This window comes from Musa acuminata, chromosome BXJ3-8 (assembly GCF_036884655.1).
Source record: "Musa acuminata AAA Group cultivar baxijiao chromosome BXJ3-8, Cavendish_Baxijiao_AAA, whole genome shotgun sequence".
NCBI classification, from domain to species: Eukaryota; Viridiplantae; Streptophyta; class Magnoliopsida; order Zingiberales; family Musaceae; genus Musa; species Musa acuminata.
In genome coordinates, this window is record NC_088356.1 from 33,599,481 (window position 1) to 33,671,569 (window position 72,089).

Below are 72,089 nucleotides of genomic sequence, written 5' to 3' on the forward strand. Positions count from 1 at the left end.
GAATCGGTTCCTACTCATAACGATGGAAGGCCACGTGGGTCAATCTAATTGCCTCACGTTTACCGACTTAATATTATCGAGAGATGTTTCTATGCTTTGGTCTCCTAATATGACATGTCATACATATACATATTTAATATATATATACATCGCATGCAAATATATATACTTATCTAGTATGTGTATAATCAATTACACCAGATGATCATGGACCACAACCTAATGTGATTAGGCCCGAGCCAATAGGCCTAATCACTCACATCAAGATCTATGTGTGCAACGGTGCATCTCCATGCCCTGTGATCGTCCATCTCGTCCTCATCGGTTCCGTCGACATCTTGATGCATCTTCATGCATCGCGATCGTCCGTCTCGTGGGTCCCGTTATCGCATCCACGCTCCCGCTGCGCCTCCTCATGTGATTACAACTTAATCATAAGCACGCAGGCCCGACAATAAACGAGAAATATAATGGAGGCTCGCAGACCTCAATAATAATAATCACAAGTACACACATCACACGGCCTATGATCATCCGTCCACACATCATACATCACATGTATAAATAATCATCATTATGTAGGACTACTAGATAATAATAAAAATAATAATCAACTAAACCTTTTAATTAATTAATATTTTTCTGAAATCAGGGACATGTAGGGAATTTCTCAATTCCTAAGGGTATTTTCATAATTTGGACAAAAGACAGAAAATGGAATTTCTCAAATTCCGAGGGGTAAAATTGTCTTTTTCCCAGAAAACCCTAATGCCCTTTCCCCTTTTCGCTGCTGCCGCCGACGCCACCCTGCCGGTGGCGGCCTGTGCGGCGGGGCGAGGGCACTGCTCTCGCTTGCAGGCGGCACGCCCGCTGGCGGCGATGCCGCTGCGGGTGGGCTTCTTCGAGCGCCGCTGCCTCCGCAGGCGGTGCTGTCCCGCCGGGCGGCCGCCCCTGTGGGGGGGGTTTCGCCCGCGGGAGCAGCGGCGGCAGGCGTCGCGCATCGCTGCCCTGCGGCGGTAGGCGCCGCTTCCTTTCGGCGGCAGGCGCCGCTGCCCTGCGGCGCCTCTGCCCGTGGGTTGCCAGCCCCGCCGGCAGCAAGCCTGCTGCAAGCAGGCCGCCGGCCGGCTGCTGCAGACGCAGCCCCTGCGCTGCACGCACGCAGATCGAGGGCATCAACTGTTGCTGCCCTTTCTCGCTTTTGCGTCAACGATTTTGACGTCAATATTCTTCCTAAACACAATACACGCAGTTCAAAACCAATCATTCGCACGAACAACCTGGCTCTGATACCACTGTTGGGAAATCATTGGGGGCGACATCATATGCACAGCGGAAGAACAAGAAAACAAAATCCCCGATTCCCAAAAAGATGTTCGTAGTCGTGCGAAGATTGGTGCGCAAAAATCCGTAAAACACAAAACTGCGTATAGAGATTGTGTTACCTAGGGAGATCGTATATCCTTGTTTCCTTGCAGATCCTTAGGAGAGGGTGAAGGAGGTCAAGCGTCCTCCTCTCTAGCGGTGATCCACACAGCAGGGTTGCGACGACGCTCCTCAAAACTCCAAGCCTACTTTGAGGTGGAGAGGGAGAGGAGAATAGGAAAGGCAAGCAAAGACTCTAGCCTATGAGGCTGTGAATCCCTCCTATTTATAGAGATCCCGTGTCAAACCCTAATGGGTCCTTCCCTAGTGGGTATTGGATCTGCATCCAATAAGAGAAGGGCTCCGTCGGATATCTCATATCCGAACCTCTACTCATCGCAATGCCTACCATATGTGTGTGACCCTCTAGGCCCAATATCGAGCTGGCCGTGAGTCATACCTGTCAGAACTCCTTCTAACTCAGTGAATTATTATCTCTGTAATAATTCACTCGATTGATCGACTACGGACGTACTAGGCCACTACGCCGTAGTCCCCAGACGATACAGGGGAATCCAATCCATTGGACCTGTCTGTCCTCAGTTACCATGTACCTATAGTCCCTCATCCATCTAATATCCCAGAGACCGTATATCGAGCATGGTGCTGTCAGACCCATACGGTTTCTACTCGAGTCTCGCTCTAATCGGATTCTCCCGGAGAACTCTTTCTCTCTCAACCCGAATGACCCTGGCCAGGGATTTGTCTGAGCAAGAACACATAGGATATTCCTCTCATGACGCCGAGAGTGGATGATCCTCTATTGACACTCAATAGCCCTCGTAAGGTCGACTACCACTCCCAATGACCAGCTGTACTAGATCTAGGGATAGCCAAACCTATAAGTCTGGTATCAAAGAGTGGAGTACTCATATAGGGTATCCTTGGTGTCTCAAGTCTAAGAACCAGATACACCACTAGGACTACGGAATCGCTATCTTACAATAAGGCATCATCAACCATCCAGCATTCCGTAAGCGGATCAATCAGTGAACTCATTCTCCAATGAGCACCTGTACTGTATCCCTAGTGTCCCTACACGAGCAGCTATGAGACCAGCTGCATCCATCATATGGACGGGTATACAGCACACCAGTCTATCCGGTTATCACGATGTCCCTCTCGAGTAACCTATGACCGGGATTATTTAGGATATGTGTTTAAAGGTGAATCGATCTCATTATCGTGATCTCATCACGATTCGATTCCCATTGCACAAATCCAAGGACATCACAATATATATATGCATTTATGCAATAGTTATAAAGTGATATACGCCAAAATATAATAAGCAAAAAGATTATGTATCAAGTCACACGTGCCATCACTCACGTGATTGGCTTGCTGGACACCTATGACTAGCACATATAACACAAAAAAGATGACAACGCTCCCACTTACCTTCATGTACACACAAGGTTCATCTTCATTCTTAACGAAGTCATAAGATTTGATTACCTCGTCAAATCTTATGTTCCAACTTCGGGAAGCTTGCATTAGTCTATAAATGGATTTAAGTAACCTGACACCTTATCTGGGCAATCTGTTAGGAATCTAGCTAGGAGAGTCCTAATTGAGAGGGACATTCATGTAAAACCTACCTAAGCCAACCCCTATTAAAGAGGTGAAGAGGCCGGCTAGGGTTAGGAGGTTGTTTCTTAGATAAGAATAAGGAGTTGTAAAGGAATAAGAGTCTTGAGTAGGAGTCTTATTAAGAGTTGGTTAGAAGTAGGAGTCTTGAGTTAGGAGTCCTATTAGGAGTTAGGGTTTAGAAGCCCTATAATAGTCATGTATTCCTCCTCTTTTGATAAGCAATAGATGAATCTTTTCTGTAGCCTTTGAGCAGCAACTTGGAATGAGGAACCACTATAGAGTTCCAAAGAGGCCGATCCCCTAAAGAGATCAACCCAAGTTTAGAATCTGCAAGGGTTCTAACACCTGGTATCATAGCAGCATTCTTGGCGTCTCACTGCCCTTTCACAGCCATCCATCAACCCTCCACAACCGCCCAAAGTAATTCCCACAATTGCTTAAGAGATCGTTGTCAAATTCCGTCGTCATCTCCACCACCACGGATCATCCTTTGATCTCCCCGTGAATTGCAACAGGTTCTGGTTTTCTACCTTACTGCTGCTGCAATTTAGTTATCCTTATTTGAAAATCTCAAAAAAATTATTCCTTTATTGCTACATAAACTTTTCGTCATAAAGTTTTCATCTCTACGACGAAAGATACATTGCAGAATTCCAACTGTATAGCACTGTCTGTTTGATCTTGCTACTGTGTTTTTTCTATCCAAATCTCTATGAAATTTTTATGACATCTTTGACATTTCCTAACAGCAGATTTCCTTTGGTTTTGTCAAAAAATTCTCAATATAAACTATTGATATTTTATGTCTAATCTGCTATACTTGAAAATCTGCACTGTAAAATTTTAGCCGCATAGCACTGTTTGTTTGATCTTGATACTATGTTGTTTCTATCCAAATCTCTACGAAATTTTTATGATAGCTTTGACACTTCCTAACAGTGGAATTTCCTTTGGTTTCATAAAAAAAATTCTCAATATAAACCACTGATCTTTTACGTCCAATCTTCTATACTTAAAAATCTATGCTGCAGAAAATTTCAACCGCATATTGTTGCCTTAACCCATCTATTTGCAATCTTTTTTGAATGAAATTTCTTATACACTTCATAGATCATCTTGGCTTCCATCTAAGATTGATCTATTAAGAAATTTATCTCTAAAAATGATTTTGTGTTGCTGCAAATTTTTGTCGTAACCTGCTGAAATTTCTCGACGAGAATTCTGCAATCACAACTTGCACCAATTTCCTTGCTGTTATACTACCGAAATTTTCTTGATTAAATTAGATATCCTTGCTATCATATAAACTGTGATTTTTCTATCAATTCCCTCCTCAATTCTCTCAAGTTTTTGGTGAAAATTACGTCGAGAAACCGTTGTTTCTTCGATGATAATTCTACTCTTACAAGACAACACATACTTGCTGCAACTTCCACTTATTTCTATCAAACCTTTGGTACCATCTACCACAGATCCAAAACTTTAATCTACAGCCCTAAAACTTCACCAAACCACACCCTCAAACTGCACCCAAAATAGCCACAAAACAAGCCTAAATCATAGCCTACATCCACCAATCCACCAACCCTTTCGACCATCACCTCTCTCAATCTATATACGCCTTTAACCCAACAACAAAAGAGAGATCTTAACATCACAGATTTGGCGGCATATACTATGACATCTGACGCTCTTTACCGAACTCAGATTGGGCCGACCACTAAGCCCGAAGAAATCACATCAAGGAGAGAGTTTTGCCCAATCGCACCAAGACCAAAGATATGACTTCCAAGAGAGGGGAAGCTCTATGACCAACCCTAACTATCCATGCATGAGAGTGGACTTCCCTAGATGGGTAGAAGGAGACCCAATTGGTTGGATCTCGCGCGCGGAGCGATATTTTCGGTACCATAAAACCGCGGATGCATCTATGGTGAAAATTACAGCTATACATCTTGAAGGGGATGTTATACAGTGGTTTGACTGGTTTGAACATACTTATGGAGTCCTTTCATGGCGACAATTCAAAGAAGGACTGCTGATCCGCTTCAAACCAACCGATTACGAGAATATTGATGGACAACTAGCAAAGATCTGACAAACCTCTACCATTCAGGAGTACCAAACCAGGTTTGAAAGGTTATCTAATCAAATTTGTGATTGGTCTCAAAAACAACTATTGAGGACCTTCATTGAGGGCTTGAAGCCGGAGATCCGAGGAGAAGTTAAAAATGAAGTGGAGAACCAGATTGGAAATAATATCAAGACTCTTCGATCAGATCGACTTAAATACAGAGTTTATCCAATTCCTCAAGGACCATGGGATTTTATCCCAATGGACACCTCCTTATACACCTTAGCTCAATGGTGTGTCTGAAAGGAGAAATTATTTCGCAGACCTACCCATATTATTCGAGGGATATGCCCTCGAGACTGCAGCTTACCTTCTGAACAGAGTTATAATTAAGTCGGTAGTGTCTATACCATATGAGATATGGAAAGGGAAGAAGCCCGATCTTAAGGTTGTTAAGATTTGGGGCTGTCCTGCCCACATTAAAAGACATAACCTCGATAAGTTAGAATCAAGGATGGAGCGATGCAAGTTCGTGGGATACCCCAAGGAAACTTGTGGGTATTATTTCTATCATTTCGATGACCAAAAGGTCTTTGAAGCCAAGAGAGTGATGTTACTTGAGAAGGAACACATTCTTGGCGGAGATAGTGGGAGCATGATAGAGTTGAGCGAGGTTGGAGAACCTAGATCAAGCACCACTCTACGGCCCGAGTCTGTTCAGATACCTAACATACAAGTTCCAACTTTACGTAGGTCCAACAGAGTATCCCATCCTCCTGAGAGATATGTGGGACATATTAGAGGAGAGGATATTGAGGATATTGATCCTCAGACCTATAAGGAAGCTATTATGAGTATAAATTCTGAGAAGTGATAAGAAGCCATGAATTCTGAGGTGGATTCCATGTACTCCAACAAGGTTTGGAACCTAGTTGATGTGCCCGAGGGTATTGTACACATCAGTTCCAAGTGGATCTTTAAGAAAAAGATTGGAGTAGATAGAAAGGTAGAGACCTATAAAGCAAGGCTAGTAGCTAAGGGATATCGTCAAAGGCAAGGTGTTGACTATGACGAAACCTTATCACCCGTAGCAATGCTAAAATCCATCCGAATTCTATTGGCTATTGCAACACACTATGATTATGAGATCTAGAAGATGGATGTGAAAATTACATTCCTCAATGGGAACCTTAACGATGAGGTATATATGATACAACCTAAGGGATTCGTGTCCAAGGAATGCCCATATAAGGTGTGCAAGTTGCTTAGATTCATTTATGGACTAAAGCAAGCTCTCCGAAGTTGAAACATAAGATTTGATGAGGCAATCAGATTTTATGATTTTGTTAAGAACGAAGATGTGCCTTGTGTATACAGGAAGGTAGGTGGGAGAGCTATATGGATGACATCCTGATCATTGGAAATGATATAGGAATGCTATCCACAGTAAAGGCTTGGTTATCTAGACACTTCTCCATGAAGGACTTAGGGGAAGCATTCTATATCTTGGGGATTCAGTTCTATAAAGATAGATCCAAGAGAATGCTTGGCTTATCCTAGTCTAGGTATATATAAACCATTATCAAAAGGTTTGGCATGGAAAATTCCAAGAGAGTTCTCATACCGATGAGACATGGGATATCGCTTTCTAGGAGTATGTCCCCAAAGACTCATGAAGAAAGGGCGAACATAGATATGATAGCTTATGCCTCAGCAACAGGGTCTATCATGTATATCATGCTATGTACCAGGCCTGATATAGTGCATGTTTTGAGTATCACGAGTAGGTATCAAGTGAATCCAAGCTTGGAGCACTGGAAAGTAGTAAAGTGTATCCTTAAGTACTTGAGAAGGACTAAGGATCTTTTACTAGTATATAGAGGTAGTAGCCTCAAGGTTGAAGGCTACACAGACTCGAGTTTTTAATCTGATATCAATGATAGCAAGTCGAATTTGGGGTGTGTATACACCTCGAATGGAGGAATAGTATGCTGGAAGAGTTCCAAGCAAGATACTACTGGCGGAGTACATTGCTATAGTAGAGGTAGCAAAGGAGGGAGTATGGATGAAGAAGTTCATCACAGATCTGAGAGTTGTGCTGAGTAGTGAGGAGCCGATTCCAGATATTACAACTACTACGGGGCGGTTGCTTAAATAAGGGAACCTGAGTCTCATCAAAAGTGTTCTGAGGAGGTTCCAACTTATTAGAGAGACCATAACCCGAGGAGATATAGTAGTAGAAAGAGTTCCATCTGAAGATAACATTGCAGATCCACTAACAAAGTCATTATCTCATATTGTCTTTGAGCGTCACAAGGGTCTGATGGAGATCAAACACATAGGTGATTGGCTTTAGGTCAAGTGGGAGATTGCTAGTCATAGGTGTCCAGCAAGCCAATCACGTGAGTGATGTCACATGTGACTTGACACATAATCTCTTTGCTTATTATATTTTGGCATTTATCACTTTATACTTACTATTACAAATATGCATATATATATTGTGATGTCCTTGGATCTGTGCAATGGAAATCGGATCATGATGAGATCATGATAATGAGATCGTTTCACCTTTAAACACATCCTAAATAATCCCGGTCATAGGTTACTCGAGAGGGACATCGAGATAACTGGACAGATTGGTGTGCTGTATACCCGTCCATATGATGGATGTAGCTAGTCTCATAGCTGCTCGTGTAGGGACACTAAGGATATAGTACAGGTGCTTATTGGAGAATAAGTTCACTGATTGATCTGCTTACGGAATGTTGGATGGTTGATGATACCTTATTGTCAGATAGCGATTCCATAGTCCTAATGGTGTATCTGGTCCTTAGACTTGAGACACCAAGGATGTCCTGTATGAGTGCTTCATTCTTTGACATCGGACTTATAGGTTTGGATATCCCAAATCTTATACAACCGGTCATTGGGAGTGATAGTTGACCTTACGGGCTATTGAGTATCAATAGAGGATCATCTACTCTTGGTGTCATGAAAAGAATATCTCATGTGTTCTTGCTCAGACAAATCCCTGGCCAGGGTCATTCGAATTGAGAGAGAAAGAGTTCTCTGGGAGAATCCAATTAGAGTGAGACTCGAGTAGAAACTGTATAGATCTAATAGCACCATGCCCGGTATATGGTCTTTGGGATATTAGGTGGATGAGGGACTATAGGTACACGGTAACTAAGGATAGACAAATCCAATGGATTGGATTCCCCTATATCGTCTAGGGACTGCAGCGTAGTGCCTAGTACGTTCATAGTCGATGAGTCGAGTGAATTATTATGAAGATAATACTTCACTAAGTCAGTAGGAGTTCTGATAGGTATGACTCATGACCAGCTTGATATTGGGCCTAGAGGGCCACACACATATGGTAGGCACTGCGATGAGTAGAGGTACGGATATGAGATATCCGTCGGAGCCCCTATCTTATTGGATATCTAATAAGCCCCTGAATTATTGGATCATATGGATGAGATCCAATAAAAGCCAATTAGAGATTATTGGATAGAGATCCATTAATCTAAGAGGCTTGGGTAGTTGGATGCAGATCCAAACCCCAATAGGGGAGGATCCTTTAGGGTTTGATATGGGACCTCTATAAATAGGAGGGATTGAGTGGATCATAGGCTAGAGCCTTTGCTTGCCTCTCCTATTCTCCTCCCCCTCTCCACCTCAAAGCAGGTCTAGAGTTTTGAGGAGCATCGTCGCAGCCCTGCTATGTGGATCACCACTAAAGAGGAGGATGCTTGACCTCCTTCACCCTCTCCTAAAGATCTGCAAGGATTCAGGGATATACGATCTCCCTAGGTAACACAATCTACTCTATACGTAGTTTTAAGTTTTGTGGATTTTTGCGCACCAATCTTCACATGACGATGAACATCTCTTTGGGAATAGGGGATTTTGTTTTCTGTTCTTCCGTTGCGCATGTGATGTCGCCCCCAAGATTTTCCAATAGAGGTTTGTAGTAAGATAAATTACACAAATAGAAATGTAAACTAAGTTTTTATAGTGGTTCGGTCATCATGGCCTATATCCACTCCATCGATTCCTCTTCCGTTGAGGCCACCGACATCCACTACCGATCTTCCTTTAATAGGCGAAGATCAACCTCCTTCTTACACCCCTCTTCTTCTTTTCATAGGTTTAGGAGATAACCTTTACAAGCACAACTCCTCTCTAAACATAATTCTAAGTTTAAGCTAGAGGAAGGGATTTCTCAAGAAATTTCTACATTGTTTTCTCACTTTTAAACTCTCTGTGCTTATGTATCTTAACTAGGGATGAGAGGGGTATTTATAGGCCTCAAGTTGATTCAAACATGGAGCCTAAAAATATATCATCCCAAGTTTCCTATGTACGGGCAGTACCACCGCCTAGCATCCTGACACTAGGCGGTACCACCGCCTGACAAAGCTTGGAGACCGAGCTTTGGCAGTACCATTGCTTGAAAGGGGTGGTACCACCGCTGGCAACATTTACTGCCAGTGGTACCACTGCCCAATCAGGGTGGTACCACTGCCCAGACCACCTCGAAGACTGAGTCTCCCAGGTGGTGCCACCGCCAACCAGGTTTTCAGAATCCTAGTTGGGCTTTGAATCCAGCCCAAACCAGCCCAACTTTGGGTCCAATTGGCCCCTAACAGAGTTGATGGGATTACCTCCCAATCCCAACTCCTATTATATGCTAACTATAATTCCTAAGACATATTCTAAGCAAAATATGTCTGATTTCTTTCGGTGAGCTTCCGGCGAACTTCCGACAAACTCTCAGTAATATTCCAGTGGACTCCGGGAAAGCTCCTGGACTTCACGATGATCTTCTTGGCGAGTTCCAACGAGCTTCTTTGGCAAGCTCCAAGCTATCGGCGGTACCATTGCCCAGATTTCCTGAGGTGTTGTTCCCTAAGCGGTGCCACCACCGGCCCTGGCGGTGCCACCGTTGGCCAAGGTTTCAGCACCCTAGTTGGGCCTTGAATCCGGCACAAACCAGCCCAACTTCGGGCCCAGTTGGCCCCTAACAGAGTTGATGGGATTACCTCCCAATCCCAACTCTAATTATGTGCTAACTACGATTCCTAAGACATAATCTAAGCAAGATAAGTTCGATTTCTTCCGGCGATCTTCCGGCGAACTTCCAACGATCTCTTAGTAATATTCTGGTGGACTCCCGGAAAGCTCCTGGACTTCACGATGATCTTCTTGGCGAGTTCCGGCGAGCTTCTTTGGCAAGCTCCTAGACTTCTCGGTTGGATCCGACAGAACTTCTTACGAACGTCCGGACTTCCGATGAACTCTCGAACTCCCAACGAAATCGCATCCTTGACTCTGAGACTTCATTTTGCTCTATGCCTTGCTATCATAGTTAATCTTGCACACATAAAAACACATTTCGATCTAGACAAATATTACTAAGCATGAATCATGTCGTCCGGCATGTCATGGGTCCATCGACGCTTCGTCCGATTCTTCGGCGCATCGTCCTCTCTTGCGACCTATTGCCCAATCGGTCAATTGACCTCCGCAACTCCGATATCCTTAGCGCAATATCCGCTCTTCTTAGCCCAATGCCCGAATCCATGGCCCGAAGACTTCTATCGATACGTCGACCAATCCTCCAACCCGACATCCAAACTTCTTACATGTTTTCCGGCCCAACATGATTCTTCATGCTTTAAATGTCTCTCCTTGATCGAAGATTCTTGCGTCACTCAAAATGCATATCAAAACATAAACACTATCAATTGGTTTCATCATTAAAATCCGAGATTCAACATAACGGTGCATCTCCAAGCCCTATGATCGTCCATATCATCCTTGTCGGATCCGTCGGCATCTCAACGCATCTCCATGCATCGTGATCATCCATCTTATGGGTCCCGCTATCACATCCATGCTCATGCTGTGCCTCCTCATGTGATTACAACTTAATCATAGGCATGCTGGCCCGACAATAAACAATAAATATAATGAAGGCTCGCGGGCCCCAATAATAATAATTACAAGTACACACATCACACGGTTTATGATCATCCGTCCAGATATCATATATCATATGTATAAATCATCATCATATAGGACTACTAGATAATAATAAAAATAATAATAAATTAAATATTTTAATTAATTAATTTTTTTTTAATTGGGGACATGTAGGGAATTTTCTGAATTATGAGGGGTATTTTTATAATTTGGACAAATGATAGAATCTGAAATTTCTAAAATTTTGAGGGACAAAACTATCTTTCGCTCAGAAAACCCTATTGCCCTTCTCCCTCTCCCCTGTTGCGGTGCTGCCCCTATTGGTGGGTGCTCCCACGGGCATCGTTGCCTCCGTGGGCAGTTCTATCGACTGGGCAACGCACACAGGTAGTGCTGCCCCGTCGGGCGGGCGACCCTATGGACATGCCGCCCCTGCAAGCAGTGCTGCCCCGCCGAGCGGGTGCCCCTACAGGGCCTACCGCTCCTGCGGGTGGCTCGCCCGCAGACCCAGCACCCGCATACGTCACCCTTGCACTCGGGCGTAATGATCGCTCATAGGCGACCTGTGTTGTAGGCGACTTGCCAGCGGGCAGCCTTCCTGGGGGTGAACGGTCGTCGCCCGCTGGGCGCCTATGGCCCTTGCATGCAGGTGGCTTACTGCAGGTGGCTAAAGGTTGCAAGCAGCCTTTGGTGAACCTGCGAGGGTAGCAACAATTGCTGCCCTCTCTCGCCTTTTGCGTCAACGCTTTTGATGTCAAAGGATTTACCAAAACATAACACACGCAGTTCAAAACCAATCTTTGGCACAAACAACCTTGCTCTGATACTACTATTGGGAAATTTTACGTGCGACATCACATGTGCAGCGGAAAAATAGAAAATAAAATCCCCAATTTTTCAAAGATATGTTCGCCGTCGTACGAAGATTGGTACATAAAATCCATGAAACTTAAAACTATGTAAATGAAAGATTATATTACCTAGGGAGATCTTATATCCCTGAATGCCTATAGATCTCTAGGAGAGGGTGAAGGAGGTCAAGCGCCCTCCTCTCTAGCGGTGTTCCATATAGTAGGGTTGCGACGATGGTCCTCAAAACTCTATGTCTACTCTAAGGAGGAGAATAGGAGAGGCAAACCAAAAAAACTCTAGCCTATGAACTATTAGTTCCCTCCTATTTATAGAGGTCCCCTATCAACGTAACTCTAATGGATCTTGCCCTATTGGGTATTAGATCTTTATCCAATTACCTAAGCCTCTTAGATTAGTAGATCTCTATCTTATAATCTCTCATGGACTCTTATTGGATCTCATCCATAGGATCTAATAATTCAGGGGCTTATTGGATATCCAATAAGATAGGGGCTCTAATGGATATCTCATATTCGAACCTGTACTTATCACAACACCTACCATATATGTGTGGCCCTCTAGGCTCAATATTGTGTGGCCATGAGTCATACCTGTTAGAACTCCGTCTAGCTTAGTAAATTATTATCTCCATAATAATTCGCTCAACTCATTGACTATGGACGTACTAGGCCACTACGCCGCAATCCCCAGATGATATAGGGGAATCCAATCCATTAGACCTATCTATCCTTAGTTACTGTATACCTATAGTCCCTTATCCATCTAATATCCCAGAGACGGTATACTAGGTATGGTGCTGTTAGACCCAAACGATTTTTACTCGAGTCTCGCTTTAATCGAATTCTCCAAGGGAACTCTTTCTCTCTCAATCTGAATGACCATGGCCAAGGATTTGTCTAAGCAAGAATACATGAGATATTCCTCTCATGACACCAAGAGTGGATGATCATCTATCGACACTCAATAGTCCTCGTAAGGTTAGTTACCACTCCCGATGACCGGTTGTGCTAGATCTGGAATCTCTAAACCTATAAGTTCGGTATCAAAGAGTGATGGTTGGTCGAGTCCCTCGAGGCCATGATAGTTCGAAGGCCAAACAGAACAGGAATCACAAGGAATTGTGATCGATAAGAGTTGCCTACCTTTTGGACTTAGTGTGATGCTAGTCATAGGTGCCTTGGAAGCCAATCACATGAGTGATAGCACGTGTGACTTAACACATAATCTTTATTATTATTATTATTATTTGGTATTTTATCACTTTATATTGCCTATTATATAAATATATTTTGATGTCTATGGATCTGTACAACGGGAATCGGATCGTGATGAGATCACGATAATGAGACCGATTCACCATTAAACATAGACCCTAAATAATCCCAATCATATGTTACTCGAGAAGGATATCGAGATAACCGGACATATTGGTGTGGTGTATACCCATCCATATAATGGATGTAGCTGGTCTCATAGCTGCTCGTGTGGGGACACTAAGGATATAGTATAGGTGCTCATTGGAGAATGAGTTCATTGATTGATCCGCTTACGAAATGCTAGATGGTTGATGATATGTTATTATCAAATAGTGATTCTATAGTTCCAATGGTGTATCTGGTCCTTAGACTTGAGATACTAAGGATGTCCTGTATGAGTACTCCACTCTTTGATACCAGACTTATAGGTCTGAAGGTTCCAAATCTAGCACAACTGGTTATTGAGAGTGGTAGCCAATCTTACAAGGGCTACTGAGTATCGATAGATGATCATCCACTCTCGATGTCATGAGAAGAATATCTCATGTGTTCTTGCTTAAACAAATCAATGGCTAGGGTCATTCGGATTGAGAGAGAAAGAATTCTCTGGGAGAATCCAATTAAAGCGAGACTCAAGTAGAAACCATATAGGTCTATTAGTATCATACCTGGTATATGGTCTCTGAGATATTAGATGGATGAGGGACTATAGGAATACGGTAACTAGAGACAGACATGTCCAATGGATTGAATTCCCTTGTATCATCTATGGAATGTAGCATAGTGGCCTAGTATGTTAGCAGTCGATGAGTCGAGTGAATTATTATGGAGATAATAATTCACTAAGCCAGAATGAGTTTTGATAGGTATGACTCATGACTAGCTCGATATTGGGCCTAGAGGGTCACATACATATGGTAGGTGTTGCGATGAGTAGAGGTTCAGATATAAGATATCCGTCAAAACCCCTATCTTATTGGATATCCAATAAGCCCCTGAAGTATTGGATCATATGGATGAGATCCAATAAGAGCCAATTAGAGATTATTGGATAGAGATCCACTAATCTAAGAGGATTGTGTAGTTGGATGGAGATCCAATAACCAATAGGGCAGGATCCATTAGGATTAATATGACAAGGGATCTCTACAAATAGGAAGGAACCAATGGTTCATAGGCTAGAGCCTCTTTTGGTTATCATCTCCTATTCTCCTCCCCTTCTTCTCCTCGGATAGTAGGCCTGGAGATTTGAGGAGCATCGCTATAGCCCTGTTGTGTGAATCACCGTTAAAAAGGAGGACACTTAACCTCCTTCACCCTCTCCTACAGATCTATAGGGATTCAAGGATATACAATCTCCCTAGATAGTATAATTTTTAATATACACAGTTTTAAGTTTCAGGGATTTTTTGCACCAATCTTCGCACGATGACAAACACATATTTGGGAAATTTGGGGATTTTGTTTTATGTTCTTCCGTTGCACATATGATGTCCCCCCTAGATTCTTGGCACCTGAATTCTTGGCCGGTGGTGGCACTACTAGGGCCGACGGTGCCACCACCTAGAAAGCAGTGCCTCCCAGGATATCTGGGTGGTGGTATTGCCCAGACTAGGCAGTGGTACGTCAGCCAAGAATTCAGGGGCTGAATTGGCTGATCAATTCGGCCCAATTCAGCCCTGTTAAGGGTCCAATTGGCCCCTAATTAAGTTAGTGGGATTACCTTCCAATCCTAACTTAATTTACGCTCTAACTATGATAATTAATATATAATTATAGTGCCTCTTGTTCCGGTGCGTCAATTGCTCTTCCGGTAAGCTTTCGGCGTACTTCCGACGAACATCCGATGAACTCTCGGCAATGTTCAGACGGACTCCTGACAAGCTCCTGGACTCTACAATGATCTTCTTAGCGAGTTCCGATGAGCTTCTTTGGCAAGCTCTTGGACTTCTCGGTTGGTTCCGGCAGAACTTCCGACGAATGTCCGAACTTTCGATGAACTCTCGAACTCCCAATGAGATCTCGATCTTGACTCCAGCACAACACCTGCTTTATATCTTACGGCTATCGTAGTTAATCCTGCATACTTTTCTCAATATATAGATTAGATCAAACAAATTATAATTGACTTCATCATCAAAATCTGAGATTTAATAGAAGCCATCTCGTGACTATCGGAGCCTCTCAAAGGCTCGACTCCATGATAGGTTGCTTCGATACCTAGGCTGGAGTAACAACATCTCTAGTGGCTACGATCAATTGCACTCCTAGGATATTTGCTAGCAGATTACCCTCGAATGTCCAAATTCGTCGTCGGCACATGATCGATTACAATCGAATTGGCTTGTAGAACGGAGTTAGCATGAGAAACGGAATTGGGTTGCGCTCCCACGCCAATAGTAAGAGTGGCTAGCATTGGACCCCCAATGGATCAAGATTAACGCGGGTCAACAAAGAAGAAGGAATCAGAGATCTTGACGGGGAAATCACAAGAGATGTGTACGGGACACCGATGTTGATCGCCTCAACAACGATGAACAGTAAGAAAAAAATCTACAAGTAATTCTTAGCCCTACATAACAAGATTTACTTTGGAATACTTACTATCATAAGTTAAAATTTGCCAATCAGCAACCTTTACATCGAATTTATCGTAATGTTCAATATGATAGGTCAATCGCATAGCAACTTTGCTATCCATAAGATTGTTAGTACTACTAGTATCAATTAAAATAGTAACAGACTGATGTTTCAAAAGTCCTTCAACTTTCATAATTTGAGGATTTGAATGGTCAACTAATGCATGAATGGTATGTGTGACGGGTTCAATAATCTCTTCATGCTTTGTACCTTCATAATCAAAATTTTTTCTTGCTTGCATCGATACTCCCTACTCTACTTTTCATCATAATACCAGCATAAATCTTATGTTGATCGTTTTTTGAGTTCCTCTTGGGTCAATCTTCTAGTATTAGGATTTCGATTAGGAACAGTTGGAGTAATTAACTTACTAGTCACCTATTTATTAACAATCTTGGTTCGACGATTTTTCATGTTTATTTTTTCTTCATACAATCATGTAAAAAAAATTATAATTGTTATAGTGCGAGGTTGGTGAGCCTAAACTTTTATGACAAATGTTTAAATTAACACCTTCAATGAATGCTCTCACCAATTATCTTTCATACCAATCTTTAGCTTGATTTGATAGTTATTCAAATCGATTTCGATACTTTAACACCGTATCAACAATCTTTAGCTTGATTTGATAGTCATTCAAATCGATAGTGAATCTTGACAAGCAACCTATCAACATTCTCATATTCTAATGGTCCAAAACGAACAAGAAACCCTTTTTTGAACTACTCGCATGAGAAAACTTCATGATAAATTTCATACCTATCATACCATTGAATAACATCCTCATTTAGTTGGATTGAAGTTATTTCTACTTTATAATCTTCTCAAGTTTTATGAAAATGAAAAAATATCTTTTCTCTAGAAATTCAACCGGTCAAATCTCTATCTAGAAAATTCTACTTTCATGCGATGGTAGCCATTATCACGCTGATAACCTCTTCCTTTGATTTCAGATCAATCAAGTTGTTTACTTATAGAAGTTGAACTTCCGTCTTATTGAATTTTGCTAAAACCCTCTAGCAAACTCATTTTGAAATCATTGAGAGTTTCTTGTAGCCTCTTCCCAATTTTTACTTCCAAAATTTCAAATTGGGCTTTCATAGAATTATCAATAGTTATTATGTATGATTGTAGATATGTAATTCTTAAGTTTTATTTTTTATTTTAGGTCAAAGGCATGAGCATTGCTTATGTTGAAAGTGAAGGCACCGTTGGTGGTGTGGGCATCGGGTCCTATGGTAGCATCGGAGAGAAGATTGAGGGAATATAAAAAAAGCACCGTAAAAACTTTATGAATGCCGAGAAAATATTGCTACGATACTAGATGATAAAATCCTAATGCTTTATCTAAGAAAATAAATAGAGATTTGATCAAGGGATCAATATCTAAGTTGATCAAAAGTTTTGAGTTGTAATTGATTGCTTTTAAAAAGTAGTCAAAGACATTATATATATATATATATATATATATATATATATATATATATATATATATATATATATATATATATATATATAGTTATTAATTCTTAATCAATTAGGACTAAGATATTTAATAAAAAATATAAAAATAGTAATTCCTAATTTACAATATCAAAGAGCTCCTAAAATTTAAAAACCCTTATCATACCTAGAAAAAATTAAATAAAAAATAAAAATTAATATAAAAAAATTTAAATTAAAAACTTTTTAAATTAAAAGAATCCGTTCTTGTGGAGAACCACACGTGGGGAGAGAGAGTGATCGGTGCGATTGATTAACGTCGAAGCCATCCCACGCCTATCGCATCCCCTCAAAGGCTCGACTCCGCGATAGGTGTTGCTTCGATACCATCCCGCGCCTATCGCATCCCCTCAAAGGCTCGACTCCGCGATAGGTGTTGCTTCGATACCAGGGCCGGAGTAACAGCCTCTCCAGTGGTTGCGATCAACTGCACTCCTGGGATATATGCCAACGGATTACCCTCGGATGTCCAAATTCACCGGAACAGGGCTGCGCTCCCACGCCAATAGCAAGAGCCCCCAACAAAAAGACACTTTTTGCTTCAAGAATTTGGATGCTTTAATATCCCTAAATCACCGTTGTTTAGTTATTCCACGAAAACATTTTTACGGAGTTATTTGAGGTTCCACCATTGTATCATGTGAGCCGCTCCCCCATTGTATCGGGCTAATGAGACTTATAGAGGGTAATGTGATTGTCAATGATCGCATGATCATTCCAAATGAAGCCAATGCAGTGCGAGAATTGCGTCGTATCAACTAAAGGAATTCACGTGATCCACAACCCAATATGATCAAAACACGAGAAACAAAAATATATTCGTGCAAATGATGCAAAATAGCCCAAGGAAATTTATTTGACCTCTAAAATACTTCTAGCCTAATCAATGCAATGCATTCCCCGAATTCAAAATGGAACAGATAACTTAGGTAAATCAGCAACGCCATCCATATCAACCATTTTTTTACCAATAGCATCCTAATACCTGTAGTGAGCAGGCTTGTAGGGACCCTCGATGGGAACGCTAATGTACTCGGCCTGTGATGGAGTAAGCTTGGTGAGCTTGGCTCCTAGCTTGCCAAGGTGAAGAGCTGCCACCTTTTCATCCAGATGCTTAGGCAATACATACACTTTCTTCTCATACTTTCCAGTCTCCCTCTCCTTCCACAACTCCAGCTGTGCTATCACCTGCAAAGATCGAGATCAAGAGTTAAGTGTGATTTTGGCATTTCAATATGAACAGGAATCTACAACAGTAGATATGAGAACCCAGTTCCCTGTTGCACTAAAGGTCCATCCCAAGGTGGCCTATGTATTAAGCTTTGTGCATCGCCTTGAGATGGGTTGGGCAACTTGCATGCACCTTGGACCTTCATTACAAGAGCAAACCCATTCTCACAGATAGCATATCTTCGAGATATTATACGCACTACAGCAAAAGCAAAACAAGAAACCCAGAAATAAAAATCTAAATTCTCCTCTAAAATATCTTTTAAAAAGGTAACCAATGTTAAATGTAGGACAGGCTGTTTGCTCTAATTTATAGCAGCTATGAAATGATATCAACAATAGGACTATACTAATCGAACAAATAATAAATCAAAAGACTTAAAAAACATAAAAGTAAACTAAATCTATGTAATTTCAATATATATATATATATATATAAGGTCATTTTCTACTAACCTAAAGCTTTTTGTGGTTATTATTCATCTAATCAAAATCTACACTATGGTATTAGGGTAGATCATCTGTTTGAAGAATGAATATGCCAATTTTTATTTCATCTAATGTTTAGATAAAATATTTGTACAGCACATATTCCTCATTTGGACTTGCATAATGCACTTAGCTTCAGTTCCACTAGTAAATATTAATCTGATTTGTAAGTGAAAGGGATGTTTGAAACTTTTAAACATATATACATATATATAGATGTATACATTTGTATACATAAAATATATATGGTCATTTCCTAGCAATTTAAACTTTTTGAGATTTTTGGTCCCTAAGAGTAAGCAAATAATTAGAGACAAGTTATTTAAAAGAGGATCAATCTGTCAGAACAATTTTATACAAAGGATCAACATCGATACCTGGTTGGTGAATGAGCAGGACATGACGAAGCTGGGATGGCCAGTGGCACAACCAAGGTTCATAAGACGCCCCTCAGCAAGGACTATGATGCCAGTGTTGGTCTCAGGGAACACCCAGCGATCAGTCTGGGGCTTGATGGTGATGCGCTTGACGCCTGGGTAAGTCTCCAGCCCATGCATATCAATCTCATTGTCAAAGTGGCCGATGTTGCAGACGATAGCATTGTTCTTCATCTTCTTCATGTGTTCGACCATGATGATGTCCTTGTTCCCCGTGGTGGTCACGAAGATGTCGACCTCAGAAACAACATCCTCCAGTGTGAGAACAGGAATGCCCTCCATGAGGGCCTGAAGAGCACAGATGGGGTCAATTTCAGTAACAATCACACGGGCACCAGCTTGCTTCATTGCAGCAGCACAGCCCTTGCCCACATCGCCATAGCCACAGACCACGGCGACCTTGCCGGCAATCATAACATCGGTAGCCCTCATCAGGCCATCAGGGAGAGAGTGGCGGCACCCATACAGATTGTCAAACTGTTAACACGCACAAACACATTAGTCAGAGATCTCCAAGCGTGGAAAGAGGGGAAAAAAAAGGAAAAATTAGATCAAGATTGTTAAGCTAAATTCTCCGATCCTTAATATATCCAGATCTAAATTGAGTAATAAAAAGATCAGCACTAAAAGCACTTCATGTCACTTTATATTAAGAACAGCAACACGAGATTTACTTACAAAGATGGAAATGTTGAACACTAGTAATCCATTAACTATTACAGTAAGTAATTAATACCGAAACTGTACATCTGGATTGAGATCCAGATCCAGATCCAGATCCAAAAAATATAGGTACTAATGTCTGAGATCTTATTTAATAGCCAACTGTAGGCTTCAATGATCATATCTCAACAACAAGATCAAGAACTAAACACACAAAAAAAAAACAAACAAACAAGTGAGACAACATTTTAAGACCAATCGACACCAGTTGAAATCTAAGTTCGAAGTAAGAGATTTTAGATCTGAATTCAATCCATAAAAAAAGTCGTGAAACAAAAGGAGAAATCAACTGATCTAGATCTGGATCTGGATCCAAGAGGACGGGAAATTGAGCTGCCCTAAATTTTAGATCGTCAAGAAGGAACTCACCTTGCTCTTGGTCACGGAATCGTTGACGTTGATAGCCGGGAAGAGCAGAGAGCCACTGGCCTGCATCTGGTAAAGCCGCTTAACACCGGTGGTAGTTTCCTCCGACACGCCCACAAGCCGCTCCTTCATCCGACGGTACTTCTTGGGGTCGACCTTAAGCCCGTCGCGAATGAGCCCGAGCACGATCTGGAACTCGGCGTTGTCCGTGGAGGCCGGATCCGGCAGCTTTCCGGTCTTCTCGTACTCCTCCTCGGCCTTGACGCCCTCGTGGATGAGCAGGGTCGCATCGCCGCCGTCGTCGACGATAAGGTCGGGGCCGCCGGCAGGGCCCCAGTCGAGGCACCGCTCGGTGCACCACCAGTACTCGGCGAGGGTCTCGCCCTTCCAGGCGAAGACGGCGGCGGAGTCACGGGCGATCGCGGCGGCAGCGTGGTCCTGGGTGGAGAAGATGTTGCAGGAGCACCAGCGGACCTCGGCACCGAGGGCGGTGAGGGACTCGATGAGGACGGCGGTCTGGATGGTCATGTGGAGGGAGCCAGAGATGCGGGCGCCGGCGAAGGGCTTGGACGGGCCGAACTCCGCGCGGCAGGCCATGAGCCCGGGCATCTCCACCTCCGCGAGCTCGATCTCCAGGCGGCCGAAGTCAGCCTGGGAGAGATCCTTCACCTTGTACTCGCGCCCCGTCGACGTCTTCTCCACCAGCAGCGCCATCTTCTATCGATTGAAGAAATAGAGCGGCTAAGAGAGAGAGAAGCGAGCAGAGGAACCGGAGAGGGACGGAGTGAAAATGGGCTGTGAATGTGTATATATATAGAGGTGGGAGAGGAAATGGACGTATGAGATGAAACGGTGCTGGAATTAGGCAGATGTGGAACGTTGAATTTTTGTCGGTGAGGTGGGGGTGGGTGGTTCTAGTGATGGATAAGTGCTGGACAAATCATATGTTGCTCTGTATGTCGTCATAGTTAATCTTCGTCTTTATTTGTTAATACAATAACATTGAAATTTAAATGGACAGTAATGCCTGTTTCAAAACTATTAGAAGAGACTTCTTGTCTCCTCTTCCTGCGCGAAGGGGTCCTCGGCCTGCCTTTGCGTTTTGTCTCCGATCTGGTGGCAAAATCTTTTCTCGGCGATTGCATGGCCTCCAATCAATGGAACAACAGTCTCCTAGTTTTTTTTTAAGACCTCTTCCATATTATTTACTCCTGATGGGAAGTATTATAGCATAAGTCATCGATTGGCAATCGCTCGGGAACTGAGATTGAGGACAACATAACATCTTATGTGGGACAGTTAACACCCCTTGGCTATTCCCTACCTGTATTGCATTGCACAAGATGGTATGAAATGATGTCGTGTTATAGGAGTCGCAACAGGTTAACCCGTGTCACAGGAGGCTGTATGGGTCGATCACAAACATGAATTTGTCGCCAAAGGTACCAGTGACCCGTGTAGCCATAGTTCCCTCCCGTTGGCTCAATAGGTATAAAAGTCGATCCTCAACATCTAAAGAGATAATCGATCACAAAAAAAACCTCATTAGATATAGAACCAATTCCCCATTAGCTAACTTAAATATCTGAGAGGTCGGGTCGGGAATCCCTTCCAACATTGACTTATTGTGTAGGGTCCCAACAAAGATCAAATATATGATAGAACCTCAAAGGAATTATATGAAAATTGATCTTTGAGGGAGATCAAACCTTGAAACGCTATAGGGGTTCCACCCTCCTAGAAGTCGACCAAATGGCTATAATTATAGAGTATCTTATTCTCAAAGAGATGGAAGCTTCATGCTTATATAGGGCTCCAAACCCTAGCCCTAGGGGATGCTTCCTAAGTAAGTTACCCCTTTTGCCCTTAACCCTAACCAACCAACCCAGTAAAAGGGGGCGATGGCTAGAAAGTCCAAAGGCCCAAATATAAACCATAGTCACTCTTCTTTATAGAATAGAGGTGGCTAGGTAGGATTTATTACAATTTCACAGGGTTTCATTAGCTGCTTCTTGGTTGAGTAGGACCCAACCCTACTAGGGTCCTATCAAGTTCGCCCTCTCCAAATCAACCTTATACTCAAGGCTGAGATTTCATGAACTTAGTGAACCGGGTCTTTAGCTCCTCATATGATTCTCATGTGGCGTCTTCAAGTGGTAAATTATTCCAATGCACTAGTACTTCAGTAGAGGAACGTCGGTGACGCATCACGATTCTACCGTCTAAGATGGCTTGTGGTTGGACTTGAATATATCCATCATCAGTGGTGTTGGGCAATTAGATATGGGGTGACTCGTGTTCTCCCAACTTGGGCTTCAAGCATGACATATGGAAGATATGGTGAATTTTGACATCCTCAAATAGTTTAAGTCTATACGCCACGACTCCAATACGCTCTGTGATCTGATATGGGATATGGCCCATAATAACGTAAGGAGAGCTTCATGGAGGCTCGTTGTTGATGGAGAATTGCTTATATGGCTGTAGGCAAAGATAAACCCAATCTTCTACTGAAAATTCTCTTTCGCTTCGTTGTGTGTCGGCTTGTTGCTTCATTCTAGCTTGAGTGGTAGAGAGATTGTCCTTTAGCAGTTGTAAGAGTTTGTCCCTGTCAGTCAATTCTTGGTTGACCTGATATACCTTGGCCGAGCCAATTACATACTTTGGAATCACAAGGGCCGGCCGACCATACAGTGCTTCATAAGGGGCACATTTTGTAGATGAATGATATGTAGTATTATACCACCATTCGGTCTAGGGAAGCCATTTCGCTCACTCCATTGGTTGGTCACTGGCGAAACAACGAAGGTACGTCTCTAAACACATGTTCACTACCTTTGTTTGACCGTCAATTTGTGGATGATATGCTGTGCTCATCTTGAGTTTAGTGCCCTGTAACTAAAATAACTCGATCCAAAATTTACTGGTGAAGATCCTGTAATGATCACTTACAATGGACCTTGGCATCCCATACAGTTTCATAATATTTTATATGAAAATCTGGGCAATGCTAGCAGTAGTGTAGGGATTTCGCACAGCACAAAAATGAGCATATTTCGTAAGTTGATCAACCACTATGAGAATTGTGCTTTTACCTTTGGAAGGTGGAGCCCTTTAATGAAGTCTATAGAGATGTCAGTCCACACCGAGTTTGGTAGGCATAGTGGTTGTAGCTTCCTTGGACTTGCCATTGTTTCACCCTTGTGCTGTTGACATATCACATTGTGCCACATATTCAGAAATAATTTTTTTCATCCCTCTTCAATAAAAATTTTGCTTTACTCTTTTGTAAGTTCTCATGAATCCGGAGTGCCCTACTAAAGGTGTGGAGTGCATTTCATGCAGAATGATTTTGATGTAAGAGGAGTCTGGTATAAGCACAATGCGACCTTTGTAGCGTAGATCTCTCGAATCCCAAGTGTAGTGGGCTATTACACTTGGATCCTCCTCCAATTTTTTTATGATGTAGCTGATCTCTGGATCCGGTGGTAGGAAGGGAGATGGCTGAAAATTTAGCTTGCTCAAGTAGTAGTGAGAGTGCATCTACAACAACGTTTTCTTTCCCCTTTTTGTAAATAATTTCATAATCAAATCCTAGAAGTTTGGTTACCCATTTTTGCTGCTCAGGGGATAATATCTTCGGCTCCAAAAAGTACTTGAGGCTTCTATGGTCGGTTTTAATTTGAAATAGTCGGCCGATCAGGTAGGATCTCCACCTCGTTATTACATGCACAATGGCGAGCATCTCCTTATCATATATTGACATGTTTTGATAGGAGGGAGACAGTGCTAGCACCGACGTCGTCGTCATGGCTGCCTTAAGTTTGTCGAAGGCAACGGAGGCTTTGTCCGACCATTGGATGACATCTTTTTTCAGTAGAGAAGTGAGGGGTGCACTGATCTTCCCATAATCCTTGACAAATTTTCGGTAGTAGCCTATTAGTCCAAGGAACCCGCATAGTAATTTCATATTTATAGGTTTCGGCCAGCCTTGCATTACTTCAATTTTTGTTGGCTCTACCACCACTCCTTATGATATTATGTGCCCAAGGTACTCTATTTTTTGATAGAGAAAGCTGGACTTTGGCTGCTTAATAAAAAGAGTATTCTCCCGAAGTATCGTCAAAACAACTCGTAAATACTGAAAGTGAGTCTCAAGAGAAGGGCTGTAAATGAGAATATCATCGAAAAATACTAGCATAAATTTACGAAGAAAGCTTTGAAAAATATCATTCATGAGACTTTAGAAGGTTGAATGAGCATTAGTGAGTCCAAAAGGCATTACCAAGAATTTATAATGGCCATCATGTGTGAGAAATGCAGTTTTTTAATGTCGTCTTCACATACCCGAATTTGGTGATAACCGGATCGGAGGTCCTACTTCGTAAAGACTCGAGCTCCTTTTAACTCATCATGAAGTTCATCCACCATTGGTATTGAATACTTATCCTTGACGGTAATATCATTTAAAGCTCGATAGTCAATGCACATCTGCCAAGTTCCGTCCTTCTTGCGTACAAGTAGCACCGGTGAAGAATAGGGGCTGCAACTTGGCCAAATCACCCTTGTTTCAAGCATCTCCTTTATAATCTTTTCAATTTCATCCTTTTGGAGATGAGGACAATGGTACGGCTGAGTGTTCACTAGTGGCTTGCCTGGAAGGATTAGAATCCGATGGTCATGTTGTAGAGTAGGAAGAAGACCGTGCGACTCAGCAAAAATATCGACAAATTCAGCAAGAAATTGGATAAGATTTTGATCTTCAATTTCTATTTTCTTCCCCTCTGGTTGCTGCTAGAAATGCATAAAAAATAACCATTTACCTTGTGTAAAACTTTCTCCATTCTTTGGGTCGAAACGATGGTTACGTTGCTTCTACACTTCCTACGTAGGATGATATGTTTGCTTTTGCAGTAGAATTTCATAATTAATTTGGAAAAGTTCCAATAGACATCACCTAGTGTAGTCAGCCATTCTATGTCAAGCACGGCCTCATAGTCATCAATTGGTAGGTGGAAGAAATCAGTGATAATTTCTTGGTCTTGCAGTAATAGTTTCACCTGCTGGCATCTTTGGTCACACTTTAAGATTCTACCGTCGATGACCTTTACATCAAACTTGCTACAACCTTCGATATGGAGTACCATCCAAGCAGCAACCTTGTTGAATCTCGTATTTTGATGATGAAACCACTTGATGTATGTTTGTGATTTAATCTGCGTTTTAAGTGACGCAAGATACTTCGATCAGGATGAGACAATTAAAGCAGGAAAATCATGTTGGGCCGGAGGAACATGTTAGAAGATTGGACGTCGGGCCGGTGGATCGGTCGACGTATCGACAGAAGGCTTCGGGTCGTGGACTCGAGCATCGGGCCAAGAAGAGCGGGTATTGTGCCAAGGATATCGGAGTTGCAGAGTCAACTGGCCGATTGGGCATTAGGCCGCAGGAGAGGACGATGCGCCGAAGAATCGGACGAAGCGTCGAGGGACCAATGACATGCCGGACAACTTGGTTAATTGCTTAGGATTAATTGTCTCGATCGAAGTTTTTGTTTTACATGTGCAGGATTAACTACGATGAAAGTAAGACATGTAGCTGGAGTTGCGCTGGAGTCAAGACTATGATCACGTTGGGAGTTCGAGAGTTTGACGGAAGTTCGGACGGTCGTCGGAGGTTTTGCAAGAACAAATCCGAGAAGTCCAAAAGCTTGCCAAAGAAGCTCGTCGGAACTCGCCAAGATCAAATCGTGAAGTCTAGGAGCTTGCCGGGAGTCCACAGAATGGTTTCCGAGAGTTTATCGGAAGACCGCCGGAAGTTCACCGGAAGCTCGCCGGAAGAAGTCTTGACTTGCGGACTTTGTAATAGCTTAAGAAATGTCTTTAAATTCATAGTTAGCACGTTAATTAGGGTTAGGATTAGGTGTTAATCTTATAACCCGGTTAGGGGCCAATTGGGCCCGAATTCGGACTGGTTTGGGCCAAGTTTGGAGCCCAACCAATGATCTGAAATAGTGCCAAGAGGTGCAACCGCCCAGGCCAGGAGGTAGCACCGCCTAGGCTAAGTCTCCCAGCGAGGCTGAAATAGTGCCAAGAGGTGCAACCGCCCAGGCCAGGAGGTAGCACCGCCTGGGCTAAGTCTCCCAGCGAGGCTGGGCGGTGCAACCGCCCCAGCCAGGAGGTGCAACCGCCTGGGCTCAGTCTCCGAGCGAGACTGGGCGGTGCAACCTCTCCTGACAAGAGGTGGCACCGCTTGAGCTCAAGTTTCGAGCTCTGCCAGGCGGTGCAACCGCCCCAGTCAGGAGGTGCAACCGCCTGAGCTCAGTCTTCGAGCTCTGGCAGGAGGTGCAACCGCCCCTGACAGGAGGTGGCACCGCCCAGAGGCTCAGTCTTCGAGCTCTGCCAAGCGGTGCAACCGCTCCAGTCAGGAGGTGCAACCGCCTGATCCCGAAATTCCGGGAATTGACAGTTTTGAGCTCCAAATTTGAACTAGGTTGGGGCCTATAAATACCCCACCCATTCAGCACTGAAAGGGCAAGAACATACACCGAAATCTTGATCCTTTCTGTGATTCTTAGAGCTCAAAATTGTTGTAAAGACCAAAAGTTCTTCTCCCTCTATTCTTCCAAGTTCTGAGTTGTAAAGAGAGGAGAGAAAATTTCTATAAGGGTTGTCTCCTAAGCCCGTCAAAAGGAGTGAAACTGTAAAAGGATAGTTGGCCTTCGCCTATTAAAGGAAGGCCTCTAGTTGACGTCGGTGACCTCGTCGGTGGAGGAAGCCAAAAGTGGAGTAGGTCAAGATTGACCGAACCACTCTAAATCTCGGTTTGCATTTACTTTGAGCATTTTATCTTTACTGCAAACCTCCTTAATAGCTTACTGCCCTCTGCGCTTTTAACGAACGAGTTTCTAAGTTCAGAGCTTTCCGAATCTGTGTTTAGACGTAAATCGACTTTTTCGTACGATCATCATATTTCAGTTTACGTTTACGTTTAGACTTCAATCATAACTGCAAACTGCCTTCTGCGCATTTATAAAACATATCTCAAAGTTCAGTATCTTCAGAATCGGCATTTAGACGTAAACTGGTTTTATCGTACGAACGTCGCTTTTCAGTTTGCGCTTGCATTCTGATTTCCATCATAAACTGCAAACTGCCTTCATAGATCTACTTTAACGTCATCTCGCTTAATCTTAAGTTAAAGTAATCTTAGAATCGGCTTTTACATCGAAATCGTTTTTATCGAACGAACGCAGCTTTCGGTTTTAATCGTCGAAAGATTTCCGCTGCACTAATTCCCCCCCCCCCCCCTCTTAGTGCTCTTGATCCTAACAATTGGTATCAGAGCCCGGTTTTTCTTATTTTGGATTTACACCCGAGAGAAATGGCTCTTCATGGCTTTCAAGAGGGCTTTTCGATTTTTCGTCCACCGTTGTTTAACGGATTGGACTACACTTATTGGAAAACTCGAATGAGAGTTTTCTTGATTTCTATGAATTTGGATTTATGGAATATCGTTGAAAACGGCTTTCATCTTTACTCTAAACCGATGAACGAATGGTCGGATTTAGAGAAGAAGCATTTTTCTTTAAACGCAAAGGCTATGAATGCCTTATTTTGCGCTTTGGACAAAAATGAGTTCAATCGGGTTTCTTTGTGCGAAACGACTTTCGATATTTGGCGCACTCTTGAAATCACGCACGAGGGAACTAGTAGAGTCAAAGACCCGAAAGTTAATATTTTACTGCATGATTTCGAGCTTTTTCAAATGAAGCCAAGCGAAACCATTGGTGACATGTACACCCGTTTTACGGATGCCGTCAATGGTTTAAGAGCTCTTGGCATATGTTTTTCGAATTCTGAACTTGTGAACAAGATTTTGCGTTGTCTTTCTAAGAAGTAGGATTCAAAAGTAACGGCTTTACAAGAAACAAAAGATTTAAATATTTTTCCACTTGAAGAACTAATTGGTTCATTGATCACATATGAAATGACGTACAATGCACGTGAAGAACTTGAGAACCACCTTCCAAAGAACAGAAAGGATTTGGGACATAGAACATTTGAAGACCACTCGAGCATAAGCTCAAGTGATGGTGAACTTAAACAACAAATGAAACAAAAATTAAAAAGTAAAAAGAATAGAACTACTTGCTTTGAACGCAAGAAGAAGAACAAAAATTGGGATGAATCGAGCTCCTCCGAAGACGAGGAGAAAATCAACAAAGGCGAGGTGGCAAACTACGCTTTTATGCCTTTCGACGCTGAGGTAATCAAAATGCCTTTAATTTACTTTGAAATTACATAATGCTTTTCATAATGTATTTTTCTTTTTTAATTAATTTTCTTGAAAATTACATGTTTAATAATTTTATAATGAAAATACAAAAAATTAGGAATCATGCTTATCATTCTAGTAATTTTGAAAATAATCTTGAAAATTACATATTTATGATAAACAAAATGATTTTGATTAAAAATACCTTATGAAATCATGCTATATGTGGTTGCGAAGTAATAATGTGTATCATGTTGATTTCCATTGTTATTTCTCGATTTTGAGCATATGAAATCATGTTTAATTTGAAGTTATGATTAATGAGTGTATATTTTAGAAATTATGATGATTCTTGATATTTATGGATTATCGATTTTCATGATAATAACAGTGGCTTTAAAAAAAAAATTGATGCATGTTTTCATAAATGAAAATGCATGCTAACATGAAATCGATCACTTAAAATGAAACACTTAAAAAGGGGGAAAATATATTATCAATGAAATCATGAATCTATTTATGTTATAAATTTTGTGAGCCATAAAAATGATTTTGATGATTTAAATTTGAAATGAGTTTTATCAAAATCATGATCTTGATTTTTGTCTTGAATGATTGTGACTTGTATTCCTTGTATTCATGATATGATTTTTATGCAATTCTTTGTATTCATGAAATATTTATCTCATCACCCAATTATTTCTTTTTCAATATTCCTCAAGTGATGATATGAATGCATGAGATATTCATGAATTTATGTATGCAAATGAGAAGCTTCGATCATGCATGGTAGGATGCAATGTGACAAATTAATACCATGATGATTTGAAATATTTATGATTTGGAATGATGCATATGCTTTTGTATGATGTGTATCATGAATGCTTAAAATAAATAAATAAATAAATATTTATATCATGTTAGATGGTTTTACATATTATGCATGATAAGCTATAGTGATGAGTGAAACAATGATTGAAATAATATGAATGATGATTTGGAATCATGCATATAATAATGAGTTTATATGTTTTGAAAATGTGCATGTTTTAATTTAAAAATATAATGATGCACAAATGAGATTGATACTAACCTTTGTCATGATTTAAAAATTGATGTAAAGGGTTTTTCCCTTCTTTTTGACAATGACAAAAGGGGAGATAGCTAGCTTGCATAATTTAAGAAGAAAGCAAAAATTACACTTCTCAAAAGAGAAGAAATTGCTATCTTGAACATCACCAAGAAGTGCTATCTTGCAAGTCTCAAGACACACAAATGCAATCATGCAAAATTTGTAATTTTGCACATTATTAAAATTTATGATGCTTTGATGATTATGCATGTTCTAAAATGTTATAAGATTCACTAGCTTGCATGATGTAGAACTTAGCTATATTGAACATCACCAAGGAATGCTATCTTGCCTATCTCAAGAAGCAAAAAGTCAACTTGTACATCTAGCAAAACTTATATTTCAAGAAGCAAGAGTTGCTTTCTTGAACATCTCAAAATTGCTAGCTTGCGGGCCTTAAAATGTTGAAAATTTTTGCTAGCTTATATATGGTAAACTTGCTATCATACTACCGTGATGATGAGCATGCCTTATCTTCATGATTATATTTGAAAAACTATGGCAAAAATATGTCCGAATGATTAAACGTGTTAAAATTATTTTTCGGACTTTTTTTGATTGAATGATCAAATCACTTGATTGCCATAATGATTTTACACAATTACTTGCCATGATTACATGTTGGAAATTATGTGCTTGAATATAAAAATTTCCATGATAATAAGCATGTTTTACCTTCATGATTGTAATTGAATATCTCTAGTAAAACCCTGTCCGAATGTATGAAAGTGTCAAATTTCATTTTTGGATTTTCTTGATACATTATCCTCTTCCGAACTTAACAAGCATATGTCATATCAAGTTTAATTCACATCATTGATTTTTGACATATGGAATCATCTAGCAAATGCACTTATCATGTGAAAAATATTTTTCGAGAAACATATTTGATGATTCCCTCTTATAAAAGGAAGATATTTTTACATACAAGGATTTGACTCACTTACATATCTTAATCCTTGCAAAAATGAAGTGTGCTTTAATATCTTATCAATTTGAACTTCACATATGGCTTTCCTCCTTCATGTAAAAAGATAACAAATAAAAAGGAAGAAGCAATAAAAGCTATCTCCATGTCATGTTTTCCTCGAGATGTTTGCATAATTGGTATCCTATCACTTACTGTTGGAAAATGACATAAACCAACTTATGGCATCACACTTATATTTAAAATTTGCTTATATCGTTCTCCTTGTTGTTGATGACAAAGGGAGAGAAATATATAAATTGATACTATGAGTGCCATATTTGAAGAATATGAATAGATGTCATGAATGTCATATTATGATGAGATATCAAAAGCAGCATTCATATGAATAGGTGCTATGAATGTCATATCATGTTAAGATATCAAGAACTTGAATCGTAATTTTACATGTTGATATTTTACCATTTGATGATAGTAAACTTGCATGATGATAACCATAGATATTATGTTTTTCATGCAATGAATTAAACTTATATCACAAACACTTGATTGTGGTACTTCTCCTTTTTGTTGATGACAAAGGGGGAGAAGTATATTGATGACATGACATGTTGCTTGGATTTTTGAATCCAAGAGTTTCTATCAATATGGCATATTGATAGGGGGAGTTTGTTTAAACTCTAGGAGTTAAGGTTAACTCTGTTTATGATGACATGTTACTTAGATTTTTGAATCTACGAGTTTCTATCAATATGGCATATTGATAAGGGGAGTTTGTTTAAACTTCGGGAGTTAAGGTTAACTCCGTCATCAGGTGGTTGTCATCATCATAAAGGGGGAGATTGTTGAATCTCGTATTTTGATGATGAAACCACTTGATGTATGTTTATGATTTAATCTGTGTTTTAAGTGACGCAGGATACTTCGATCAGGATGAGACAATTAAAGCAGGAAAATCATGTTGGGCCGGAGGAACATGTTAGAAGATTGGACGTCGGGCCGGTGGATCGGTCGACGTATCGACAAAAGGCTTCGGGCCGTGGACTCAAGCATCGGGCCAAGAAGAGCGGGTATTGTGCCAAGGATATCGGAGTTGCAAAGTCAACTGGCCGATTGGGCATTAGGCCGCAGGAGAGGACGATGCGCCGAAGAATCGGACGAAACGTCGAGGGACCAATGACATGCCGGACAACTTGGTTAATTGCTTAGGATTAATTGTCTCGATCGAAGTTTTTGTTTTACATGTGCAGGATTAACTACGATGAAAGTAAGACATGTAGTTGGAGTTGCGCTGGAGTCAAGACTATGATCACGTTGGGAGTTCGAGAGTTCGACGGAAGTTCGGACGGTCGTCCGAGGTTTTGCGAGAACAAATCCGAGAAGTCCAGAAGCTTGCCAAAGAAGCTCGTCGGAACTCGCCAAGATCAAATCGTGAAGTCTAGGAGCTTGCCGGGAGTCCGCAGAATGGTTTCCGAGAGTTTATCGGAAGACCGCCGAAAGTTCACCGGAAGCTCGCCGGAAGAAGTCTTAACTTGCGGACTTTGTAATAGCTTAAGAAATGTCTTTAAATTCGTAGTTAGCACGTTAATTAGGGTTAGGATTAGGTGTTAATCTTATAACCCGGTTAGGGGCCAATTGGGCCCGAATTCGGACTGGTTTGGGCCAAGTTTGGAGCCCAACCAATGATCTGAAATAGTGCCAAGAGGTGCAACCGCCCAGGCCAGGAGGTAGCACCGCTTGGGCTAAGTCTCCCAGCGAGGCTGGGCGGTGCAACCGCCTGAGCTCAGTCTTCGAGCTCTGGCAGGAGGTGCAACCGCCCCTGACAGGAGGTGGCACCGCCCAAAGGCTCAGTCTTCGAGCTCTGTCAGGCGATGCAACTGCTCCAGTCAGGAGGTGCAACCGCCTGATCCCGAAATTCCGAAAATTGACAGTTTTGAGCTCCAAATTTGAATTGGGTTGGGGCCTATAAATACCCCACGCATTCAGCACTAAAAGGGCAAGAACATACACCGAAGAATAACTTGACAATTAAGGATTAATACTATTATGATATATAAATTATTAGAATAGTTTATAAACTCAAAAAAAATTAATTGATTAATTAATTAATCAAATCAATCAATCTCTCAAAATTACAAACACATCCTCAGACTTCACAGATCGTCGGATCCGACCAGCGTGGGTTCACCACTTGATTCCGATTGACTCATTGGAGACGGTAACCTCTAAAAATGTTCGTATAAGTTCTAAAAGGTAGTCACCGTGACTTAAATATGCTTTGTATACATCATTAACATCGTCAAAAGTTCAATTCATTCACCTCAAAGAAGAAATAGGCTATTGAATAAAGTAAATGTTATCGTCTCTCATAGCTTGTATGTCAAAATTTTCAATAAGCAAGCATCCGTCTAAATTTAAAATCAAAACCTGAAACAAACGAGAAACACATCTATATCGTTGAGAAAATACCCATGGAACACCAGACAGAAGTGGCATAAACTCTTAAGCAGCAGCCCCTGTGCCCTTTCCCTTCTTCCGCTGGATCTTTTTCATGTAGAACTCAAGCTCCCTTCCTTCTAATATGTATCTGTACCATCAGCAGATAATAGAGAAGGTATTATATTGGATGACTAGATCAAACATTATGAGAAAATGATGGTTCGATTGTGATCTGCTACAAGAAAAATGATTCGAGCAAGATTCTGCTCACCCATCAGCTCTTCCACATTGCCCAGGGCGGGAAGATATACAAGCCAACAACCTTCCTGCCCCAAATTGCTCCTCGATGTGAGGATCAAGTTTACATCCCTGCTGTCTCTTCTCAAGCTTCCTGGTGACGTGATTGCTCTTCTTGCCTTCCTCCACGGCAGCTTCACCCTCCTGCCCTCACCAGAACCAACAAAGAAAAGGATAAGAGAGCAGACAATCAATTTCAGAAAATTGCTAACATGATTTGTTGATAAAATCTTAGGAGGCCTCTTGAGAACAGTTCAGCAAAGATAATCCAAATATGGAACCAATCATAAGATAATCATGTAAGAAAATTACTGGAGAACATCCACACTAAGGTAGCAGCTTTCCCGATACTACAAGACAGACTTTTATAAGTATAGTTCACAGAGAATAGTCTTGATAGAAAACATGGACCTTTGAAGTAAAAAATTTTCCAACCATACAGAAGTGCAGAGAAGATCAGATTACAGCCTTGCATCGATAAAACAATAGATTTTCCCACTAGTGTTGTAAGAAATTACTCTTTTCCTGAAAAAAATAGTTCAACTAATCAAACTATTATAGGTTCCAACAAATACTGAAACACAAAACTCTTGCAACTCATTATGAATACCTTCAGACAAAAGAGGAAATAAATCTTGACTAGACATGCATGATTAACCAGCCAACCTGCAACTTTATTTCCTTCCTTATTAACATGATTAAATTACACCCTATAAAATTAAGAAGTTGATTAACCCTACTTGCTGCTCAATAATGTTGTCAAAAGGCACTCATGCGAGGCAAGGCGAGGAGAGGCCCAAGCAGCTCACAAACCCTCCATGTGAGACGTTTCAATGAATCACTGCTCGGGCACTCGCCTAAGACCAAGCATCGGACGCCTTGAGCAAGCACCAAAGTGAAGTTGAATTGGGATTCGAGCCTGGTTCGATTGAACGAGCAAGTTGGTTCAATCAAACCAACTAATGGTTAGAACTATTTAGCACCATATTAAACCACTCTTTAGAACTGTTTACACTGATTAGAACTATTTAGCACCATATTGATCATGTCATTTTTATTTTTATGATCATATTTATCAATCATAATATACATTTTAAATTTTAATACCCTTGAGCGTCTCGTTTCGCTCGGGCGGGCACCTAACGCCTCGAGCATTTTGGGACCTTGACACCTAGCGCTTTTCAAAGCATTTGGCAACTGCTCAATGTAGGTCAATATTAAAAAGACACCATTAGAGCTGAAACCGGGAGAAATGATGATTAACACTTAACATCACCATCAAATTTTAAGAGTAAAGAAATGACTAAATTAGACAACCTTTATTATCTAATCCTATCACTATTACCTTGTGCTAAAGATCAAGCTGATGAAACTTGGATTATGCAGACAAGAAAGTTGGCCAAAGGAAAGTTGACAAATTAACTTACAAAGATCTAAACTATCAGTACAGCTATAAGAATCTACGCCAAATTAATACACATGCTGGCCAACTTGCAGAACAACATTGACAATGAGGCACATGCAGGCCAAATATGCTGTTACATCTAGACATATTGTATCTGAAAAAATGTTAAAATAAAGTTTATGGAGAATTATAGATCCACAATACAGAACTAAAGGACTTAGCATAAGGCATTAGAACATATGATTTGGTAGAACAAAAAAGATAGCATAGATCTAAAAACCAAAATCAGGATCTGGATTATCCAGCGACTACACAATTGATATTGACTGGATCAACTATATAGGATCAATGAGATCTGAATTAGTCTTAATCACACTTAACCACCTTTTAGCTTCTAAAGTTTGTATAACACCATGGAATAAGCACTAATTCACTGACAAATACAACAAAATAATGACTTAATTTCATGATTTGTTTTCTTTCTTCAATATAGACGCTCAACATTTTACATTCTTAATTATTAAACTCATTACTATGAGAACTAGAAAAATTCTATTATAGTCATGGCTAATCCAAACAACCAAACCATTCCAACAGCTAACCTGCAGGATTTGTACATTGAGATGTCTTTTACAGTTAACTTGATACGTATGAACAAATCAACAAACCAAGAAAATGCATCACGACATCCAATTGACTAGAATGTACATAGAGGAAAAACCATCTAACCAAGTAAATGTCAAGCAATGCATCTTGGATGAGTTAGTCAATATGTTGGGAAAAAAGTGATGTCCTGAATCTGTTGAAGTGGCAAACACTAGGGTCTCTTTTTGCCTTTTTATGTGAATAAAAAAGTATATAATTTTAGCACAAAATATTTTATTGTAGGCAATTTAACAGTGCACAAGCCAATCAAATAAGTAACAAAGTAATAAGCAAACTACAAGACAAAATTTATGTGGAAAACACTTCAACGAAAACAAAAGAACCATGTAAATCTTATCTTGTAGTTCGTTTATTACTTTATCACTTATTTGATTGGCCTGTGCACTGAAAAATTGTCTACTATCTCATATTTGGTGTTAAAACTATATAATGTTTGATTCACATAAAGAGGAAAACAACATGATGCTTGTCACCTCTACAGATTCAAAGCATCTCTCTTTTTCGAACAAAGTGACATCAAAATCCAAAAGATCTAAATGCTCAAAAATTCAATAAGCATAAGTGACAAAGATTGAAAGGAGCATAAAGCAAAAATATTTTCTCTTCAAGCTACACAAAAGTGAACAGAAATTTATTGGGATTGATAAGTATTTTGAGATTCCCGAAGCCAATATCCTTGGTAGACAAAATTTTATTATACGAGAAAAGATCCTTATGAAAGAAGACCTGGGAATTAAATTTTGATTCTTCTATAATAATCCTATTATCTCTAGGTTTTCATGTGAGAGAACATGAAGTGACAAATTCTTTGGGTACTCTTTAGGGTTTCTATAGAGGTGAGAGAAGGGATTTCTCGATAAGGTGTTTAGAAAGGATATTCTTTAGGATTTCTAAAAAGATGAGAGAAAGATGTAAATTCATCAAATTTATATAAGAGGGTATACAAGGAGATTATACTTGAATGGGGATAGCTCATGAATCTTGTAATTGATCACACATGATTAAAATTTTATTTTTTTATGTAGACATAGGTAGAGAATTTTCAAGCCATGTTAATCTTACTTTAACTTTCTGATATATTTTTTATTATTGATCTTTAAAAATCTTTTGGTTTCAAGTTCTTCTCTCGGTCCCCAACAAATCGTGGCAACATATTCCAAATTTCTGATGATGAACAAAAAAGTCTAATCCTTCATGTCATAAAATGAGTTTCCAGACATCTAAAACAGATTGTCTGCATAAAAGCTGACCAGCCTATTGGAATTCAGGGTAAAAAAGCATAAGAGCAAATGTGCTATGAGCATTATTGGATATAAAAGCAACGAGTACATTAAAAGAACAAGTAAAGCTACCTCTGCTGCCTCTTTCTTGGAAGCCGTTGGAGCCTTCTTCTTCCTACCAATCTCGATGCCATAATGCTGGAAGTACCACTGTTTGAAGGGAGCAGCATCAACCTGCACAATGGCACTCTTCACAAGGGTCTGTGTTCTCACAAGCTCGTTGTTTGAAGCATTATAGACCACATCGAGGACACGGGTCTTGCGAGTCACAGCTTCACTTCCCCATGAATAGTTCCCAGAATCCAACCGAAGGGCCCTCCACTTTACATTGCCTCCTCGAACTCGAACCCTCCTCACTGTCTTGTTGCTTGAAAGTTTTGTGTTTGCTGGCTGCCTTCCCAACTCATACCTTTCAAAGAAAAACAATTGAAAAACGAAGATAATATTGTCATTTAATGGACCACTAGGGTGCGATAACAACAACGGAAGTAGAGACACTAATACCAAAAGATGAAGTACAGAACCAAACTAATTTAATGGAGGGGAAAACTCCAACGATTATAAACGTCAAAATCCAATCCTTTCGTCAGAGACTTTGAGAAATCGAATCGGTGCAAGGACAACCATGCTACAAGGAAACTTGCATCCGATAACTTAGCATAAAGATGCGACATGCGGCGATCTAGGGTTTAACCAGTAGAGCAAAACAATCGGTTGAGGGAAGGAGGGCATCAAAGAAAAAGAGTTCCCGAAGCGGTAGACGCATCTCACTTTCTCTTCTTCCTCCAGGCCTTCTTCTTGCCTCCAGTGGCGCGCCTCTTGTGCATGGAGTCCCGTGAGATACCTGCGAGCGCAAGCAGAAGAAGAAGAGCACCATGGAAGAGATACCTGCGTTAGCGACGAGTAGAAGGTCACAAATCACGAAGGAGGGATGGATCTCCCGTCTAAGGTTTCCGATCTTTACCCATTTCGGCCGAGCGGTTGCTATCAGCGCGTCGCTTTCCCCTTCACCAGTTGCCGCCGCGACCTTTTCCCTCCCTCTCTCGTACACATATATATAGCCAAAAACCCTAACGTTACGATCCCCTCGTTACTTTTACACGTGCCGTAGCCCTGTAATGACAGCTACGGTAACGAAACACACGTCATTCTTGACATAGAAGCAACGGTGAAATTGTGGTCTCATGTTAAAATCCCAGCCGTCGATTCAATTAGTTAATGACAGTAAATGAAAAGAGACGGCTTAGTTTTTACCAGTCGTGCATCAAATTTGGAGATCATATCAACAGCTTCATAATGGAAATTTCTAAAGATGTTTTCAGGAAAATAGTTTACTTTTTCCTAAAGATGTTTTTAAACCACAAGTAACAATTCGTAAATTGAGGGCTTTCAAATGATAGAATAGCCACAAAATAATTGTAACACATAAATTACAACAAATCATACTAAATCGGGATTGAGAAAAGAAGAGGCCGCAATCCTTCTCATGCTAACATATGCGTGTTACAGAGAGAGAGAGAGAGAGAGAGAGAGAGAGAGAACACCTGGCCACACTAAAAGGTCGGAGCGGTTTTCTCACGAAAACAATTGCTAGGACTGCATTCTTTGCATATATTCTCCACCTGTCATGCTCTTTTCTGAGCCTTGGTATTGGTTGGCTGTTTACTCCCTGAAACAAACCTTGGCAATGACAACAGAGTATCCACTCGAGAGACGCCCTGTTGAACAGACCAACCATTGCCTTGCATCGAGGTGATATTGTCAATGGAGGATCCTTCTTGGGTATGAGTTCCAGAGAACTGCTGTCCTGGAGATTCTTCGATTGCATCACATGGGAATGCAGTGCTAGAGCGGATTGTGCCGAGACGGTCCAAAGAAGTTGGACCGGAAGGCGCTTGCTCGTCGCTGCCAACCCCAGCGGCATTTGGTGAATCAACTTCATTGGATGTGAGATCGGAGGAAATGTTTGGTGCATCTAAATCAAGGAAGAGGCAGACTACAGCACAGTCGTCAACTCGGGAAGTTGGGAACTTGAACCTCCAGGCCTTGACAGCTGACTCAACAAGTAAATGAGCAGCCGAGGATCTAGCTGGAGCAGAAGCGACAATGTCTACCACTTCTTCGTTGGAAAGCACATCCCAGACCTGTCATAGTTTAAGTAGCAGAGTTCAGGGAATTAACTTCAAAATAGAACTCTGAAATACTCAACAGTATCCTTGACATGTATTTCCAAAACAATAAAGATATCATTGAGACTAACAAGTCAAGGAAATTTGCAGGATCTAGGAATATAAATGAAACAATATATGTTTCTTACCCCATCAGTGGCCATGATAATGAATTCATCTCTTTCTGTGATGTGCCAATATGAAATCTCAGGTACAGAGATCAAGCCATAATCCTTTAAGCAAAAATCCCCAAGAGCTCGAGCCATTGCCAAGCCAGGGGTATCACTGTTAGGCAGCCAAACTCGAGCCACATCAGGCTCATCCCGGAGAGCAAAAACTCTGCCCTTGCACTGCCTTATTCGTTCTGCTTCCCCTGTAAAAGCAATTAATGACATTGTTTCGAAATTTATACTAAAAACTTTTAAGGAATTTGTAGTCAACAATTAATTACATAAAGCATCCAGCAATGCACGTACTTCAAAGGCTACCTTAACTAAAATTAAAGGCTCATATATTTAAAAACAGGCAGGATGATTAGCTAGCTCCTACCCAGGACATCTTCCAACTCTATTGAATATAGATGACAAAAGCATAAGGACAACCTTAACCCAACAGAAGCAGTAGTGTTATAATCATTAGGAAGTTGCCCGATGCTTCTGTTTAAAGTAAGATGAGAAGGAATGCTGAAGCCATAACAACAGAATTCATTGAAGAGAATGTTCAAACAGAGAATTAAAGATAAAGAGAACCATGTGAGAGATCATAGAACCAACACTATGCAAAGAGGAAAGTACCTTGACATTGTGGTTTTTCATATGATTTCCACAAACTACTAGCAGTTTTTGGTATCCTAAAGACAGGTTATATTCTTTAGATTACTAGATAAATTGGGAAATAAAAACAGACATGGGCAACTAAGAACAAGGTATCAAGGTAATATATCTTAACGTCGTGAACGTGCCAAAGTTTTAGCAAAAAACTAGACGCGTTCTGTCAAAAAAAGATTCAGCTTGAAAGCTTTATGATGTGATATTGGTTCTGGGTCATTTGATTTGCAACCTTGACTTGAGGGACCTGGTTTCATTATGGTGCCTGGACCATCATAGAGATCTTTGCAATCAAGGAATCAAAGTTTGGTTGTACTGGCCAGTACAGACTCATATTTTACCAGTCGGTACTGATCAATATTTACCAATCTGATCAAGAACTGATATTTACTGACCCAGTTAAAGACTGATATTTACCAATCTGGTTGACAGCAATGTACTGATGCAATCAAAGACCTGTACTGGACCAGATAGGTTAGTGCCAATCAGTACATTTTTTATTATTTTCCCGGTGATACTGGTTGGTATGGATTGTATACCGCCTGGTATACCAATATTGTCCCAGTCTGACCATTACCATAGCTGGAATCAGACCTAGATTTAAATATTTGCTTACAATAACTGAACATGTCAGATATGAGCCTAATATGGCACAGTATACAATGCAAACCTTGAGTATTTCTCATAGAAAGTCAATAATGGTTTTATAGATTAGACATTCATTTATGGTCAATGAAATCATTTACTTCAATTTTCATTGTATGCAAGCAAAAAGAAACCTTAAATGAATGCATAAAGCCATATATCATGAAATGATAAAATTCAAAATTCAAAAGAGGACAAACATGTGATTATAGATCTCCTTTTCATTAATCTGCAGTTGTAAACTTCAGAGTTGAGAGAAGTACATTTTGCTGTTTCAGCTTAAGGTTAATGGCTCTTTATACAAGTAGCTTAGGACAATTAGAGAATACAAAGAAACTCATTCATTTGTTTGTTGTTGTCATCATTTCTAAGTTTTGAAGCCTCTAAAGCTGAAACTTCATATTTAATCTGAAATCACAGAACTTTTATAACCAAATTTTTGAGTGACATAGAGAGCAAAAACATCATCATAGTGTTCCCCATGAAACCACCATCATTAGACCAGACTGCAGGCTGTACAAACTACAAAGTCCCTTTATATACTAAGAAATACTTATAAAGAGAATCGTGTCATCTTAAAATATAATGCACACTAACCCTTGATCTGCATCAGCTTTCCTTGACATGCAACAGGAATTTTGTGTCTCTCCGCAATGATATTTCTTATTATTTTTAAGGTGACTGTTATCCAGAAAGTATGTGAGGCTAATGTATCAATACACCATATATCAGTGCGTCTAAATTAGTAACAATCTTGGTCAGCAAGTTCAAAAGACAAAACCTTAACTTCATCAAGTATAACATACCCTTCATAGAAAAATAGCCAAATAACTGATCCAAAAAAATAAAATATATTTGAATGTTTAGGTTGATCATCTTGGTTGCAAGTATGTAAAGAAATAATCAATAAATCATGAAAATTGGAAAACAATTGTTTTGATGGGAATTTTGGAGATTAAGATAGATTAAAAAGAATTAGAAACTGCAAACAGTTTTTTACTAGGAAGAATTCCCTTCCATTGCACAGGATCTAAGTTGTCCTCTGTATACATGCTGTCAAATTCTGATGAGACAAGAAAGTGTACCAGAAATCTTAAACGAAATTTGCACACAAGACCCAGCAGTGTCCAAGCAAGGGAGTAAAATCTGTTGTGCGGTAGGCAAATCATACTAGTTTGACCAAAATAAAACAGATGAACTGGATTTAATAGTGATATTTGGTATATGCCACAATGTAGAAAGGTCAAGCATATAAATAATGGACATTGATAATTTTCTTCACACGGTTAAATTAATCCCTATCCAAATAAGAGGCTTCTGTTTACTCGCAATGAGATAAAGAGCAGATCAGATACATAATCATACTAGATATACCTGACATGACAGCAAAAATGAACAGCTACATGTGCACTCAAATGTATCAAGAAAAATAAAAGAGATGGCAAACGTACTTGGAAGATTTGGTTTAAGATCCACAGTCAATTGAACTGCAATCAAAGAGTTGTTTTCATCTCTAGTGCCAAGTACTGCTCTTGAGTCTCCAACATTTCCAATCACAAGTTCTTGACCCTGCAAACAAGACGTTCTAATAATTCCACGAAACTGTTTCTCAATTATTTAAAATAGTTACTTATTAGAAGCAGCACTCTTCATAACCAACATGTATCTGCTTCACAAAATATATGAATAATAAGATGTTAATGAATAATATTTAACCTGCTTGACCAAAGTGACTGCTGTTGTCCCACTGTAAAAGCAATCTATATCAGAATGCTGTCTCAGTTCTTTATCCATGATTCTAAAAGCCTTCAGAAATGGATCTTTTAGTGTCCTTAAAATATGGGAATGCTCATCATTTTCTTCAAAATCAATGGAAGTGTGATTCTCCTCTTTGAGGGAAACAGTTGAACTTGTGTCTGAATTGATGCTTCCTGAATTATTTACAGTGGTTTCTCTACAATCCTCACCTTCCCAATTGGAATTTAGCTTTAATGGGAGAACATCTCTGACTCTCTTAGCAATCATATGGCCATGTGGACCATGGCCATCAAATACTCCACAAAATACTGTGTCATTCCTAGAGCCAAAATTCTGAACAAGAGAAAATTTATCCAGAGTTAGTAATCTGATGTGACTTTATAGTTACCATAGAAAGAAGTCAATGCCAAATGGTTGGCGATGTCAAAAGTGAAATAAATTAGTTCACAAGCAAAACATACTCAAATAAGATATTGGGGAAAAAGAGTGTGACAGGAAGAAATATGTCATGTTCACTTCTCTCAACCTCAAAGTAAACTGAAAATTAAGGAAATAATTGGCCATAGCCCAAAGAATTTAGTAGGATCTAAAAATTCCAGATACAAGTACTTAAGATATTCGAAACTTGATCATGTCAATCATAATCCTGGTGAAAGGATGGATATCCTAAAGCAGCTACTAAATACTTAAAGCAAACATGCCAAGATCACACTGAGCATAGTGGACATCTTAGATACAGAGCTGGATTAATACGAAAAACTTTCTATTCCAATGAGATTCTATAAACAAAAGTTTATAAAAATCAGAAGAAAAGATAAATTTCGAACTACCAAATCAGAGGCTGCAAAAGATAAATTTACCATAACAACAATGCTAATGAGAAGGTTCATCATAGTACATCACACGAAACCAATGCAATTTTGAAAGAGCGGTAGAAAGAAATTATGCCTGGCATGCAGGGTGTCAATTTCATGCTTGAATTATGGAATAACTGTGATGCATCAGGAAAGAGTGGATGCAAAAGAAAAAGATCATCTTAACATCAACAAGAAACACACAATGCATCAGAAGATCACGCAACAAAAGACAAAATGGTTATCACATCAAAGAGAATTCACCATGTTCAAGTTAGAAATCCATAACCCAACGATCTTGACATATTCTTGCAATGATTTAGCTATCAAAGATGGCAGAAATTGCGTTTCGAACCTCCCAAACGATCATGGCGTCCTGATTGGGTCCCTTCCTGCCTTGCTGGGAGAAGAGCGAGGCGACGCCGCTGGACCCGTTCAGGAACATCCTCCCGGGGATCCGATGGAGATGATCCTCTTTCTTAGAGTGGCTCCGCGGCCCCGGCTTCTTCCGTTGCCCCCTCCGAGGCCGCTTCGCCCCCAGCGCCGGCGACGAGGGGGACGACGGGCTGGAGGAGCTGCTCTGCCCGTCCGACGACAGGCAGGACCCCATTCGGAGGGCCCTGACCACGCCCAATATGCACTCCAGACCAGCCAGGCAGCCGCACCCGCCCTCCTCCCTTCTTGTCGGCTCCGTCGAGGCCTCCCCCCAGCTCCACCTCCTCCTCCGCTTCTCCCTAACAAACCTTTCGAAGGATCACAAACACACGGGTCGATCCATTCCGACCAAGAATATTCAACAACGATGCCTACGGCCAACAATTCAGATTGCTTCCGGTGCAGAAACCCGATTCCTCACTGTTCTTCCTCGATCCAGCAGAAATATCGAGGAAAAGGCGAAGAGGAACAGACTAAGGAAAGGGGAAGCAAAATCTACAAGGCGAATCCCAACAAGAACACACAAAAGATCACAGCAACAACAACAAAGTACGCAGAATAAAAAAAAAGGGAAGGGGCGGGATCCTCATGTATGGCTGCGTAGAATTTCCAGACGAAGACGGCAGGAGGAAGAGGAACAGGAAAAAGACATGGTTTTGCCTTTGTTTTCGGGATGTCATGTTCTCCATCTTCATTTTAACGAGTGGGCAGAAAAATTGAAGGAAAGGAGAGAGTCCTTTTTCCGGACGCCATTTGCGTTTGACCGGATCTTCTTCCTTTCCCATGCGTGGCGTGGCGTGGCGTGGCGTGGCGTCTGCCCCCGCACTGTTCGTTTCATTTCCTCCTTTTTCTTTTTCTCTCTTTTATGAGCTATTTAATCCCATAAAAAATAAAATAAGTGAAATATAATGGACGAATTTTCGAAAAAATATCTTTTTCTTAAAATTATTCACTTTTATATTTTCAAAAGAGTATCCGTATTTATCGATATTTGAATCGATCATTCATAATATTAGTTATAATATTTTTAATGTCTTTATCAAAACAGTAATTTAGCTCAAAACTTAATAAAAATAACCTCATATATAAATAGAATTTTACTTAAGTATAATTGAGGAATAATAACAATCAAATAGAAAATTTCTGATATAACTTATAAGAACATTATAAATAGAAACTAAACTAATTCACCTATGGATCGATCCATCAAGCAAGAGTTGTAGCTGTGTCTTATATTTTAGGAAATATAACAAAATGGACATGGTTGAGAAATATGAAAAATGATATTTTGGAAAAAAATCAAAAAAGGGTTTTTCTCAAAAATTTATCCAAAAATAATTTATATTTTTTAATTCTAATTTTTTATTTTTTTATAGACGATGGTAAGACAATTGTAATTGAGTCAATTTTTAATTGAAGGTTATTTACAACCTATGCATGTCTATTATTATGATTATTTTCCTCACAGCTTATCCTAAATTGGATAAATGGAGGTAATATTCAGCTTAATTAATTGCTAAATTAAGACTCTACCGTGAAGATACATGGACTCTACATTAAAGATATGGAAGGAGCAATTTACTAGAAAAAGTTCATAAGAATGAGTTTTTTATATTAAATTATCTTAAAATATTATTTTTATTTAAAATTTTAATAATACCCTTAACTAGTTGACACCCTTATATATGAATCCGTTCAATCCAATCAAGATAACTCAATCTGGGTCAAATTGATTGAGTTGGAAGCTTAAGTAGGAAAGGGCTACCCAAGCTTAAATAGGAAAGGACTACCCATGGATGAAGTTAAAGGACTAATCACAACGTGGAGCCACCATTGGGCTATGTCTCACATATATCGTGTTAGATTTTGATCTGAGCTATATAGGGCCTTAATAGAGACATCAAGCTCTTAAGTGGGGGAGATTGAAATATCCTAATTAGTCTCATATCAGAAGTGAATAAGATTAAGATTGACTTATAAGGATATGATGAGTATACTACCATCAATTTCAGCTTAAGTATTTTGACCAATGATTTGGGCTAAATAAAATTGATAAACTAATTATCCCGTTAGACCCGGGTCATGACATCTTTTGACCCTCATTTATTTGGTCTTGTCCTCCACCTTCAGTGCTAAATTATCTATGACCTTTACTATTTTGATATCTCTATTGAGATCTAGTTTCTATTTTTTTTTCTTTTGGTTATTCTTTTTATCTATCTTTATTTGAAGAGCATATTTTGAAATTTCATATAAAGACTTATTTATTTTTTATTTATGAACAAAAAATGAGCTCATTAACTTATCAACAAATAATATGCATATATCTTTAGCTTCTTCTATAATAGTAAAAATTATATCAAATTTTGGAGATAAAATCATAAAACATTTTCTATTACAGGTTGATTTTTAGATTTTTACCATAAGATCTCATTTGTCTTACAATAGAAGAGACTTTTAAGAAAAAACCAATAATAGATTCAAAATCTATCATAAGAATTTCGAATTCACATCGAAAAATTTGATACTTTAAAGTTTTTATCTTATTTGTGTCTCCAAACACACCTTTTAATATTTTTCAGACTTTTGTTGATGTTAATGCCATCATGATTCGGGGGGAATATGAACTCATATATTGCTTGTTATAGCATGTAGAGGGATCTTGTATCTTTTTGTATATTCTCATTCATTTGATCTTTTTGATCTTTGATAATGTCAGGATCTTATAAATCATACTTAATAAGATTAATCTCTACCAAATTTCATAATTCTTGTGAAATAAATAGAGTTTTTATTTTAATTATCTAAAATTGATAATTTTTACCTTTAAAGATAGGAAGAAGTTGATTAGGAACAATTTAATGCATACAATTTTCTTTTCTTTTTCTTTTTCTAGATCTACTAGTTTTTTCTTTTTTTTTAATCAACTTATTCATATTAATCTTCTTCGAACTAAGTACTGATACCACACTTATTGGCTTTCTACGATAACTTTACGGAGAAAGAGAAGAAGATGATAGAAGGAACTAGGAATCCTTCCAATTTATAATGCTTTGGATTGATCTAAGAATATCTATTTATACTAACCAAAAAATAAAGTATAAGTTTTTCAAATAATAAAAAAATCCATCATATCTCAATATATTTATTTTAATGAAAATTTTATTTCTTATTTTATTTAATTATTTGAATTAATCTTATCATTGATTAGGCTCACAAGCCGATCGTAAGCATCCGGGGAAAACAAACATATAAAGGTCAACGAATTTCTTATTGCCCATGACTCAAGGGAAGATAAGTGGCTTTAATGCCCAAGCCTTAAGTTCCTCTGGGTGACACTCTATGATGAGAAGGGTGATGATGTTATTAAAAATAAAATAAATTATAATAATTTTATAATTATAGTAACTTTAATGTAATTTTTAAAAAATATAAGAATGGTGATGATAAAGAGTCTAAATAAAAAGGATAATTAACTTTTATTATGGTGATAGCCTGTAGATTGTTTGTCACCTCTAAGACCACTAAACTTTCTCATGCATGATAACATGCAGCGATAAACACAACTTTGAAGGGTTCGATGTGGCTTTGGTAAAATGGCGTGCAATGGTTAATTGGCTACCAAGTAATGTCAATGTCATCCTCACTCCTCGCATATAATAATGAAATGCCTCTTCAGACTACCACGTGGTTCCTCCGTTGAGGATTTGTAAAAGCAAACATGAGCTATATATATATATATATATATATATATATATATATATATATATATACGTGAAAATTAAACAAGTTCTATAAGACTGCTATCTACCGACTACTGCAATATTTAGGCAAAGTGATTTAACCACGTTTATTTGGAATATATGACATGATGATGGTGTTTAATGCTTACTAGCAAATGCTTCGTGAGACAAAAAGCAAAAAGGTAGGATACTATGTCTCATGTGGCTCTACGAACTCAAGGATCCACTATAAAATAATATCTAAAGGAAAAAACATATAATTGTTCTTAGGGACCACATAAAAAGATATGGATGAGCTAGCTAGATGCGATGTCATATCATTTTACTTTTTCTTTTTTAGGAGACATTGTTTTAATATGTTTTTTAGATACGTTACATATTATTTAAATTAATTAATATTGATTGTAGTTAATGATTGTAATTAATATGCAAAGGATCTTAATTTTAAACTAATAATGCTAACTACAACTAAAATTTATGAATGTCAACAATAAACACGTATGTACATCGAGAATTTGGTATATTAAAATTTATAAACGTATCAAAATATTAGTCTAATGATAATATACTAAACTCACTTTAATCCTATAAATTTATAGTTCCATTTGTTAATCGTAAGTTTTAATTTTTTTTTCTTACGTGCAATAAATTTTAAACCTTACTCATTGTTGAAGATAAATATTGATTATAGAATTTACTGATTGATAATAAGATTTGTTTTTTTTTTTTGTTGTCAATGATTCAAAATTTTATTCAACAAAATTTTGACGTGTCAATTAACCTAATTGGTAAAGTATCTTTTTTACGATCGATAGTAAAATTCTATAATCAGATTCCATACCTTTTATAAAAACACGTGAATCAATCAATCACTTAATAGATCACACCAGCTGGAAACCATCATGCATCCAACGAGCAACCTCTCATCCGTCTCTTTCCTTTCCTTTCAACAAATAAAACAAAAGGGTAAAAAAAATATATCTTTACATGACATCCGATCTAGCAAGCTTCACCCATATCCGTTTATGGGGTTTGTTTCTTTCTCGAGACATTAATTTGTAGGGACAGTGTGATGGGTCCCTGAGTTGTTGGTCGTACATGCATCTTCCTCTGCTTTCATCTGCCGTGAAGCATTTGCCCACAAGTGTTCACCATCCTCATGTTCAAATTACTTTTTGTCATGAATCTTCCGATATATCCATGCTATAAAATAAGACCAAATATCATAATATTCCAATTATTTAGACTCATCGTCATGTTAAAAATTTCAAATATAAAGATTGTAATAAATCATAATAATGTCTCAATTATTTGAAGTCATCGGCCAGCTCGTTAAGGTCCCAACAGCACCAAACCACTGATCCAATTAGTGTCATTACATTAGGCTACTTGCAGAATAACATCTTACAAGTGTTCTAATTAGAGGACTTAGCAATAGATTAAGGACCATGTGCTTCTCGTGATGAGGGACATAAAAAGCATTACCAAGTCAACAACATATCGTGTCATGTTTTGTACATTCAAAAGGAAATATATAAAGAAGGATTTAAACTTCGTAAGCAGTAAAAAAAATTGAAAAATTATATTGCATAATTTGACACAGAATATTACATCGTTATTTTTCATGCTCGCAAAACAAAACAAATATGTCATAGTTTAGGAGAGATCAAATCGCTGCTACATGATTATATGCCTTGGCTATTTACTGATCTCAGAATTGTGCAAAGCTTTACTGGACTTTGCATTGAACGTTAAGACAATGTAAGATAATTCTTCTTAATCTAGAAAACTATATTAATATTACGTATACGTAGTGCACAAAGCTCCCACCACTTTGCGAGTATTAAGAGAATGTAAGATGGTTTTTCTTTAAACTAGAAAGCTATGCTAACATTGAACATACGCAGTACATCATGAGGCTCAGGTTTGGGAAAAGTCAGTTGCATTATGCGACGCTGCCTCTTAAATATAGAAAGAAAGACTGTTCGTGACTCGAATCTTAATCCTCCATGTCTCACGGAAGATCTGTCCTAACAAACCTATGTTAACATTGTTTTATATATCATGCCTGGTTCTAAGCTGCACATCAATTTTGTCTCTTGCAATGACGATGTATTGTAAGGCACTTATAACATATTGTCACCAGCAGGCACTAAAACATAACAGGCGAAGACCTGCACTAATTATCGATTATGTCTTGTAATTAGATATTTTTAATATTTCGATTTCTAGACTTAAAAAAAATTTATATTAATATCTCTATAATTATGAAAGTAAAAAAATTTAATATCATTTACTCTACTCTGCATTACTAATGGAAGCTGTAGCATTATCGGTTTTGCTAATAATAAAATAATCATTTCATGTGTTATCAATGATGCCTTCGTGTCGCTAGGTAGGTGTGCCGGTGGCCTCCATGCTCCATCACCCTCCCCTAGTAGCACCTTCATCTACTCCCCTTGCTAACACATGCACATCCTCATATCCCCGCTGAATTGTGCCTCCGTCGGCTTCCTCTCCTCTACGTTGCCCCATGTCCAGGTGACCATGTGGAAGGCCATTGTCGTCCATAATAATTATGCTTATGTCACCATGGGGAAACCACTGACGGCGCAGAACATGGCGCATGCAAACCCACAACACTCATCGTGATTCCATGGCATGTCGAATAGGTGGACCCATGCATCGGTCATCGCGTTGTAGGCTAGCGTGAACCGCAATGAGTGTTCTTTCTCTCGTCGTGCCTACTAGCCACAAACACCATCCAACCCTCCTCTTACTCGAAATAGGCGAAGGAGGAGTGTCGTGGGTTGGGGGGAATGGGGGCCCCACAATGCAAGAGTCGAAACACCATATCTTAGACATAGACGTCATTGATAAAGGCCCAAGAGTAGTGGTCCAATCCATTTATCACCGCTAGCTCTCTCTTGATGATGACTATTTAATAGGAGAGCGAGAGGCCATGGGAGTAGCTAGGGATTGGTGGCGTTGATGTCCACACACCGATGGCCAAAGGGAGACATGAAAATCTAGGGAGGGACATAGAGGGTTGTTATTGGGGAGAGATGGGCTTCCATTGGACAAGGCGGTGGAAGTTGGTTGCCCTCACCTGGTCCATTATCGCCCTCGTCGACTCCCAATCGAGCGAGGCCAATAGACTTCCACCACCTCGTCTAATAGGCATCTCTCCCCAGTGGCAACCCTCTTTATTGCCTCCCGATTTTTTATCTCTCGCTTGGACTTTACTGCCATCGGTGCTTGGACCTCGCTACCACCGATGCTTCGACCTCGTTGCCACTAATCCCTAATCACTCCCGCAGTCTCCTTGCTCTCTTGCTAGTTGGTCGCCGCCGAGAGGGAGCTAGTGGTGGTTAACAAATTGGACCGCCACTCTTGGGTCTTTATTGACAACATCCACGTCTATGGCATAGTGTCCCATGTATGACACCATGGGGCCCCGTGCCTAGTCCCGAGCACTCCTTCGCATGCATCGGGTTGGAGGAGCGCCAAATGCTATTTGTGGTTGGTGAGGCATGATGAGAGAAAGAACATTCTATGTTTCACACTAGCCTATAATCCAATAGCCCACCTACTCGACATGGCATGGGAGTACAATGAGTGCTACGGGTTCGTGCGTTTTACATCCTCGATGGCTTCCCCATGACGATGTAAGCGCAATTCTCATAGACAACGAAGGCCTTCAACATGACTACCTGGAGGTGAGGTGATGTGGAGGAGGGGAAGCTAGCTAAGGCGAGGTATCAATGCATGTTCGTGATCGAATTTGTAACAATGATATAAAGAATTCAGGATAAATTTCTTGTTGGTGCAAGCTGATAGCATATAAGATTTTCTCAACTATATGAGAAAATCTCTCTACTCTGTTGAGAAAAATCTTCCCTCCTAATCTGTATAAATAGGAGAGGGACATGTTAATGTATTCAAAAAGATCTCATAAAGCCTATGCCAATGTCATAAACAAACAATCAAAATTGCCTAAAATAGTAAATGCATTTTGATTTCTAAAGAAGACGACAAACCAACATACGATTTTTCTCACATAGTAACTTTTTATTTCTTTAAGAAAATGTACGTCAGTATTTGCAACAATGATATAAGGAATTCATGGTAAATTTCGCATATAAGATTTCCCACTATATGAGGAAATCTCTTTATTCTGTTGAGAAAAATCCTCCCTCCTTCCCCAACGAAAAATTTCTCTATTCTGTTGAGAAAAACATGTTAATTTTTTCTTAAATAGGAGAGGGACATGTTAATGTATTCAAGGTTTTTCAATAAAGTTTCTTCAATAATTCTTCTTATCTTCTATTCTTTCCAACATGGTATCAGAGCAGGCCATCGAAGCTTGCCATTCACCACATCCCTTGCCTCTACAAAGCAAAGAAGAGGGAAACTCTTTCCTCTGCTGCAGCTTCCTCTTCTACTGCAGCTTCCATCTCTGTTGCAGCTTTCTCCTCTATTGTAGCATCACTGTAGCTTTCTCCTCTATTGTAGCATCACTGTAGCTTTCTCCTTTGTTGCACCTTTGCTGTAGCTTCCTTCTCTACTGCATCTCGCTACAGCTTCCTCCTCTGCTGTAACATCACTACAACATACATTGCTGCAGCTTTCTCCTACTGTAGCTGCCGCCATCGTCGTCGCAACCACAACAATAACAACAGCAGCAACAACGATCTACTCTTGCCCTACTCACGAAGCCTCTAGCTCGTAAACTGTTTACTTTGCATCGATCCAAGATTAGTATTCTTGATAGGAGCACCATCTTACGGGGGCATGATAACAGATAAAATTTTCCCAACTATATAAGGAAATCCTCTATTCTGTTGAGAAAAATCTTTCCTCATAATCTATATAAATAGGAAAAGGACATGTTAATGTATTCAAACTTCTTCAATAATTCTTCTTTATCTTCTATTCTTTCCAATATAAACAACTCCATTCTTGATTTGAGATCGGGCCAACAAAACTGAAAGCCTTTCTATATTGGGAAATCTACCATAATTATGATGCAAATATCTCAGATTCCTCCTCATCCTCAATCACAAAGAGAATTAATGAAGAGATAAAAACAAAAAATAAAGTTCTAATAAATTATAACTTATCAACATACCAACAATGATACCATAAAAGTTATTATACACATGACCGGTGTTGGCAGATGAATGCATACATTCATTCCTGTCACAAATGTCATTTTATTACCAAGCAATTAGGCATGGCGCATCCAAGCCTAAGAAATATTCTCATTGATAAACTCTAATCACACGACAAATGAATAGCTACAGCAGATACATAATGCACAAATGAAAATTATGAATTCTTGTGATACATTCGGTTCCTATGAATATACAACATTGCACTAAAAGCAGAATGAATTAATTGAATGAGTTAAACCCTTTTTTCTAGAAACATCTTATACCAACACCAGTAGCAACTTTGGAGGGCCACATCATCCTTCAGATTTATACTGGTTTGCATGTATATATAGACAGAACAATGACTAGGAACAATATAGTGTGCCTCGCTGAAAGCCTGTTGGTGGATGTTTCCTCACACATGCCTCCCATTCCAGATACTGAAATACCAAACTAGGGGGCATCAAAGATGCGGCAAAACTAAAGACTACCAGGTCATCACCAACTTGTGTGAGCATTTTTGTGACCATCAATCTTGGACAAACATTGGGTTAACCAAACACCTGATTCAACATCTGTGAGCAATTAGTGGCACATCGTTTAGAATTAGGAGGAAAGGTAGATAAAGACATACAAACATTTCATTAGAACCAAAGAAGAGATCTTATGACACTTGGTTTAAACATGAAACTTTATGGCTTGTTCTTCTTAGGACACTGACCTCACATCAGTTTGAATGATGGGCATCATTGGTCTAAATCACAAGCTTAAGGATCCAATTAATAGATCCTTAAATATCAAGCTTATAGAGAGGGATTTATTTAGTTGCTTACCATGTTGAGGTCAAAACAATCTGTTGTCAGTAGCACACATTACTATGAAGTTCCAGACATATTTGATTGTTGCATTTCCTCTTCCGATTCAATACCAAGATTCTCCTATTCAAAGACCTTGAGAAGTTTAAAAAAATGATTAATGAAAAGAATTACTAGACTACAAAAGAGTGAAGTAGAAATGATTGAGTTCCAACATGTTCTATACCCATATATGTCAAATTTATTTAAATAGTGTTTTAGTTTATTGTCATCTTCAGCAGCTGGAATTTATTAAGATCAGTAACTTAATAAACTCCAGAATTGGCATCAAAATTCCAAGAGAGATATTGGTAATTTAAATTATAGTAATTATAATTATCACATGTTTATGTTTCAGAAAATGCAATAAAAGAATACACACTTAAATGTAATAACAAAACTAACTATTAATAATAATAATATAACACATTCATGAGATAATAATCTCGTGTAGAATACACAGCTAGTTATGAACAATATATTAATTTGTTAAAATATTAACATCATGATAATAGCCAATTTCAAAGATATTTAACAAGATAGACATTTTTTAGTTAATATGAAACATAAGCATAGTTTTATTATTTGAAACATCTCATTAAGTATTTGAAAGTGGAAATTGCAACACACTTTAGGTTGGAAAATCCTGATCAAGAGAGACCTCTGTGCGTGCCACACCTCTTTTTTTGTGTTTGACTTGTGCTACATGCTAATGGAAATATGGAGTCAATTCACACTCTTATAAGCATTTACCAAGCCTTAAGGATTATATGGCCATTATAGCCAAAAGAAAAATGTTCATAATGAAGAGCTTCTATCTTTTTCCCCGACTGGATCGGGTAAAGTTTTAGGGATACTATTAGACAATTGTTGTCCTCTCCCCTGGGGTATTTCTATTCTACACTTAGTGTCTCATAAATGGGGCTGTAGATTAGGACTTCTTATGATGAAAAGGTTCTTCTAACCAGATCGAGACATGATACTGTTTCACTAACTACTATAAAGCATGGACATAAACACAATATGACAGTCTTAAGAAGATGCTGTCCTGGTAAAGCCTATGAAGGACACAACAATGTAATAGACTTGGCACCTAATACATACATATTTTCCTTTTTTTTTACTTTAGGTTCATATGTTTGATACAGACAATTTGCATAATATATCAAAACATGTATTATAACAGTTCATTAGAGAAGCAAAAATGTTCACAAAATTTACCTCAAACACAAATATATAACAATAAAAAGTAAGCCAAAAGTCCAAAATACATCCATTTATCTATATTGGCATCTTAAAGCCGTTATGTAATTAAGTATCCTAAGGTTGTAATACTTTATAAACGTGCAAATGATAAAAGATATGTTCTGAACTATCTGACAAGCGGAAAGTGTTTGACCAGTGTCGCATCAACTCAATGAACAATTTGAGGTGTCAATGCTTCATATATGCTTGAGGGGCTGCTTGAATTTATCAGCTATTTTGTCTATCCCTAACTATTGGCTTGCTTTAAAATAGGTTACCAATACTATTCAAGACCACAAAAGCCATCTAGCCAAGAAACACTTCCAGGATATGGCAGTAGGAACAGCTGCCACCTGATAAGTTGTTGATGCAATTCTTAAATCAAAAAATGGGAGGAACGGGTAGAGGACAGAAGACACAACATATAGGCTTAAAGAGCCTTTGTTTGACTCGAAGTCCTCTACGTGCTCAGAGTGTCATCACAACAACAAAATGAAGCTGTAAGATCTTAACCAATGTTGGGCAGCATGGATTTTTTCTCTCCATTGAGCTATGTTTAGGGCAACAATACAAGTAGAAATATATTAATTGAAAAACCAATAAAAAAATCTCAAAGATCCATAACTAGCTAGGCAATGTTGAAAAGAAATATATCATCTCTTTTATTGCCAGACCAAGTTCACCATCCAAAAATGATGAACATAGACCACATATTACCTGTTTACTCTCCAAATGTGGAGAAGTTCCTTTTGCAGTGTTGGGGCATCTTGAATTATTTCTCCTTGGCTGTTTTTTCCAGTGTAGTGTTTGAATTCCATGGATAAAATTAATCATCAAACTTCCATGCCTTTTAGATTTGTTGTCATCCATCAAGTTGTTTGGACCCCATGTGTACATAACATATTTCCTCAGCTGGTTTAGTGTAAAACAAATGTTAGGTATGCAGTATGCTGAAGATATAAATCAGCAACTCTAATCTGTGTGTATACCTTATCCCAATTCTTCTGTGCATGTTTTTGTCTAACAATATTTCTCATTGCAGTATCTTCATGGCGAAGTTTAATAATTCTAGCCTCAAACTGACACAGAATGAAATGTAAGAGTGTTGGGAGTCACCAAATCAGTAATCAAGAATTCAAGATATATGTATGTAAATTGCAATCATATAGAGGAACTCAATGATTTCCATCCCAGTCAATTGTATGACAAGGATCAGCTATCATAAAACTTTAATAGACTTAATGGTGGATGCAAGGTTGCACTGATCTAGATAGAAGAAGTATTCAAGAAAACTAATAATGACACTACAAATAGTAGACATACAATCACTTTCATATCAAACTCTTAAAGTTCACAATCAGATCAGTTATGTCAATAGGCGTTTGGGCGATCCTCCATGTGCTCAGGCAAAAAGAGGCGGGCCAACTTTGATGGGCCCTGTACAGGTGCCTTCAACTGAACCCAAGGGCTCGCCTAGGCTGGCTCCGATTACCCAAACCACCCTACCTGATCCAAACCCAATTTCCCCAGCTCCCCTCACAACCCTATCTAAATGTGATCTCCCACACAGCACAATTAGTCCCTCCATCCAGCCACATCCAACATACCAGTCATTGACCATCCACCATCAGCTTTTCGCCGCCAGCTGCATCTCCTCTATCCATCTGGTACTCTCCTCATCTCGCCCTTCCCTCTTCTATTTCCTCTCTCTCTCTCTCTCTCTCTCTCTCTCTCTCTCTCTTCTCTTTCGTGCATGTTCCACCATCTTAGCCTTTTCTTTCCTCTTCCCTCTTCCCTCTTCTTCTCTCCCCATCACCAATGACAACCAGCACCCCACATTGTAGTCGCCTTCTCTTCCATTTTCTATCTCCTCTCTTTTCCCTCCCTGTTCTCTCCGCCCCTCTCTAATGTCTGGCACCACTTGTTGTTGCCCTATTTTTGCCTTCTCTCTCCTCTCTACATAACTAACAATGGAGGCTGCAGTTGTCCTCCACTGCCCTCTTTCATCTTCTCTCTGCTGCCTCTTATTTCCTCCCCTCTTCTTTCCTATCTCTATGGCTTATTTAATCAATTTGACATGGAAATTGAAACTACAATACAAGGACAATAACAATTGAAGGTACATGGGAAGAACATCATAAAAAAACGTTAAAAAGGATCTTGGATGGAATTATCATTATTTAAAGGATCCACAAAAGGGTAATACTATCACTTGCATAATATGTGATAAAACTATTAAAGGTGGAGTATCTTGAACAAAACAATATCAAGTTTTTTTGTTGATTTAATGATATAAAACTTGTGTTTTGTTTGAAAATTTTGTTTCAATGATAATTTGTTTTCAATTGTATTTTAAACTTTTTTGTAGGGTAAGCATTTAGTTTTACTCAAGCAAGCACCTAAGTGAATAACTAGTGCCTCGGACAATAAGAGACCTTAACACTTTATAACATTGTGCTATTGGCAACAGTGGATGATATATTGAAGGCAATGTCAAATATAGATTATCTTATTTAACCAGGAATATTGTTCATGACATCACTAAAAAGCATTGATATATGCATCTGGCATCACTACTGCATTAACAGTGTGCAACTATATTGATAAGGCACATCTCACTGTAATTTGAAAATGACTGTGTCAACCGGGCATTTTGATCTACTGTAGAACACATAATTGTTGAAATCTTAAAATCACATGTATATTGACATCTTAGTATACATGACATGATTTACCACTCCAGTTACACTTAAAATAGAAAGTACATTGACATATTCAAGGTTTAGCTACAAGGTTTATTTTACATGAGACAAATGAAATCTTTCAAGGAGCTTAAAATGAATTTAAGCCAAATTTAGCATGAGAGACAACAAAAAGTTGTAACTTGCACATTTGCAATTGACAAAGAAACACTTGAAATGAATCACTAATGAGAAGAAGTTACCTGGACCAAGAAGAAAAGAAAAATTGCAAGGCTAATAGCATAAAGACCTCCAACATCCGCAAGGAAGCCCACTGCAAGTATTAAAAACAAAGCAACCTTATGATTGTGCAGGATGTATAATTTTGCAAACAGGTTTAAACACGACAAGCTTTGCATAAACCATGTAAATGACAACAGAAGGGTTTTGTTTTTCCATTAAGCAAACCAAGTAAATCAGAGTTTAGAAAAGGCTAAACCAGAAGTTCTTTGCCTTTCCCTACTACATAGGTAATATAATGCAAAATAGTAATTCAAGAACCAACACCCTGAGATTGGATTGCATTTATCACTGTCAAAGCATATGGTATGAATTCTTTCAGGAACATTAATAATTAGATGAGTAGCTCTTTCTTATAATTTCATCAAGCAGAGATGGTAAATATCATAATTTCAACAGATAATAACACAAAAAGAAAACAACCTAAGAACCGACCTGTTGATACATTGAAAAATTATTCCGGTATTGCCTGAAAAAGCAAAAGCAATGAAGCCAGAACAGGCTACAAGAGAATTAAATCACATTATTACTTCAATATGTTATTAGTATAATGAATCTCAAGGCCTTTATCAAATCTTTATCAAACAAATTGAAATTATAGGGAAGGCTTCTTAAGATTACAATTCCTATAAAGACTAAAGGCATGTTAGGCTTATGGTAACAAATTTTGCTCTGATACATATCGGATGATATTTATTGGTCTGGACTTGAACCAGCATGTGGACCATGGCCTTTCATCCAGTCCGATCTGGTAAGCAGGTTAGTGGAAGGTAATCCGCAAAACCTGAGCTTACCGCTCAGTTCAGACTTGTTACAGCAAGCCCACCCCTGGTTCATTCTCTATCTCTCTCATCGCCAAAGAAATTATTGTTTTTTTTAAGTTGACTTTTGACAGTTATCATCATCTTTTTAACACTGTTATTGCTGTCGTTTTATTAATACCTCTCTCGACATCTGTCACTGGTTCTCTTCGGATTTGCCTTTCAATGCCTCCTGCTTGTCACCGCTGACTGTTACTGGCACTTCCCACTGTTCATCACTGTCACTGCTGTTGCTGCCCACTCAGTAGGTTTTGTCCTCTTCTCCTCGTTGTACCCTTCTCCTATTCCGCTCCTTTTCCCCTTCTTCTCCTCCACATTTTCTCCCTCTCCAATTGCTTCTTGGTGTTGGTGTATCCTCCAACCCCTTCACATTGTTGACCGATATGCTAGTATGTCATATGCCAATATGCCGGTTTATATTGCACCTATGGTGGTACGGTGTCTGGTATCATGATTTAAAACCATAATTAGGGTATCCAAAGTTTCTACTAGTTGTGCATAATGAGATTTAAAACCAATGATTAGGCTATTGAGAATGTGGTGATGTAGAATAGGGTAGAGAAATAAAGAGAGATCAAGAGAGGTGTGAGATTAGAGATTAGAAAGGAGAGAAGGAGAGAAGTGAGATTAGAGATTAGAAAAGAGAGAAATAGACTAGAAGAGAAGATGCAATTCTTTTTCATTCAAATATGAAGTGTCTCATCTATTGACAAGATTTATAGGGGTTTAGGAGCCTTAGTATAATCAATGTAGGCAATGATTCTCAAGAGTAATCTCCTAAGGAATTTATATGCCTTTAAGAAAGGCCAAATGTGACTTCTAGGAGACCTAAACAGATTTAAAACAACTTATTACAACTTAGAAGAAAATGAGTTCACTTAATACAAGAGTGCACTTAATACAAAAGTAAAGTCCCAAGGTTAACATATAGAAAACCCAAAAGATTTTTCAATTTTCCACACAACTCTTAGAGTTTCTAGACCAATTAATTGATGAATATTTGCTGATTTCTTTACTTAGAATAAACTTCTCAGAAATCCTTTATAAAGCTAGATGATTCTCCAACATGTGGTCTATGTCTCAGTCCCTGCTTTAATGTCGGACTTAATTCCATAATTAATGAACTTAAGAGAAGCCATAAGATGGTGATCAATACTTTTTAACTAAGGTCATAGAATACAATAAACAAAAACAATTGACAATGCTAAGGAGTTCTATTATCAAAAGAAAATTGAGATGAACAAGGAAAATGGATCATCGTTAGAGCCTACTCGAGGAGAATTAAGCTTAATAAGTGCTTGCTAAGTCAACATGAAGCTTTTTTTATTCACCAATGCTTTTAGTGGTTGTTTTGAGCCTATGATGGAGTTATCAAAGATATATAGTGCTTATTTTGTGGTCAATACTCTCAGCAAGATTATTACTAGCATACTTGGGAAATAACCGACTTGATCAAGGTAATACAATTAATTAAACATAAGAGAAACATAAAGAAGATAAAAGCTAGTACAACATAAATAAAAGAAAACTAAAAAAGGAACTTTAAAGAATTTCACGGAATAGCTAGAAATTTTTAACCACATGGAGTTGGATTATGCCATCTATTTTGCTGTTATCTTCAACTATGATTAGAACTTATACTTCAAAGATTCCAAACCCCAAATATTCCCACCCACCCTTTTCGAAATTCTGGGGCATTATCTGTGACACACACTATTAGCTATGAGCAGGCAGGATCCCAGTCTCCACCAATTACTCAGCTCTAGCAACCCTCCATTGACCTTACCAGCCTACAAACTTGTTCAATATCTATATATCAACAAGATGTTAAATTTTGGCTGAATGAACCTTTTAAACAATTGAATAGGCAGTCCACCAATTTTTAAGTTCAACTATGGAGCTAGCATGTCAGTTATATTAATCCCAGTGGCCTAGAAGTGACCTCTTGAACACCAAATTTTAAACTATTTATAGACTTTGTTATAGTACAAAAAAACTGCAGCATAATAATTGCACCATACTAGTCCATAGAGTGTACTAACTGTACCGATCGATGCTGACATATTAGAAATTTTTATATCTTCAGTGGTCTACTAAAGCATACTATACTGCACAGTTGGTACCTATACCAATCAGATAAGATTTTGGTACAATTATGGGCAAAGGTGCCAGTTATAAACCTTTGACTTTATGCACTAAAACAATTTTATCAAGCTAATTAAGTCACCTACAAAGTTTTTTATAAGTTTAAGGAAATTATGCTATTCATGTAATTTATTTGAATGATTACTTTTTTATTTCAAACAATACCTAGTTTGTCTAGCTATCATTATAATCATGCTTTAGGCATCAAGTAATCTTTCAGGTTCTTGGAAAGTTAAAAGAAACTATGCTGCAAATCATTTAAAAGAATAAATTTCTACAATCAAACTTTACCTAAATAGTTTTTTTCCCAGCTTTATTGTGTTTATGCTTTAGGTTTTCCAACTTTTCCATGTTTTACATCTGAAACTCTGATTCAAGGGGCAAAACCAAACTAGCATTGAGAAAATGTTGACCCACTTCCAAGGTCCCTCTACTTAGTTCCAACATCTTTCCATATAAAGTTCTTTTATCTCTGATTCTTCAAATTTAGATAAAAATTTCATGAAAATATTTGTGAGCTTATACACAAATCCAAATACTTCAAATTTGTACGAATCCATAATCCTAGAAGGAAGTTGATTTTACATCTGAAGTAAAAGTTGCTTACCAGTGGTTGGCATTCATTTTTCTTCAACTATTAAAAGAGATATTTTCAGACAATCTCCCTTGTAATCATCCTGAAGCCCTGATTTTAACATTTTAAAAGTTAAAACTAGTAGGATTTTTTCCATGCTATCTTGAATGTCCAAGGATGCAAGCAAATCTGCATCCCATCCATGGAAGTGCACAGTAAATCCTGAATATTTCACCATAATGAAAAGAAACAAGAAAAGGCATTACATCTAACCATAATGATGGCCTATATCATGCTAGAAAACCAAAAGGGCAATTTACATTATATTTTTAATTGGTTAGCTTCTAGCAGGATTTAAACAAAAGGGAGATGTTCAGAAACAAGCATGGATAATTTATCAAAAAACATTTACATACATATACAAATAATAACTATCTTACCAATTCCCATCATATTTTCCTTGTTGATCTCCACAATATAATCAGAAAGATAACTGATGAACAGTGTAGTATTGACTAAACCATTCTTCGAACCTTGAAGGGAAGCTTGGAGATCACTAGCTTCAGAAAAAGATGATCCAGAGATAAAGTCATGAAAGAGAGGCTGTATGAGTTTTAAGTTGTTCAAATTGTTATACACCTGAGGAAACAAATGGATCCTCAAAACATTCACATCTGACCCTCTGAAGGTTTTGGGCTCATCATTTGTGTATGTATCTGATATCATTGTACCAGTGACAAAGCTAACATGCTTACCATCAGCATGGTCCTTTGCTGAAAGGTTGAACTGGAAACCTACAGCAATGGCAGGATCATTTGGGAGGTCAACAAACTGCCATGAAATATAATGATTTCTTCGAGGAATCTGACAACTGTTGCATTTAAGAGATATAGTAGGACCACTGCTTGTGTTTTGGCAATTATATTCTACATACGTTGACAAAGGATAAACTCTGTAGTCAATAGAGCCAACAGTTCCAATCACCAGGGAATCAAGGCCACGTAAATGAGAACAGCTCATGCTAGAAATAGTGGTTATATTAAATTCCAAGTCATTGACAAACGAAAGTAGATCTGGGGCATTTGCAGGTCTGACTCGATGCACTTCGATGCTCCACTTAGTAATAATCTGATACAGCAACCTGTCATAACAGTTGAGTCATCTTACAGTGATGCTAAACAGATGTAAACTTTTCAATAAAAAAATAAAACATGATTAATAAAATCAATAAGCCTTGAAAGAACATACTCAAGTAGAAAAAGTCATGTGTCACTTACGCAGACAACAGACCAACGAAGAGTATCCAGCTTGCTACAGAAAATGTTCCACCCAGTTCTGTTTTCCTTTTTATCACCACCTTGTTGTCATCCTATATCAAAATGGAATGACCAAAGTGATACTAGAAAATGTTCAACCCATCTACAAAGAGTTTTTTATTAATAGAAATTGAACCAAAAACAGTTCAGTCAGAACTGATTGGTCTGTACAGGGTGCATACCAATACCATACTTGCCCAATCTGGGAATCGATATTGTAACTGAATCTTTAATCCTTGTATAAAGCAATATTTTTAGTTATGTAAAGAGCATTCAGATCTCTTTGTGATCTCTTAGTGAAGTTTTTATTGGTCTTTCTATATCTTCTCACACCAATAATTCTAATTGGGTATCTTATCTAATAACAACATCATCAGTTTTTTTTGGACATGTTCATGACATCTTAAATGGTTTTCCCTTATTTTATCTTCTATCGGGGCCACACTTTATTATTAGTGAATAAAAACATTCCTTCATATTTTCTAGTAACTTCATACACTCATCTCAACATTTTATCTTAGCTGCACAAACTCTTTACATTTGTTCTAAAATTGTCCAACACTTTGATCTAGGAAGTATGACTGGGCTAAAAATTATCATATATTTTTTTTCAATTTAAGGGGCATAGGACAATCACACAATACTCTCAATGCCCTTCTCTACTCTTTAATTTCTAGTCCATATTGTGTTATGCTGAGCCCTGATATTCATGAGTTACACTTTAAAAGCTTAATGCAGTTGCATGAAATAACTCTCTGATTCAACATTTCAACAAACTAAAACAAGAATGCTAACAGAAACCTTTCAATCTCAACTATCTTTTGGCAACAAGGCAACTTTTCAGTCATCTTTCAGCCTAACCCTATGGTTAAACTACTCCTTTTAAGAGATTTCTATTGGGAACTCCTTTTTGCTATATATTCCTAAGATACCCCTCTACAAATAGACATAAATGCCCTCAACTTATCACTTAATTTCGATAAACTCTTCCCACTCCTTTCATACCTCCTCTTTTTCTTCTCCTAATCGCCAGAGGGAATGCAACTAAGGTTTCGACATCGGTGCTCACAGGAATGATTGACTGGCAAATGAAATGGGTTATACAATGTAATGGTAATTGAGTGATTGTGGAAAATAATGGTATGATTGATAATTGAGGTGTTGTATTTAGTAAAATTATATTTTATTATTTCTTTAGGTGGTTTTATCAAGAAGGGGGGCTGCCAATAGCAAAAGGGGGATTGCCAATAGCAATCTCCCTCCTTTATGATATTTTTCATCAAGACACAAGGCTCCAAAGGATGGTAGTTGTTTATAGCAGCTTAAGCTGAACAAATTTCTCTTAATGTCCATTTATTTCATTGCAATCTGCAAACTCTTCAGGTTAATCCTTAAATCTATCGTCCAAAGTGACTAGGAAACATGCCACTTCTGTCAACAAACTCCATCATAGTATTAGGGGAACAGAAAGAACCAAATAGTCAGGTGCATACCAGACAGAGTGAGGTAGTCTTACTCTGTAACAAACCTAACTTCATCACAGTTCTAGACATCAAATTATTAGATTCAGAAGATGGAATATGAACATGCATCTGAGATTTCCGACCTACAAAATTAGAGGTGAAAACAGAAAAAGAGATGCTGACCAGCCAATGTTTGGTATCGTAGAACGTGTCGAAGCGGCTGATCCACCAGCGGAGTCGGAACCAGAAGCTGCGGCCGTTATCGACCCTGGTGAAGCGCAGCGCGAGGCAGAAGGCGAGCCAGACGAGGAGGAGCACGAGGGTGGCCTCCAGCAGCACGGCCTGCGACTGCGTGAAGCGCTTGATGTCGTCGATGGGGAGGACGGTGGTGAGGAAGGTGGGCGCGGGCGACACCCCGGAGCTGACCATCCAGTCGCCGCCCGTCTCGAACAGCGCGCAGCTCCCTTTCACCAGGTATCGCCCCGGGTTGCACGCGCACAGCGTCCCGTTGTACCGGAACGCCATTGCCGGGCACCCGCCGCTCCCGTTCACCTCCATCTCCTCAGACGAATTGGGAGCAAGAAGGTTTCGTCATCTGAAGAAGGAAGAAAGGGGGATTCGATTTGTTGAGGGTTTTCGAACGAAAGGGGGAGGAGAAGCCACCCGTCCCTGGATCAAGTCATTCAGCAGCAAAAATGATGGGCGTGAAGACGGGTTTTGGCTTAGGGTGGTATTTATTTGTTTGAGCTCGATGGAGTAGCGAAGCACCGAGATGACTTCTATTTGTCAGCTTCCTCAGCGGGAAGCATTCGGGCCGATGCTTGGCGTCCGCGCAAATTAGTAATATAAAATTAGCTCAAATAAAAATTAGACGAATTTTAAAAAAAATAATAAAATGTTCCTACTTAAAAATAATAATAAAATAGTTGATAAACTATTTTATCCATTTACTCTGGACAGCTAAGTTATTATTTTTTATTCAAAACAGTAACTTTTGGATATCTGTTCAGTAAGACTTTATTAACCCATTCATGTTGGTATAGTTCCCTGCTGATTTAATATTTTTTTATTAAAGAGGCCTACAAAGTGGTTGGTACAATGTATGATAAACCTGCTGTCATATGAGTGCTGATCTCCTTCTTTTTGTTTCTCTTTGCTTCCGTACGTGGATTGCTCCTGTTCTTCTTGTTTATATTGTACTTTCATGGAAGCTACTGTAGGGTGGATCTTATTTCTGATGAAATATTTTTGGTTGATGATATTTACGTATAGATTGTTGAATCTCGGATTTTGATGATGAAACTAATTGATAAGTATTTATGTTTTAATCTGCGTTTTGAGTGACGTGGGATGCTTCGATCAGGATGAGACAATTAAATCAGGAAGAATCATGTTGGGCCAGAGGAACATATCAAAAGATTGAATGTCAGACCGGAGGATCGGTCGACGCATCGACAGAAGGCTTCGGGCCATGGATTCGAGCATCGGGCCAAGAAGAGTAGATATTATACCAAGGATATCGGAGTTGCGGAGTCAACTGGCCGATTGGGCAATAGGCCGCAAGAGAGGATGATGTGCCGAAGAATCAGATGAAGCGTCGAGAGACTAATAACCTGCCAGACAATATGATTAATGCTTAGTATTAATTGTCTAGATCGAAGTGTGTTTTACATGTGCAGGATTAACTACGATAGCAAGGCATGAAGCAAAATGAAGTCCCGAAGTCAAGGACGCAATTTCGTTAGGAGTTAGAGAGTTTGTCGGAAGTCCGGACGTTCGTCGGAAGTTCTATCGTAACCAGCCGAAAAGTCTCAGAGCTTACTAGAGAAGCTCGTCGAAACTCGCCAAGAAGATCATCGTGAAGTCTAAGAGCTTGCTGGGAGTCCGTTGAAAGCTCACCAGAAGAACCAAGATATAGAAACTTGTTTAGCTTGGCAAATGTCTTAGGAATCGTAGTTAGCACGTAATTGGATTTGGATTTAGGTCAATCCAATTAGGGGCTAGCTAGGCCCATTTAAGACTATGTTGGGCCTAATGAGAGGCCTAAACAGTGCCCCAAGAAGTAGCACCTGTTAGGATCAAGAGCACTAAGGAGGGGGGGGGGGGGGGGGGGGGGGGTGAATTAGTGCAGCGGAAAACTTTCGACGATTTAAAACGATATTCGTACGATAAAAACGATTTCGATAAGAAAGCCAATTTGAAAATTGCTTTAACTTAGATTAGGGGAAGTGTAGTTAAAGTAAAGCTATAGAGGTAGTTTGTAGTTAAGATAGAAAACAAAAAGTAAATGCAAACCGAGATTTAGAGTGGTTTGGTCAATCTTGACCTACATCCACTTTTGGCTTCCTCCTCCGATGAGGTCACCGACGTCCACTAGAGGCCTTCCTTTAATAGACGAAGGCCAACCACTCTTTTACAGCTTCACTCCTTTTGACGAGCTTAGGAGACAACCCTTATAGAATTTTCTCTCTCTCTTTAAAGATCAAAACTTGAAAGAAAAGAGGGAGGAGAACTTCTAGCCTTCACAACACTTTTGAGCTCTAAAAATCACAGAGTAAGATTGGATTTTCGGTGCCCTTTCATGCAGGAAAGGGTGGGGTATATATAGGCCCCAAACTGGTTTGAATTTGGAGCTAAAAAATATCATCTTCTAAATTTTTGGGGTCCTAGCGATACTACCGCCAGACTGGGCGGTATGACCGCCTAATAGAGCTTAGAGACCGAGCTCTAGCGGTGCCACCGCCTGATTGGGGTGGTTCCACCGCCCAGTCTTGCTCGGAGACTAAGCCCAAGCGGTGCCACCGCTTGACTGGGGCAGTTCCACTGCCCAGCTTTCTTGGGAGACTGAGCTCCTGGGCGGTGCCACCGGCGACCCAGGCAGTGCCACTACTGGTCAGGAAATCTGGGTCTGAATGGGCTGATCCATTCGACCCAATTTGGGTCTATCAAGGGCCCAATTGCTCCCAGATTAAGTAATTGGGATCACCTCCTATTCCTAGCTTAATCTACATGCTAACTATGATATTTCTTAAGACATTTACTACAACTTGCTCTGGTGCGTCAATCGCTTCTTCTGGCGAGCTTCCGACGAACTTCCGGCGAACATCCGACGAACCCTCGGCGATACTCCAGCGGACTTCCTGCAAACTACTAGACTTGTGACGATCCACTTAGCGAGTTCTGACGAGCTTCTTTGGCAAGCTCCTAGACTTCTCGGATTTGTTCTCGCAGAACCTCCGACGACCGTCCGGACTTCTGTCGAACTCTCGAACCCTCAACGTGATCATGGTCTTGACTTCGGCGTAACTCTTGCTGCATGTCTTACTTCCATCATAGTTAATCCTACATATGTAAAATAAACTTCGATCTAGACAATTAATACTAAGCATTAATCAAGTTGTCCGGCATGTCATTGGTCCCTCGACGCTTCATCCGATTCTTCGGCGCATCGTCCTCTCCTATGGCCTATTGCCCAATTGGTCAGTTGACTCCGCAACTCCGATATCCTTGGTGCAATACCCACTCTTCTTGGCCCAATGCCCGAGTCCACGGCCCAAAGCCTTCTGTCGATACGTCGACCGATCCACCGGCCCGATGTCTAATCTTCTGACATGTTCCTTTGGCCCAATATGATTTTTCCTGCTTTAATTGTCTCATCCTGATCGAAGTATCCTGCGTCACTCAAAATGCAGATTAAAACATAAACATAATTATCAATTGGTTTCATCATCAAAATATGAGATTCAACAATCTTCCCCTTTTTGATGATGTCAACCAATTGATGACGGAGTTAAACTTAACTCCCGGAGTTTAAACAAACTCCCCCTATCAATATGCCATATTGATAGAACCTTGAATTCAAATTGAATTCAAGTCATTGCAATATTCATCATGAATACTTACAACACGTCATCATGAACTTATACATAAACTTATGCATAACATCATATCTCTCCCCCTTTGTCATCAACAAAAAGGAGAAGTCCAACTATTCTTGTGTTTGGAATATAGGTTCAACTCATTGCATGAAAAACATAATATCTAGTTTTATTATCATGCGGTTTTGAAGCTAGAAAATTTAACAAGTTTTACATCATGCTTAGAACATTCAAGCTATTAAGTTTTAGATATGCAAGTTTTACAATATACAAGATTGCACTTTTGCTTCTTTTGAGATAGCAACTTCTACATCATGCAAGCTAGCAAATTAGAGGTGTTCAAGAAAGCAACTCTTACTTCTTGAAGTATGCAAGTTGTAAGCTAGCAAATTTTTTACTTCCCATACAATGTTTGAGCTTGCAATTTTGCTTCCGTTGCAAAGTGCAAGTTTAGCATGTTTAGGATTTTGAGATAGACAAGATAGCATATTTTTATATTTTCTTGAGATTTCAAGCTAGCAATTATCGGTGATATTCAAGATAGCAATTTCTTCCCTTTTGAGAAGTACAATTTTTGCTTTCATCTTGAATTGTGCAAGCTAGCTAGTTTGCCTCTTTTCATGATGTTCACACTAGAAATTCTTGCTCCCCCTTTGTCATTGTCAAAAAGAAGGGAAGACCCTTATATCAATTTTCAGATTATGACAAAGGAAAGTATCAATCTTATTTGTGCATCATTATATATTCAAATTAAAACATACACAATTTCAAAAATCTTATTTTTCATTCACGATACCGAAAAATAAATCAATCATCATTAATGAGCATATAATACATGATACTCAAATATTAAAATTTTTAAGCATTTATCAACATGTTGATCATGATACCAAACATTCATCATTTAAAGCATTCATGATACACATCATATGCAATACATCATTTACATCATTATCATAAGTATTGCATACATCATTTCAAATTCATGAATATTTCATCATTGCATGTATCATACCAAATCATAAAATATAAATCATCATTACATGCATGATTCTAAATCATCATTCTATCAGAAAATGATAATTATTGATTTTTACATTATTTCAAAAAAAACAAAGTGTTGCATGCATTTTTATCTAAGGGAAAAATCATAGTGTTGCATGCATCATTCCAAAACATTTCCAGCCATGCAAGCCATAAATACAAAGAAATTATGTCATGAAGGATAAAATCATTTTAATACCAAAAGACATTATTTATATAGTAAATATATTTTTTAAATAAAATATCAAGAAAAATCATAGGAGTACAAAGAAGAGATCTTGTTTTAAAAGAAAATCAAGTAATAAATCCAAGAACTCACAAGGAAAAATCATGATTCATTTAGAAAATCTCCTCTTAAGAAAATATCAAGTAGAATCATAGGAGATCGATTAATGAGAAATTTTGATTCATAATGAAATCTTATGTATCGAATGTCGAGAAATCAAAATGACGATTCATAAAAAATCACAAGTTATATTCAATTCATGAATACCGAAAGAACATTCAAGATTCATTTGGATAATTTTTCTTCTTTAGTAAATGACAAGAAGAAACATGGGAGTTAAAAAAAAATAAGATCTTGATTCATAAGCAATTTCAAGTTATAAATCATGAGAAATCAAGATCATGATTTCGATAAAGATTTATTCAAATTTAAATCATCAAAATTATTTTCATGGTCCAAGAGATTCATAAAAGTGATATAAATGGATTCATTAATCTCCCTTTTGGAAAAATCGAGAAAGTAGGAAAATTAAATTTTTCTACGAGAAACCTTTTTTCTTTTTTGTTGTTTCAATTCATGTGATTTATTTCATTTATGCCAAGTAAACACATGCATCAATATTTAAAACCAAAAAATAAATTTCATCAGGAAAACCATCAAGACTACTAAATCACAAAAATCATCATTTACAACCTTAAAATCTCATGCATAAAATCGTCAATCATGTTATCAAAATATTTAATATTTTCATTACATCATTATGTATTACTTCAAATCAAACATGATTTTATTTAATCAAAATCAAGAAATAACAATGGAAATCAATATGATATACATTATTACTTCTTAACCACATATAGCATGATTTCATAAGGCATTTTCAATCAAAATTATTTTGTTTATCATAAACATGTAATTTTCATGATTATTTTCAAAATTACTAGAATGATAAGCATGATTCCTAATTTTTGCATTTTCTATAATAAATTATTAAACATATAATTTTCAAGAAAATTAATTCTAAACTAAATAAAAAATGAAAATGCATCATGAAAAGCAACATGTAATTTTGAAGTAAATTAAGGGGGTTTTGATTACCTCATCGTTGAATGTCGTTAAGACGTAGTTTGCCACCTCGCCTTTCTTGATTTTCTCCTCGTCTTCGGAGGAGCTCGATTCATCCCACTTTGTGTCCTTCTTCTTGCATTCAAAGCAATTAGTTTCGTTCTTTTTGTTCTTAAATTTTTGTTTCTTTAATTTTTTAAATTTCTTAGTGAGTAGTTCTTGTTCACTATCACTTGAGCTTATGCTCGAGTGGTCTTCAAGTGTTCTATGTCCCAAATCCTTCCTGTTCTTTGGAACGTAGTTTTGTTCATCATGTTCATCATGTGCATTGTGCACTATTTCATATGTCATCAATGAACCGATAAGTTCTTCAAGTGAAAATTTTTTTAAATCTTTTATTTCTCGTATTGTTGTTACTTTTGATTCCCAAGCTTTAGAAAGTGATCGTAAAACTTTACTAACAAGTTCAAAATTCGAGAAACATTTGCCAAGAGCTTTTAAACCATTGATGACATCCGTAAAACGGGTGTACATGTCAACAATAGTTTCTCTTGACTTCATTCGAAAAAGCTCGAAATCATGCATCAAAAAATTTACTTTAGAATCTTTTACACTACTTATGCCTTCGTGTGTGATTTCAAGAGTGCGCCAAATATCGAAAGCCGTTTCGCATATAGAAACCCGATTAAACTCGTTTTTGTCTAAGGTACAAAATAGAGCATTTATAGCTCTAGCATCTAAAGAATACGTCTTCTTCTCCAAATCATTCCAATGGTTCATTGGAAGAGAAGACATTCGAAAACCGTTCTGAACAATATTCCATAAATTTAAATCCAACGAATGTGAGAAAACTCTCATTCGAGTTTTCCAATAAGTGTAGTCCGTCCCATTGAATCAAGGAGGACGATTGAGAGAGTGACCCTCTTGGATGCCGAAAAGAGTCATTTCTATATGGGGGGGGGTTAAACCATAATAAAAAACCGTGGCTCTGATACTAATTGTTAGGATCAAAAGCACTAAGAGGGGGGTGGGGGGGTGGGGTTAATTAGTGCAGCGGAAAACTTTCGACGATTTAAAATGACATTCGTACGATAAAAACGATTTCGGCAAGAAACCCGATTCGAAAATTACTTTAACTTAGATTAGGCGAAGTGCAGTTAAAGTAAAGCTATGGAGGCAGTTTGTAGTTAAGATGGAGAACATAAAGTAAATGCAAACCGAGATTTAGAGTGGTTCGGTCAATCTTGACCTACATCCACTTTTGGCTTCCTCCTCCGATGAGGTCACCGACATCCACTAGAGGCTTTCCTTCAATAGGCGAAGGCCAACCACCCTTTTACAGTTTCACTCCTTTTGACGGGCTTAGGAGACAACTCTTATAGAATTTTCTCTCCTCTCTTGAAAGATCAAAACTTGGAAGAAAAGAGGGAGGAGAACTTCTAGCCTTTACAACACTTTTGAGCTCTAAAAATCACAGAGTAAGATTGGATTTTCGGTGCCCTTTAATGCAAGAAAGGGTGGGGTATATATAGGCCCCAAACTGGTTTGAATTTGGAGCTAAAAAATGTCATCTTTCGAATTTCCAGGGTCCTGGCGGTACTACCGCTAGACTGGGCGGTACGATCGCCTGACAGAGCTCGGAGATCGAGCTCTAGCGGTGCCACAGCATGACTAGGGTGGTTCCACCGCCTAGTCTTGCTCGGAGACTGAGCCCAGGTGGTGCCACCGCCTAACTGGGGTGGTTCCACCGCCCAACTTTCCTGGGAGACTAAGCTCTTGGGCGATGCCGTCGCCGACCCAAGTGGTGTCACCGCTAGCCAGGAAATCTGGGTCCGAATGAGCTGATCCATTTGGCCCAATTTGGGTC

At 38.9% G+C, this 72,089-nt stretch overlaps 4 protein-coding genes across 14 annotated transcripts; all 4 read right to left on the reverse strand.

Annotated features, from left to right (window-relative positions):
* Nucleotides 1-18,145: 18,145 nt before the first annotated feature.
* LOC135645827 (adenosylhomocysteinase-like) lies at nucleotides 18,146-21,389 on the reverse strand. 3 transcript variants are annotated; one of them, XM_065164614.1, is made up of 3 exons: nucleotides 20,604-21,389; nucleotides 19,452-19,988; nucleotides 18,146-18,543 (listed from the first exon to the last, which is right to left on the reverse strand). In XM_065164614.1, exons 1-3 carry the CDS (start codon nucleotides 21,312-21,314, stop codon nucleotides 18,334-18,336), a joined length of 1,458 nt encoding a protein of 485 aa, XP_065020686.1. In that variant the 5' UTR covers nucleotides 21,315-21,389; the 3' UTR covers nucleotides 18,146-18,333. The 3 variants fall into 3 exon arrangements, with proteins under 3 accessions (XP_065020686.1, XP_065020687.1, XP_065020688.1); XM_065164615.1 differs by lacking the exon at nucleotides 18,146-18,543 and adding an exon at nucleotides 18,566-18,725; XM_065164616.1 differs by lacking the exon at nucleotides 18,146-18,543 and adding an exon at nucleotides 18,647-18,784.
* Nucleotides 21,390-33,252: 11,863 nt separating this feature from the next.
* LOC103994847 (small ribosomal subunit protein eS8) lies at nucleotides 33,253-38,118 on the reverse strand. Its single transcript, XM_009415290.3, has 5 exons — nucleotides 37,989-38,118; nucleotides 37,796-37,868; nucleotides 37,097-37,433; nucleotides 33,648-33,817; nucleotides 33,253-33,524 (listed from the first exon to the last, which is right to left on the reverse strand). The coding sequence occupies exons 1-5, from the start codon at nucleotides 37,990-37,992 to the stop codon at nucleotides 33,440-33,442; spliced, it is 669 nt and encodes a 222-aa protein (XP_009413565.1). The 5' UTR covers nucleotides 37,993-38,118; the 3' UTR covers nucleotides 33,253-33,439.
* Nucleotides 38,119-38,395: 277 nt separating this feature from the next.
* Nucleotides 38,396-44,446, reverse strand: LOC135645858 (probable protein phosphatase 2C 33). Of its 2 annotated transcripts, none has more exons than XM_065164693.1 (5): nucleotides 43,632-44,446; nucleotides 42,381-42,755; nucleotides 42,116-42,233; nucleotides 39,342-39,556; nucleotides 38,396-39,168 (listed from the first exon to the last, which is right to left on the reverse strand). In XM_065164693.1, exons 1-5 carry the CDS (start codon nucleotides 43,884-43,886, stop codon nucleotides 38,650-38,652), a joined length of 1,482 nt encoding a protein of 493 aa, XP_065020765.1. In that variant the 5' UTR covers nucleotides 43,887-44,446; the 3' UTR covers nucleotides 38,396-38,649. The 2 variants fall into 2 exon arrangements, with proteins under 2 accessions (XP_065020765.1, XP_065020764.1); XM_065164692.1 differs by having other exon boundaries at nucleotides 39,342-39,565; nucleotides 43,632-44,445.
* Nucleotides 44,447-52,654: 8,208 nt separating this feature from the next.
* Nucleotides 52,655-64,737, reverse strand: LOC103994845 (uncharacterized). 8 transcript variants are annotated; one of them, XR_010498983.1, is made up of 8 exons: nucleotides 64,193-64,734; nucleotides 62,508-62,599; nucleotides 61,671-62,371; nucleotides 57,654-57,724; nucleotides 55,699-55,788; nucleotides 55,427-55,621; nucleotides 53,444-53,560; nucleotides 52,655-53,173 (listed from the first exon to the last, which is right to left on the reverse strand). XR_010498983.1 is itself a non-coding variant. In XM_065165442.1 (8 exons), exons 1-7 carry the CDS (start codon nucleotides 64,565-64,567, stop codon nucleotides 53,486-53,488), a joined length of 1,587 nt encoding a protein of 528 aa, XP_065021514.1. In that variant the 5' UTR covers nucleotides 64,568-64,734; the 3' UTR covers nucleotides 52,655-53,173; nucleotides 53,444-53,485. The 8 variants fall into 8 exon arrangements, 7 of the variants coding, with proteins under 7 accessions (XP_065021514.1, XP_065021515.1, XP_065021518.1 ...); XM_065165442.1 differs by having other exon boundaries at nucleotides 53,444-53,548; XM_065165443.1 differs by having other exon boundaries at nucleotides 52,655-53,185; nucleotides 53,444-53,548.
* Nucleotides 64,738-72,089: the final 7,352 nt, after the last annotated feature.

Bases quoted from the DNA above. Each gene is read 5' to 3' on its own strand.
- LOC135645827 (XM_065164614.1), bottom strand. From the start codon at position 21,314: ATGGCGCTGCTGGTGGAGAAGACGTCGACGGGGCGCGAGTACAAGGTG. The intron at 19,989-20,603 runs GTGAGTTCCTTC...GCGTGTTAACAG, and splicing joins ATTCCGTGACCAAGAGCAAG to TTTGACAATCTGTATGGGTG. The intron at 18,544-19,451 runs GTATCGATGTTG...CGATCTTTGCAG, and splicing joins CCTGCTCATTCACCAACCAG to GTGATAGCACAGCTGGAGTT.
- LOC103994847 (XM_009415290.3), bottom strand. The intron at 37,434-37,795 runs GTGAGATGCGTC...TTTCTTTGAAAG, and splicing joins GCCTGGAGGAAGAAGAGAAA to GTATGAGTTGGGAAGGCAGC. The intron at 33,818-37,096 runs GTAGCTTTACTT...TGGTGAGGGCAG, and splicing joins CCAAGAAAGAGGCAGCAGAG to GAGGGTGAAGCTGCCGTGGA.
- LOC135645858 (XM_065164692.1), bottom strand. From the start codon at position 43,886: ATGGGGTCCTGCCTGTCGTCGGACGGGCAGAGCAGCTCCTCCAGCCCG. The intron at 42,234-42,380 runs GTTAAATATTAT...TCTTGTTTGCAG, and splicing joins CAGTCACTTTGGTCAAGCAG to GGTCAAGAACTTGTGATTGG. The intron at 39,566-42,115 runs GTACGTTTGCCA...TTGCTTTTACAG, and splicing joins TCTTAAACCAAATCTTCCAA to GGGAAGCAGAACGAATAAGG.
- LOC103994845 (XM_065165442.1), bottom strand. From the start codon at position 64,567: ATGGAGGTGAACGGGAGCGGCGGGTGCCCGGCAATGGCGTTCCGGTAC. The intron at 62,372-62,507 runs GTAAGTGACACA...CTGTTATGACAG, and splicing joins TTCGTTGGTCTGTTGTCTGC to GTTGCTGTATCAGATTATTA. The intron at 57,725-61,670 runs GTAAGATAGTTA...TAATACTTGCAG, and splicing joins GGAAAATATGATGGGAATTG to TGGGCTTCCTTGCGGATGTT.